We start from the raw sequence: 72,089 nt of genomic DNA on the forward strand, positions 1-72,089 counted from the left end.
AAACGAAACTCCAAGATACACATGTCCAAGCCAATCTCAAAACAAGCATGGCCTTCCCATAGAAAGGGACCTAGGGAGGACCTTACAAACAAACCAGGCTCATGGCAGTGTCACTTTTCCCAAGTAATAAAACAAGTTGAAAGTATTTAGAACTTTTCAGCGCACATTTAAAACTGGCAGTTCCTAAAAAAAAAAGAACTTACCCCTCTTATTTTACTCAAGCACACAACGGGCTGATGTATACATCAAGGCTACTAGTTAATAAGTAAATGAGTTTGGGAAAACCTTTGTTAAGGAAAGGGAGATCCCAATGGATAAGTCATATGGGCACTTAGTCATAATATTCTTAAAAAAAAAGGTTTTTGATTTCCAGAGATGGTCTTCGAACAGATTTAAACTAATCAGAAGTTCTTCTCAAAGAAACAAAGGAGAAGGAAAGAAAACAAGAAATGGATTTGTGAAATGATCATAGTTTTGCAAACAAGGAATTCAATCCGCCCATAAGGAGTAAGCCTCAACCAATGAGCCAAAATGGCAAAGTTTCAGACACCAACCATGGATGAACAAGTTAAGCAAAGCTGGACAAAGACACAGGGCCAACAACACAAGTGAATGGCAAATGACACAGTTGACACTTAGTCTTCTCATAGGTGGACTCATGTTACCACACTGCACCTATCAGCCCCATTTTTTCTTACACACCACTGGTTTGAACAATAAGACTCAAGGCAAGTAGATTCCCCAGATAAAAGAAGCATACTAAGAGGTCACACATAGACATATATTCAGGAGACATAAACTTTCCAACATTAACAACAATTTATTTGATTTTAGGTATATCCTCCCCTGCCTGTTAGACATAGTTAGACTATTCCGAACCACCTATGGCCTTTGTGTGTCCCAAGGTCATGAAAAGGAGTTCTAAAAGAAAATGATGGGGCCTCAGGGTAAGGAAAGGGTAAGCAGGATATGGTGGGGTCATCACCTCCCTATCTCTCCTCTTGAATCTCCCTTTCAGCAAAGGGATCCTGGGTTCCACTGGTCATTGCCTACAGTTCATGCCCAGGCTCACCTTTACTTTCCCAAGACCTCTTTCCTCTCCTTTATGCACTGCCCCTCATACCCCAGTGACACCACTAAGGGCCATGGGAAGACCTAGAACAACTTAACTCTACCATACAGTTTCCACAATGGACCCATGAAACTAATGTCCATATTTTAAAAGTCTTTATTACCAAATTGAACTATGAACACTAGGAATAGACCCCCTTATAAACACATAGCACAAAGTAACAAACTGATTAACTCATAAAGGCTACATCTAGATTATAAAAGTAAACCTTAGTTATCAAGCTAAAATGTGATATATTGGGAATAGGCCCACTCCGAACATATAACAAACTGCAAACAAGCTAGTGTTTCCTTACAACTTCAAACTGAAAATTATGATCATAAAAAGGTCTTTGTTTTTAACTACATTATATTTCAAAGGAGAAAGAGAGTATACTCCCCTTTTCCATCAGGGTCAAACCAGACAAAGGAACAATCCACATACTTCAAACACCATCATTTTAGCCTTATCACCACTCTTTTCTTAAAGGAACTTAGCTCTCAACATCAAAGGGAAACACAACAATATCCAGGAAAAGCCACACAAAGACAAGCTAAGCAAGATTTATAACAAGGATCCCATTATCCTCCCTTCTTTTTATCCTTTATCCTTACCTATTAGTATAAATAGATGATGAGTCCTCAAAAAGAGAACAAGGTTTTCCTTCACACAGACATGACTCATGGGCAACTTCTACACATGAGGGACCAAAAACTCACACACATACACACATTCCTGGCCAAACTACCAGTCTTTAAACCCTTCTTTTTATGCCATTTTTTTTATTAGAATAGAGATATTTCATTTGCTAGGTGAGAACAAACATGACAATCACCTCTTAACCAACCTGTTACGCTAGGTGATTTACCCATGGTTTATCAAACATAAACCATCTCAAAATTGCTTTGAGCCTTGTTTACTATAGCAACATTAGAAACCTTTTAGACTCAAACACATTAGAACCACACACTCTATATGTTCTACTCAGAGGTAATTTGACAAATTCCCGCACTTACCACAAACAGGAGAATCAGACAAAAGGCAGAGCCAAGTGGAATACTTTGGTCAAGTTAAAACCCTTCCCCTCCCCAAGATCACTTTTTAAGACCTTTGTTTCAATACATTGTTGTGACCCCAAAATGACATGTTTTATCAAGTAAGTAAGACTTAGAGGGAGTAGACAGAGATCAGACCAACCAAAGGCATTTGATCCCTTGGAACCAACAACACCCTTAAGGCCAAGCAGGTTACCAAGTAAAACAAGTAGAATTTCGCAAAAAGCACACAATACACTTTCACTTTTTAGAACCAAGACATCACTAGATAGGACAGACATGATCAGGCTAGGTCTAGTACATGACAAACTTCAACTCCCAAACAAACATCATGTTTAAGAAGGGCAAATAATGACCAGACTAGGTCCAGTTCCTATTAGACTTTCAACTTTTCAAACAAATGTATGATCTGGTGAGACAACAATAACTAGACTGGGTTTAAGACTTCAAACTTCTCAACTGACACATAATCACATTCGAAAAATAATAACCAGACTAAAGTCTTTCAAAGCAAGACTTCAATTTCCCAACTGACACATAACCACATAAGACAAGCAGTAATCAGACTAGGTCCAACATAATCAAGGCTTCAACTTCCCAACAGACACATAACCACATAAGACAAGCAACAATCAGACTTGGTCCAACATAATCAAGGTTTCAACTTCCCAACAGACACAGGTTAAAAAGGACAAGTGAGGATCAGACCAAGGTTAATTCATCACACTCTCAACTTCTCAAGACAGACCTATGATCAAACAGGACAAACCATGATCAAACTAGGTTCAAGATTTTAAACTTTCCAACTGACATATGGTTAGGTAGGACACACAATAACCAGATCAGACAACCACTTCAAATAGACCTTTTGACCCATCCCTTAACTTAGACCTCTAGACCAAGACACACCTTCAAATGAACACAACAAGAACATAAGGAAAATCAGTCATTCAAAGAGCTTGTGACTTCAAACTAACCCCCATAAACAAAGCTTATGACATAGGACACCTAGGACTAGACCACTCATGACATTTAATAGACCTTTTTTGAATTCATTTAAAAAAAACACAGGATTTACATCCAACAACACATTAGTTTAAAATACATCCCAGACCTAAACATAGAGCATTTACTGATGTTTGGACAAACATGATAGAATAGAAAACACAGAAGGGAAATCCAAATCAAACAAAATCCTCAACACAAACCATAGTTCTAAACCACACCTAAAGACCCTTAGTCCCAACTAAACAAGCAATGGTACAAACAAGAAAGCTAAATGGAAGTCTAGGTCAAGCAAGCTCATCAGCTTAATGCTATAGTCTAGATTATATGTAAAGAAAAAGGAACAACTAGTCACCAAATATGAACAGAAATCCTAAATAAAAAGACTGAGTCAAACCAACCTATCATCTTGAAACTACACTCTAACCACACATAGAGCACCTTAAATGAGCATAATGTAGACAAAATCTAGATGTAAAGGTAATAAGCTAAAGCACTAACTTGAATCCTATCATAAACCAAACAATCATACTACCTAAGCATAACACAAACAGAATCTAAGTATTAAAAGCAATAAACTACTTAAACTTTATCATAGAAACACACATAATCCTACTAACTGAACATAACATAAATAGAGCCTAAGTTTGAAAAATAATAAACTACAATACTAACTTAAACCACACATAATATTATTAACTAACCATTAACATAAATCTAAATATAAGGCAATAAAGTAAAAGGTATTTACCTTTTGTGAGTGCAACCGGGGTCAAGCGATGGATTTGGAGGCTTTTGTGCTCCAATGCCAAACTCAGGCCACCAAAACACCACACAAACAAATGAAAGACAAATTTTAGAACTAGAAAACTGAAAACCCTTAAGTTTAAAACTAAAGTTTTTGACTTTGGAACTCTTAAGACTTTAAAATAGCAATTTCAGCCTCTTTGTGGTTTCCAACCTCCTTTTTTAAACAAATGGGGGTTTTTATTTATAGAAGCCCCAGAATGCCTCTTAGAATTGCAACCAATGATGTGGAACTTGCAAATTTATGCAAGTCTCACTCACAAATACAACACACGGTCAGATTCAAGGTACAAAAATGAAATCAACAGTCTACAAGCCTCAATACTTATAATAATGGCAGAAAAAATATAAAAAAGGGGGGATTGTACCTTCAAGGGCCTGTTTGGTCGATTTTTTGGTGAGAGAAGGATGAAGCTATTGATGCTTCGTCCTCTCCTTAACGTTACACGCTCCAAACGATGGGACAGTACTGAAAAAGGGGCGGGGTAGGTGGTGGAATAGGGGGCGGTGTTAGGGTTTTACCCCTAGTCGCCTCCCCTCTTCTTGGTTTGCTAACAGACCCCTAGGGTCTTGAAAATGGATGTAGGAGAGAAGTATATACTCCCTCCCTTTTAATTTTTTAGTGGACCGGGTTGTCACGACCCAACTAGGGGCCGAGACGGGTACCCGAGGCTAACCACCGAGCACCGCTCGTGCCATCACTTATTAAGCTTATTTAGCAATCATTTATCCGATTCATGCTTAATTTATAATAAAATCCATTTTTATTTAGAAACGAAATGCTTTTATACATACGAGCCCTTAGGCTAGCAAAATAATACACATATCTATATGTACATAATGACCATGCCATGAAACCACACGATCCACGTCGAGTATCTACGAGCCTCTAAGAGATGACATCGACAACTGTACACAAAAGAATCATCATAGGCACCTCCGGGATAATGGAGGGCTTCCAATCAGCTAGCAACCTCTAAGAATCCGGAGCAAGATCTCCTTCCTGTCTACCTATGGGCATGAACACAGTGTCCATAGAAAAAGGACGTCAGTACGAATATTGTACTGAGTATATAAGGCAGGAATGAAATAAACAAACATAATAGAAAGATCATGAGTCATGGGACAAAGATATAACCTGTACACATGTCATAGGCAATCATATTACTATCATATTTCACATTTTACACAATCATAGCACACATGTTATCACATCCCATACATCATCACGTACGTTATCATATACATCATCACATCATAATCTGTATCGTTACCCGCGTCCGGGTAACCCTCACATGCCGCCCACTAGTGGTGATCATGCCCGGCTCTCTCGGCTCAGTGTAAACATCGCAGCCCATATTAGCGGTGACATGCCCGGCCATATAGGCGCGGTGGAATCATACGCAACCCGCATTAGCAGTGACATGCCCTGCCATATAGGCACGGTGGAATCTTATCATCACAACATCAATCATAACACGTCATTATTATACATCTCAAGCCATAGCATCATGTTACACGTCATTATTATACATCTCAAGGCATAGCATCATGTTATCATTTCTTAGTGTTCCATGTATCCCATAGTGTTACAAGTTAGCATTACTTATCATCTTACTGTCATAACATACAATAACATTAAGAGCATTCATTAGGATTTAAGACAACCATTCTATGTCGGGGTGGCGTAAGGTCGTGAACCCCCGATTGTATTATGGACATTTTTTAGTATCATGCCTCGCCTTGAATGGAATAAAACATAAGGCGAGTGTTAACAATCATAACATCATTAACATTGTAGGAATATCATGCCACAATTTCTTGAGTCTCTAGACTCTAGCTCATTGTCATCACTATCATGCTCATTGGGGATTCAATATATAGAAGGACTCTTAAGCTTCGTCTTATAGAATGATTTGTGGAAAGCTTGAAGGATTCATGCCTTTTGAAAGAAGAGTTAAGCCTCACATACCTTTGTCGTTTAAGCAATTTAGCGTTTGCTTATTCTCCTTCAATGTCACGCCTCTACCTTAAAAAACAGGATTCATACGATCGTTAGTTAACCAACTATAAGAACGCACCACTATTTCTAGAGAAATTTGGGCAGCACTTCCTTTGTTTATACTACTTTTACCGTATTCCATATAAACTCCCAATCACCCACAATAACAATCACAATATAGCAATTCACAATTATTATTCATATACAATGGCCATGATCCACCATTTCTCTTCATTTTTTTCCCACATTTATGGTTTTGGGTTCGCTATCGTATTTTCCCATGTATCACACTTATCTCATGGTCTACATGTCATTTATAACATATTCATACTCACAACACACTAACATTCATGATTCAATTCAACTACCACTCACTCATGACACTATTCACTCTTGAATGACCCATTGTCTATGTTCTTCTACAATTGTGGAATCTTAACCTTCCAATACCTTAAACAACATAAAATGGTCATGAAACTTACCTTGGATGATGGTTGAACAAGTCTTGAGTGGAGTTACTCCTCTAACACCAAAACCCTATCTCACATCTCTTGGTTTCCTTTAAAGAAGATGAGCTTTACTTGGGTTTCACACTCTTGTTTTCATGAACTTGGTGAGGTTGATCTTGATTTTCACTTGAATTCTTGTATTGGAAGAGTTTTGGAAGGTTCTAGAGAGATGTTGGGTCGTGGAGAGAGAAGATGAAATAAAATAAAATGAACTTGGGTCCTTATTTAAAAATTGAAATCTGTCCCGACATCATTATACGGTCCGTATAAATTTATACGGTCCGTATAATCGACCGTAAAACTACTCCAATGACTACCCTTTTTCTGTGTCAACTTGACGGTACATTATACGGGCCGTATAATTTTATATGGTCCGTATAATTGACCGTAAAATCATCCCTTCAGCAACCTCATTCTGCCTCATTTTGTGACTCTTATACGGTCCATTATACGGCCGTATAATGTTATACGGTCTGAATAATTGACCGTATAACCCATCAGTTCACTGAGTCTTATTCTCGTCATTTCGTTTGATCTCCGATTCTTATGGAACCTTCTTAACAATTATTTAGCACCTCAATACAGTCTAAAGGACGTTGTCCCTCCTCAAACACCATATACGTCATACCCTTCATTGGCCTAATCACTGTACGCTAGCGGGGGAATTTCCAAGGTGTAACATTCTTCCCCCATTTGGAACATTCGTCCCCGAATGTTAAACACTTGGGATTCTAGAAAATTTTTGCCAGAGTTCCCCCTGTAATTTGGCACTACCAACCTGTCACAACAACCCATAATATCATTACCTCACGGGGCTACATTACAATATCAACATATCTATGGCCACACATGACCTAAAGAGTAAAATAAAGCATACATACCTTATACCGTTGACGTCTCAGCTTGAATCTCCTCTGGGGGTTGGAACAAATGGGGGTACTCGGATCTCATCTTCCCTTCGGCCTCATAAGTCATTTCTTCCCGATTGTTGTTCCGCCATAAAACTTTGACTGAAGCTACCTCTTTATTTCGAAGCTTTCGCACTTTCCTATCCAAGATGGCAATAGGCACCTCTTCATAAGTTAGCCTTTCTGTTATCTGCACATCGTCTATCGGGACAATCTTTGTGGGATCTCCAACACACTTGCGGAGCATTGAAACATGAAAGACTGGATGGACTGATTCGAGCTCCGAAGGCAATTCCAATTCATATGCTACCTGTCCCACCTTGCGAATGACTTTGTAGGGTCCGATGTACCTAGGACTTAGCTTCCCCTTCTTCCCAAATCTCATTATCCCTTTCATTGGTGAAACTTTCAAAAATACCCAATCGTTAACTTGAAACTCCAAGTCTCGTCGGCGGTTGTCCGCATAGGACTTTTGGTGACTTTGGGCTGTTAACAACCGATCTCGAAACACCTTGACCTTTTCCACTGCTTGCTGGATCAATTCGGGGCCTACTAATTGTGCTTCTCCTATTTCGAACCATCCGATTGGAGATCTACATTTCCTTCCATATAACGCTTTATACGGAGCCATTTGTATAGTAGAATGGTGGCTGTTGTTATATGCAAACTCAATTAATAGCAAATGATCATCCCAACTACCACCAAAATCTAACACACACGCCCGTAGCATATCTTCTAAGGTTTGAATGGTACGCTCGGCCTGCCCGTCAGTTTGTGGATGAAATGCCGTGCTAAACTTCACTTGCGTGCCCAAGCCTTCTTGAAAAGACATCCAGAACTTAGTTGTAAACTGTGCTCCTCTATCCGTGATAATAGACAATGGAATACCATGGAGTCGCACAATTTCCCTGCGATACAGCCTTTCATAGTCTTCTGCAGAGTACGTGGTTCTAACTGGAAGAAAATGGGCTGCTTTTGTCAATCTATCCACGATCACCCATATAGAATCATATTTACCACAAGAACGAGGTAATCTCACGATGAAATCCATGTTAATCACTTCCCATTTCTAAGTGGGTATTTCTATCGCTTGCAATAAGCCTCCTGGCTTTTGATGTTCCGCTTTTACTTGTTGGCAATTTGGACATTGTGCTACAAATTCTGCTATGTCTCTCTTCATGCCATCCCACCAATACATCATCTTGAGATCATGATACATTTTGGTTGAACCCGGGGGAATAGAATATCGAGAGCAATGTGCTTCTTCTAGAATTCGTCGGCGTAATTCCGCCACATTCGATACACACAACCTGCCTCGGTGTCTAAGAATTCCATCACTAGAAACTTCAAACGGAGAATTTTCCCTTCCATGTGACACGTCTCTATAATGACATAACTGAGGATCTTCATACTGCCGTTCCTTCACTTCCAGATCCAAGGACGAAATTGTGAAATCTTTGACGCTAATACCTGCATCACTTGAATCAATTACACACACTCCGAGATTAGCCAAACGATGAAGTTCTTGGACCATCTCTTTCCTTTCCGGAGGGGTTTCACATAAACTGCCCATTGATCGGCGGCTAATTGCATCAGCTACTACATTCTCCTTCCCAGAGTGGTATAAAATGTTAACATCATAATCTTTTAATAATTCTAACCACCGCCTCTGCCGCAGGTTCAACTCCCTTTGCTTGAAAATGTACTGGAGGCTCTTGTGATCTGTATAGATATCAACATGCACACCATACAAATAATGCCTCCATATTTTCAGGCCATGAATAACCGCAGCCAATTCAAGATCATGCGTCGGATAGTTCTTTTCATGTTTTCGCAATTGTCTCGAAGCATATGTAATAACTTTACCATGCTGCATCAACACACATCCTAATCTCACACCGGAAGCATCACAATACACAACGTAGCCTTCTGGCCCTTCTGGAAGTGTTAAAACTGGAGCTGAGGTCAACCTGTTTTTCAACTCTTGGAAACTACGTTCACAAGCGTCATTCCATTGGAATTTAGCCGACTTCTGGGTTAACTTCGTCAACTGGGCTGAAATGGATGAAAATCCCTCTACAAACCTTCTATAATAGCCTGCTAAACCCAGAAAACTACGAACTTCTGTAGGCGTCGTAGGCCTTGGCCAAGTCTTCACTGCTTCAATTTTATGAGTGTCGACTCGAATGCCATCGTATGAAATAATATGGCCCAGAAATGTCACAGAATTTAGCCAGAACTCACACTTTGAAAATTTTGCATATAGCTCCCGGGCTCGAAGAATACCAAGAACGATCCTCAAATGATCTGCATGTTCCGATTCCGTGCGAGAATATACCAGAATATCATCAATAAATACAATCACAAATAGATCCAAGAGAGGCCTGAATATGTTGTTCATCAAATTCATAAATACAGTCGGAGCATTAGTCAGCCCGAATGACATCACTCGGAATTCATAGTGGCCATATCTCGTTCTGAAGGCTGTTTTTGGAATATCCTCTTACCTAACTCTCACTTGATGGTAGCCCGACCTCAAATCTATTTTTGAAAACCACTTAGCACCTTGCAATTGATCGAATAGATCATCAATCCTTGGAAGAGGGTATCTATTCTTTATTGTCACCTTGTTCAATTGCCTGTAGTCGATACACATTCGTAGAGATCCGTCTTTCTTTCTCACAAACAAGACCGGTGCTCCCCACGGCGACGAACTGGGTCTAATGAATCCCTTCTCGAGAAAATCCTTCAGCTACGCCTTTAGATCTTTTAATTCTGCCGGAGCCATTCGATAAGGGGGAATAGAAATAGGCTCTGTGTCAGGCAATAATTCAATAGCAAAATCAATTTCCCTTTCTGGTGGAAGGCCTGGAAATTCATCTGGAAATACGTCTGGAAACTCATTCACCACCGGAACTGACTGGAAAATTGGTGGCTTTGCCTCGGTATCATGAACCCGAACTAAGTGGTAAATATAGCCCTTGGCTATCATCTTCCTTGCCTTGAGGTAGGAAATAAACCTACCTTTCGGAGATGCTGTATTACCCTGCCATTCAAGCACGGGCTCTCCCGAAAATTTGAATCGAACCACTTTTGTGCGACAATCAACATTTGCATAACACGAAGCCAACTAATCCATACCCATGATTACATCGAAATCTACCATTTCTAACTCAATCAAGTCAGCCTTGGTCTGTCGATCGCATATCACAATAACACAATTTTTGTACACTTGTCTTGCTATCACAGGATCACCAACTGGAGTGAGGACTCGAAGTCCTGTCGTCCGGCTAAAGCATACACACGGGGCTGAGTGGCACCCGAAGTAGATGCTGCCCCTCGGCCTGCTGTCATCTGAGAAGTCTGCCCTGCGGGGCGTGCTGATGAGGAACCCGCTGCTGAGCCTGTGGGCTGAACCCCACCTCTACCATATCGCGAGGGACAATCTCGCATCAAATGTTCGGTCTGCCCACAAACATAACAACAATCAGTGTCTTGACGACACGACCCTGAATGTAATTTGCGGCACCGACTACATCGTGGAACTGGCGGTCTCCTCTGACTATAATCACCCCCAAACTGAGAACCCGAAGCTCTCAAGCTCTGACCCTGTCCTGACGGAAAAGAGCGATCAAATCCCCTGTCCGCGAACCGGGGAGGTGCACTAGTCGCTGGCTGGCCTGGATGTCGGGAATAAGCCTGCCTCGATCCCCCTCTATAATCACCACCTGTGCCCTCAGATCTAGTCTTTTTGTTTTTCCTCCTATCACTGTCGCGATCGCCCCTTTGTTGCCGTTGTCGCCCTCTAAATTCTGAGCATGGGCTTGTATCCAAGAAATGTCCATCCCGTTCTGCAAGAAAGCCATCAGACAATCTCTAAATAAATGCGGTCCCAAACCACTCACAAATCTATGTACCCGATCTCCCATGTCGGCCACCATAGTCGGAGCATATCTAGCCGAAGAGTTGAATTGCATGCTATACTCCCGGGCGCTTATGTTTCCCTGTCTCAAATTCAGGAATCTATCCGCTCTAGCTCGGCGGACCTCGGGTGGCAAATAGTGGCGAATGAAAGCATCTACGAACTCTTGCCAAATCGGAGGAGGCGTGTTCTCTCCTCTTGATAATACCCAATTGTTGTACCATAACACCGCCACATACCGGAGTCTATAGGATGCCAACTCCACGGATTCGGTTTCGGAGGCATGGACAATCTTTAATGTCCTCAATATTTCATCAATAAAACTTTGTGGGTGTTCGTCCGGCTTCGACCCGAAGAATTTCGAGGGATTTAGACTCATAATATCACGGGCCTTTTTACTTGCTGCCCGGTCACTTGAACTCACATTTTGTCGTTGTGCTTGTGCGACAACCAATTGGGTCAATAACTGAATAACCTCGGTCATTTGTTGACCCGAAGCAACCGGTGGAGGGATTGGAGTTGGGGCTCCTCTTTGCTCTCCCACATTAGGCGGGGTAGAAGAAGTATTAGACAAATCCTCATTATGAGATTCACCTTCTTCTATATTCACTGAAGACTATCTTTCTACCCGCCTCCCTGCCGTAGTCTTACCCTTCTGGGCAGCTGCAGCTTTTCCCTTTGGCGGCATTCTGAAACCATAACACATTATTAGGGAGGATAAAATCTTACACATAGCTCTATCGCACGATTTCTTAAGAAGAAGGATGGTCATTCTTCCTAAATGCCCTGTAGCCTCCTGTTTATTGATGTGGCGCGGAACACACCATAAACAAGACTCTACTAGACATGGCTCGTAGACACTTCCTAGGACCGAACTGCTCTGATACCACTTTTGTCACGACCCAACTAGGGGCCGTGACGGGTACCCGGGGCTAACCACCGAGCATCGCTCGTGCCATCACTTATTAAGCTTATTTAGCAATCATTTATCCGATTCATGCTTAATTTATAATAAAATCCATTTTTATTTAGAAACGAAATGCTTTTATACATACGAGCCCTTAGGCTAGCAAAATAATACACATATCTATATGTACATAATGACCATGCCATGAAACCACACGACCCACGTCGAGTATCTACGAGCCTCTAAGAGATGAAATCGATAACTATACACAAAAGAATCATCATAGGCACCTCCGGGACAATGGAGGGCTTCCAATCAGCTAGCAGCCTCTAAGAATCCGGAGCAAGATCTCCTCACTATCTACCTGTGGGCATGAACACAGTGCCCATAGAAAAAGGAAGTCAGTACGAATATTGTACTGAGTATGTAAGGCAGTAATGAAATAAACAAACATAATAGAAACATCATGAGTCATGGGACAAAGATATAACCTGTACACATGTCATAGGCAATCGTATTACTATCATATTTCACATTTTACACAATCATAGCACACATGTTATCACATCCCATACATCATCACGTACGTCATCATATACATCATCACATCATAATCTGTATCGTTACCCGCGTCCGGGTAACCCTCACATGCCACCCACAAGTGGTGATCATGCCCGACCTTCTCGGCTCGGTGTAAACATCGCAGCCTGCATTAGCGGTGAAATGCCCGGCCATATAGGCGCGGTGGAATCATACGCATCCCGGATTAGCGGTGACATGCCCGGCCATATAGGCACGGTGGAATCTTATCATCACAACATCAATCATAACACGTCATTATTATATATCTCAAGCCATAGCATCATGTTATCATTTCTTAGTGTTCCATGTATCCCATAGTGTTACAAGTTAGCATTACTTATCATCTTACTGTCATAACATACAATAGCATTAAGAGCATTCATTAGGCTTTAAGACAACCATTCTATGTCGGGGTGACGTAAGGTCGTGAACCCCCGATTGTATTATGGACATTTTTTAGTATCATGCCTCGCCTTGAAGGGAATAAACCATAAGGCGAGTGTTAACAATAATAACATCATTAACATTGTAGGAACATCATGCCACAATTTCTTGAGTCTCTAGACTCTAGCTCATTGTCATCACTATCATGCTCATAGGGGATTTAATATATAGAAGAACTCTTAAGCTTCATCTTATAGAAGGATTTGTGGAAAGCTTGAAGGATTCATGCCTTTTGAAATAAGAGTTAAGCCTCACGTACCTTTGTCGTTTAAGCAATTTAGCGTTTGCTTATTCTCCTTCAATGTCACGCCTCTACCTTCAAAAAGAGGATTCGTACGATCGTTAGTTAACCAACTATAAGAACGCACTACTATTTCTAGAGAAAATTGGGCAGCACTTACATTGTTTATACTACTTTTCCCATATTCCATATCAACTCCCAATCACCCACAATAACAATCACCATATAGCAATTCACAATTATCATTCATATACAATGGCCATGATCCACCATTTCTCTTCATTTTTTCCCCACATTTATGGTTTTGGGTTCGCTATCGTATTTTCCTATGTATCACACTTATCTCATGGTCTACATGTCATTTATAACATATTCATACTCACAACACACTAACATTCATGATTCAATTCAACTACCACTCACTCATGACACTATTCACTCTTGAATGACCCATTTTGCTATGTTCTTCTACAATTGTGGAATCTTAACCTTCCAATACCTTAAACAACATAAAATGGTCATGAAACTTACCTTGGATGATGGTTGAACAAGTCTTGAGCTGAGTTACTCCTCTAACACCAAAACCCTATCTCACCTCTCTTGGTTTCCTTTGAAGAAGATGAGCTTTACTTGGGTTTCACACTCTTGTTTTCATGAACTTGGTGTGGTTGATCTTGATTTTCACTTGGATTCTTGTAATGGAAGAGTTTTGGAAGGTTCTAGAGAGATGTTGGGTCGTGGAGAGAGAAGATGAAATAAAATAAAATGAACTTGGGTCCGTATTTAAAAATTGAAATCTGTCCCGACATCATTATACGGTCCATTATGCGGTCCGTATAAATTTATACGGTCCGTATAATCGACCGTAAAACTGCTCCAATGACTACCCTTTTTCTGTGTCAACTTGACAGTACAATATACGGGCCGTATAATTTTATACGGTCCGTATAATTGACCGTAAAATCATCCCTTTAGCAACCTCATTCTGCCTCATTCTGTGACTCTTTTACGGTCCATTATACGATCGTATAATGTTATACGGTCCGTATAATTGACCGTATAACCTATCAGTTCACTGAGTCTTATTCTCGTCATTTCGTTTGATCTCCGATTCTTATGGAACCTTCTTAACAATTATTTAGCACCTCAATACTAGTCTAAAGGATGTTGTCCCTCGTCAAACACCATATACGTCATACCCTTCATTGGCCTAATCACTGTACGCTAGCGGGGGAATTTCCAAGGTGTAACACGGGTCCTGGTCCATATTGGACTGGGCCTAGTCCCTTAAAACGTTGGGCCTGGTTTGTTATATATATATATAGACACCATGTATATTGTTATATACATGGTGCATATATATATGTATAGAGGGTCGGGAAAAAAATAAAAATAATGAATAAGAAAAGATAAAACTAATCATTATTCTATTAGGACTTAATTAATTTAAAACATGACTCATAAATAAAAAATAAAAATCATTCTGCAGATACTGGTTTTGAATTAATTAACCAGACAAAAGAAAATTAATCAACTACGCAAACGCATACAGAGTCTTGATTTAAAGGGTAAAATGGTCAATTCTTTAAATTACTCAAAGTGCCTTGGACAATAAAATGGAATAAAATTACTCATTAATCTAATTTTCCTTGATCTAATTCATTAAGCAAATAATTATCCAAAAAGGGTTTTTGCCCTTTGATTAATTTCAACAAAAATATTCCTTGAATATCATTAATTTTCACAAAATTTAAAATACCCTGGAGGTTTCTTTATCAATTTAAAAGGGTGAAATATTATCCCAAATAATTTCATAAAAATTACCTAGACCTTTTAGGGTGCACAACAGATTTTATTTATTGTCCAAAGACTCCGAGCACTTAAAATAAATTACGGGAGGTCAAAAATTAAGTTTCAATAGGTACCGCTTTGGCGGTCCCTCACGAACTGCCCAGACCGCTTCAGCGGTCCACCTGCTGCTTACGAAAATATCTGATCACCTACTATGTATGCTGCCCCCCATAAAAATGTTCTATGAATGCGCTCGTGATCTCAGATTTTCCATCGGGGGCTAGTTGACCAAGCTAACCCCTGAAACCTCTAAACTAACTTTCCAACCCAAGTCTCAAAATGCACCCAAGTGCCTCAGGAACAAAACCAACAGTGCACACAAGTTTTAAATGACCATCCGGACCTCTCAGAATTGACGGTTCTCCAATCAAGGTCCGTTTACCCAAAAGTCAACTTTGGGTCAAACCTTTTTTGCTTTTAAGCCAAATCTTACCTAAACTCACTCAATTCAAGTCCAACGACCTCGGGAAGCGTGCTAACAGTCCCCGCGGGTCTAATATGAACTGATTGAGCTCGAGAAAGGGTCAAAAGGGCCAGAAATGCAATAACGACTAAACGGGTCGTTACACATACACATTATATATATTTTTATCAGTACATACCGTAGACATTGTAATCATCCATGCCTATTTTTCCGTATAATTTGTGTATAAAAAATGTATAATCAACACATACTTAGTGTATGATGTATATGCATATATTATGCAGTTATTATACACTAATTACACAATGTATATATGATGAAACATCGAAGAAGCAACAAACTTGGTAAAAAAAAATATTGTTTCCGGCAGTGACCATTATAGAGATCATAGAAAAAAGTGAGGAGAAAGAAGACAGCATGGTGGTAGTCACAGGTGGATGGAGGAAATGAGAAGATGAGAAGCGAAGGAGAAGCATGAGAGAGAGAAAGTGAGGTGGCTGAGAAAGATGGAACAAGAGTGGAATTTTAGGGTTATATGTGATGACCCGCCATGTCATTATGCTACCTAGATGCCGTTTCGAACTATATTTTTGTCATGTGGATGCTTACATGGAAAAGAGGCTAGCATTTGTGGGAACATTCTAGAGCCACAGAGAGCTTCCTTGGAAAGTCTCTAGATTCTTATGAAAATATCTAGTAGGACTTTCTTGGAAGACCTTAGAATCATATGGATTTGCATGGAAGGTCCTTAAAACTTTCTTGCTTAGTAGATAATTCTAGAGGGGGCTTTGTAAATATGTAGGGACTTTTAGAATAATTATTATTTGCATAGTAGTCCCTAGGTGAGTAGTATAAATAGAGGGACATTCATTTGTAAAACCATCAAGTAAAATTAAGAAGTTCTCCCTAATACATAAGCATCCTTTAGGAAATTTCTCTTGTCTTCCTTAATTACCATTCTCTTAGCGATATTAAGTGTGGTAATACAGGCTGACTTGGCATAGCAAGTTGTGCAAGAACGTGAGCGAGTTGTCAAGTGCCGCATATGCACTTAGTTGAAGACTAAGGACGTGACAACGTAGTATCAGAGCGAAGGTTGCGACTAAGGGAATGACAAATGACGGAGAAATCAATGCTACTAAAACCTAAGGCAACATCACCCAGGATGCCGCTGGAAAGAAGGGCCATAACAAAAAGAGGAATACCATCAACAGGAGCCAGGAGGTGCCGCCAGAGGTTGTGCCAAACGAAGGGCTTACATCTTAAGAACCATCTACCACTGAGGCGAGAAAGGATGATGTGGAGGTCCTGTCTGAGGACGTCTCGCTCAGTAAAGAGTGGGTTATGAAGGTTAATGTGGGGATGGGAGCCATCAACATCTTTGGCCATGTTTGGGGAAGGTGGAGGGCACCAGTAGCGTTCTTGAGGAGCACACTCTTGAAGAGTTTGAAATCATCCAAAATGACTTGGAGGGGCGTACGCAGGTCGAGATTGAGGTAAAACAAACCATATCTGCCCTAGAGTGCAAACTCGTGGAGGCGTTGAGTACTATTGATTCCATGAAGGCAAATATAGTGGCACTCCAAGAGTTGGTCAACGTTGGCATGATCGAGGCAGCCAGCAATATTGTCGTAACGAGGGAGGATAAGATCGAGGCTCCCAAGGCACCAGTGTTCAAAGAAAATCGTGATGCACAAGAAGTGGAGAACTTTCTTTGGCACTTAGAGTACTATTTCAGGCATGTCAAAGTGAGAGACGATGAGGCCAAGATCAACACTGTTGTGATGTACCTATCAGAGACTACCATGTTATGGGGCAGAAGAAAGCTTGCTGATACTAATAGAGGTCTATGCATCATCAGTATGTAGGATCAGTTCAAAAATGAGTTCAAGCGATAGTTTTGTATGAGGCAAGTTGCAAACTTAGAGAGTTGAAGCAGATAGGGAGCATTCGTGAGTATGCCAAGGAGTTTAACACCTTTATGCTTTAAATTTCCAACCTCACCAGTGATGACTTGCTATTTCACTTCTGGACGGGTTGCAGAACTGGGCTAAGAAAGAGTTGCAACACCAGAAACTCAGGGATATAGACTAATCCATAGTGGAGGCCGAGTCTTTGACGGACTTCAGGCATGAAAGCACAACAAAGGCAAAGTTAATGAGTCAAGGGGTGGCAATGCCAAAGGTGGGAGAGATCGTGGAAAGAGAAAGGAGTTGGCAGAACAATACTCCAAGACTAAAAAATGCGAACATTCGACAACAAAAATTTAAGTGGTCGCCAATCGAGAAGAAAGGATGCTACATATGTGGAGGTCCACACGGCTTCAGAAATTGTCTCGACTTAAAAGAGCCTCAATACAATAGTCCATGAATGAAATGAGCAGACACAAAGAGAGAGTTCAGGCACCACACATTTAGGTATGATAAGCATATATGGCGCTGTAAAGAAGTAACCTATCCTGCCCGACGAGAATAAAAATCAATACGTGGATCTCACCATCAACAACAAGCTTGCTCGTGCATTGATGAACACTGGAACGATTCATAATTTTGTGACCGAGGCCGCAGCGAGGAGGCTAGAGTTGAAGCTCGATCCAATTAATGTTCACGTCAAGACTATGAATACTAAGCCAAAAAATGCCCGTGGTGTAGCCAATGGTGTTAGTGTCAAATTGGGCGACTGGAAAGGTACCACAAACTTTACCACCACTACTATGGATATCTTTGACATTGTTCTGGGGCAATAGTTCTTTATACATTACCACGCGATGATCGACCCCTACCTCTAACGTCTCTTGATCTTGGAGCGAGAAGGAGCTTGCATGGTGCCTACAGTGACTATGCCTCATGCACAGGGCCAAACACAACTTTCAGTTATGCGGCTAATCAAAGGGCTAAAGAAAGGAGAGCCAACATTCATGGCAACCATTGTAAGTTTGGAGGAATACAAGGGTCTCCAGGAGACACTGCCGCCTTGCATAGAGAAGTTGCTCGAGGAGAATAAAGATGTCATGCCCAATGAGCTACCTAAGCGCTTGCCACCTAGACATGAGGTGGATCATAAGATTGAGTTGGAGCCAGGGGCTAAGCCACCCGCATTCGCCCCTTATCGTATGGAACCACCTGAGTTGGAGGAGCTTAGGAAACAACTAAAGGAATTACTCGATGCCGGCCAAATTTTCAATCGAAGGCACCCGTTGGAGCACTGGTGTTGTTCCAAATGAAGAAGGATAGATCATTGCGCTTATGTATAGACTATCGATCACTTAATAAGATCACAGTGAAGAACAAGTACCCGATCCCGATCATTGTCGACTAATTTGATAGACTTGGACAAGACAACTACTTTACGAAGGTGGATCTTCACAAGGGTTACTACCAGGTTCGGATTGCAAAAAGGGAAGAATTGAAGACAGCATGTGTGACGAGGTATGGAGCCTTCGAGTGTTTGGTGATGCCTATTGGTTTAACCAACGCACCCGCTGCATTTCGTACTCTTATGAACGAGATCTTTCATCCCTACCTGGATTAGTTTGTGGTAGTCTACTTGGATGATATAATCTACAGCAACACCTTGTAGGAGCATGTGGAACACTTAAGAAAGGTTTTCCAAGTCTTGCAGGAGAACGAGCTATACGTCAAGAGGGAGAAGTGCGAGTTTGCACAATCAAAGGTGCACTTCTTGGGACATGACATTAGCATTGGCGAGCTATGCCTGGATGAGGCTAAGCTACGGCCTATGCAAGAGTGGGAGGCGCCTATAAAGGTGACGGAGTTGAGATCCTGCCTTGGCTTTGTTAACTACTATCTCCAGTTTATCAATGACTATTCAGGCAACGCGGCACCATTGACCGAGTTGCTAAAGAAGAACAAATCATGGGTTTGGACGGAGTACTGCTAAAAGGCATTTAAAGACCTTAAGGCAGCCGCAATAGAAGAGCTATTTCTAGCGTTGTCCGACATTACCAAAATTTTTGAGATGCATACAGATGCGTCTGAATTTTCCATTGGGGGTGTCCTAAGAAAGATGGCATCCCATAGCATTCGAGAGACGCAAGTTGAATGAGATGGAGCGGCGTTACACGATGCAAAATAAGGAGATAACTGCTATTGTACATTGCCTTCACACATGGAGACATCATTTGCTGGGGTCAAAATTCGTGGTCAAGACTAAAATATGACCACTAGCTACTTTCAGACACAGAAGAAGCTCTCACCGAAGCAGGCTAGATGGCAAGATTTCTTAGATGAGTTCTACTATAGGCTGGAGTATAAGCCGGGAAAGGGTAACGGTGTGGCCGATGCCTTGAGTCGAAAGTACGAGCTTGCTGCCATCAATTCAGCAACTTGGGACATTGGAGAGGCTATAAAGGATGGCCTGCAACATGATCCAACAGCTAAGAAGCTGTTATATCCCGCATTTTGCGCATTCGGATAATTCAAGACAATTGCGGGAGGTTGAGTGCAAGCCTACATTTTAACCTTGATTAGCACATAAGTTGGTTATAAGAGTTATGGATGCGGAAATATTGAGGAAGGTTAAGGGAAAAATTAGTTTTCATGAATTACGATTAGCTATGGAACCATTGGGCTTGAAAAAAAAAAAGAAGAAGAAGAAGAAGAGGCCCAACATAGGGGCCATTCGGCCATGGTCCCAAAAAAGGGCCCAAGCCCATGTTAAATAAATCCATGTGATAAATTAGCAAAAAGGGGCCATAACTCTTCCATTTCAAGAAAGTTCAAGAAGACAAAAATAAAAGAAGAAAAGAGAAGGGCCATTCAGCCTTGACCAAGCAAACCTAGCCCCTTGAAATCTTGTCCCAAAAATTATTTTCTTGTGGTATTCCTACTAATTCAAGGGCCCTCTACAACGTGGTGAAGTTGTTTCGGAAGATAGGTCGCTTGTTCCGTCAAAATCACAACTTTAGCTAAGTGGAGATGTTGAGAAGAAAAGGTAAGATTTAATCCCTTTTTATATGTTATGAAGGGTTTGTTTATGTTGTAGTAGGTAGAAATGGATAGAATTCATGAAAATATGGAAGTTTGCATGGTGGGTGTGTGTATATGTATGGGCCGTGTGTGTGTGTTGTGTGTAGAGAGGATGGGACAATTTCTATATAGTAATTTGATTGTTGTAGATATGTATTCCATGATGGGAATGAGAATTTGATGATTCAAATTGATGTTGGAATTGTTATGGGTTGATTTGGAAGCCAATATGATATTAGTGTCGTTTCTTTATTCATGAGTATAATGTTGTTAGAATGTGTGTTGTAGGGATAGTTCATGAATTTGGAAGCAAGAAATGCATTAAAAATTATTTCTAGGGAAGTTGAGGAGTTTTCGGGTGAATTATGGATTTTGGTGGAATTTTTGCATATTTTGTAGAATGATGTGAAATGCTTTCGAATTGTATTTGAATGATCTTAAATTAGTAAATGAATATGAAAACGTTGATATTGGTTTGAAAGTGTGAAGTTGGAGTAGAAGTTGTTGTATTATGTAGAAAGGAAGACTATTTATGTTAGAATGTGTTTTGTATTGATTGTTGGTGTTGTTGTTGACATTTTAGCCGAGTTAAGTTCTCAGGGATGTTGAATTTACAGGGGAGATGCTGCCCAAATTTCTGTAGACGAGTGTTACTTAACATTGAATACCTAAATACCTATATGTTAATGTTTGGTAATTGTGACCTTTTGTAGATTTTGAGGAGTTTGGAAATTGGGTTTGGATAAGTGTAAGGAGCGAATAAGGTATGTAAAGCCCTACCTTTTCTTTCTTTGGCATGTCTTAGTCATAATAGGTTATGACACGAGCCTTGAGGAAAACTCTATTCCTAGAAACCGAGCTTAGATTTGGCCCTTAAACATTCAATGTAATTAAATTCTGAACCTATGTTTTGTTGGAAAAATATGTTTGAACACTTTTACTTCTAAAAGAGTCTTGCGTCACAAAACGTCCATAACTTTCACAAATAAATTCGGAATGCCCCGAAACTTTTTGCAAACGAATCCATAAAGCCTAAGGTTCGTAATTTATGTACGCCACCTCGGCTTGACCCGAGGTGGGCCCACTGTTCCCCAGCCCTTTACATATTGTTCTATTATACTTATTTTCGAGCGACATTCAAAGGAAACTTTTGACTATTATTCCGATTATTATCGAAAATTGTTTTAACTACTCTATGGAGACCTATGATATATTTTGACATGTACAAACGAACTCAGAAGTTTTGTTTTGACATAATCCGTCGTATCATCCGAAAGGTACGTATTATGACTACCGTTTGATTTCTTTCCTAAATGACCTATCGTTCGGATTATTCTGTCGAGTCCTTGTAAATATTTTATAATGCATAAGTTTCTCACTACTCTACTCGTGGATGCCTCAATACTTCCTTCACTGAGCCCGAGCCAAGATATGTTATCACGCGTATTCCACTGCATTGTTCGCCGTGCCTCGATGTGAGGGGGCAGGTATACATGTACATGGGTTGTGGAGTATGCTGTGCCATGTACACATATTCTGATATTTGATGATATGATATGATATGGCCATCTGATATGTTATGATATGTTATGATATGTTACGGAGATATTCCCTACTCTGGAGTTATGCTGTGTTGTGGCGCCAGTGACGGGGTGGCGACCACGTTCTGTCCACTGTGTCCCATAATGGGGCCGGATATGGCATATGTTCTGACTTGTATTACCTATGTTTTATGAGTAAGCATTTTGATACTCCTGTTATTGCACTTATTTTCTGTACTCCCTGCTCAGATTATGATTCTGTTTAGTGTATCTCATGCTTTACATACTCAGTACATATTCCGTACTGACCCCCTTTCTTCGGGGGCTGCGTTTCATGCCGCGCAGGTACACCAGATGATGTGGAGTTATTATAGAGGATGTTCCAGCAGAGTTGGCAAGCTCCATTTACTCCTGGAGTGCTGCCGAGTCAGAGTTTGTGTGTATGCTTTCTCTGGATCGATGTTAGAGACTTTGCAGACAGAGTCGTGGGTATAGTATGTCAGTTGTGTAAGTGGCTTCATCAGCCGATATGTCATTCTGTATTATGTATTAAATTCTATATGATCACAGATTCTGTTTGATTTGGAAAACATCGAAAAGAATATTTTGAGAGGCTATTACGTATTTTATCTTTATTTGAATTAAAAGCCTAATAAGATTTTGTGTGTCCCAAAGGTCTGTGGGTTCGCTCGGCTCTGGATGTGGGGCCGGGTGCCCATCACACCCTAGTGGACTTAGGGTGTGACAGAAGCTTATGGAGTTAGCCACCTAGTGGAAGACGAGGCGCTTTTGGGTGATAGATGGTCTATTGCTCACCACAGGTCGGAGGGTCTACATGGCAGAAGTTTGGAGATATTAGGCGGCGTATTATGAAGGAGAGCTATGACACCTTATGGGCCGGTCATCCAGACCAGCGTCGCAATAAAGCCTTGGTTGAGTCGGTCTAATATTGGCCGCGTATGCGAGAAGACATAGAGTGTTATATACAGACTTGTCTTGTGTGTGGGCAAGACAAAGTGGAGCAGAGTTAGAGCCACTACTAGTTGCAGAGCGTCCATCGGAGAGAGTGACTATGGACTTTATGGCACTATCATGGTGGTCGTGGATAGATTTTCAAAGTATGCCACTTTCATGCGCGCCTCACAAGGTTGTACAGCCAAGGAAGCCGCTAAGCTATTATTCAAGAATGTGGTGAAAACTAGGGCTTACCAAGGCATATCATTAGTGATCGAGAACCCTGCTTCACTGGGAACTTAGAGGAGTTGTTCGACGTACTTGGCACGGAGCTGCACTTTTCCACTAGTTTTCACCCGCAGACGGATGGACAAACAGAATGGGTCAATGCCTTATTGGAGTGCTATTTGAGGCTTTATGTGAGTTCACATCAGAAAGATTGGGCAAAGCTCTTAGACATAGCCCAATTATCTTATAACCCATAACAGAGTGAGTCCATAGGGCGGACACCATTTGAGCTAGCCATAGGCCAACAACCACAAACTCTATATATTCGAGGGGAATAGTTTGGGGGCTTACCATATGGCCAAGGGGTTTAAGGAGCAGCTTGACACTGCTAAGTCCAACTTGGACAAGACAGCAAAGAAGATGAAGAAGTTTACCGACCGCAGGCGTCATCCCATAGATTATAAGTTTGGGGACATGGTTTTGTTGATGTTTAATCAAAGGCAGTTTAAGGCACAACGAGATGTGCACCAGAACATGGTACGGAAGTATGAGGGGTCATTTAGGATCGTTGTCAAGGTGGGAAAGATCTCATATAAGTTAGAGTTACCATCACATCTTAAGATTTATCTCGTCTTCCATGCCAATGTGCTCAAGCCATACCATGAAGACAAGGATGATCCAAGCAGAGGTCACTCTAGTTGTGCACCGATTACCATCACTGCTGTTACGGTTCACTTTATGTGAGGCATAAAAGCTACTTCAAATTTTGTGGACTCTTTTGGATTTTATGTTTTTTAGAGTCGCCACCTAATTTATAAGGGAAATTAGGAAAACCAAGTTAAAGGGTTTATTCAAACAAAGATAAATCCTTTTAAACCAGAGTTCAAGGTAAGGACTCTGGTGATTCCTCGGGAAAGGCGTTAAGACATCTTGATATTAAGAATCCGTAGAATACGGTTGACCTTCGAGCTTCAATGTGTGATTTGTAATTATTTTCTTAAAAATAGTTTATGGCATATCATTTGAAATATTTGGGCAAAAATCCCTTTATTTGAGGAAAAACGTTAGTTCCCATTTAAAAATGCATATAAGGTTTGAAATGGTCATTTCATTTCCGGACCAAAACACACCAAAAATTTTTCTTCAGTGGAGTTCCACTTAATTTTTGTCCAAATGTTATGTCCTTTTTGCCCTTATAAGTTTTCATAAAAAGCTCTAAGTGTATGTCTTTTGTAAAAAATGCCATTAGATTCGTAAATCTGTTTCAAAGCTAACAAACCTTTTCATTTTTTATTTTATCAAAGGTCAACTATATCCTTTTTAAACCCTCTCCTCAAGCTAAAGTCCAAATATAAATTCCTCTTGTTTTATTTCAATTTAAAGAGGGCTTGGCCCAAAGAGATTTAGAAAATCCTTTGAATTACTTGAGTTATTTGAAACCCATTTCAAAGACATTTTTTTTTTTTTGAAATCTGTTTTTGAACATTTGTAAATTCTTAAGTTGAAAAAAGGTAAAAGGTTGAATTTTCCTACTGTTTCGATTTCAGAAATTTCAAGTTTAAGGCAAATTAATCCTTTAAAAAAATGATCTCCACTGTTTCTATTTTTTTCCTGCTTTATAAGGAAAGATCAAAAATCGTTTTTGTCACGTTTTTGAAGGAATATTATTATTTATCTTTTACTGGGTCCAAGTTTGAAATCGTAATCGGGTTCCTATCTGTTCTAAACGATATACGCATCATTTTTCCTAATTCAACTAAGTTCCAACCAATCGGGCACTAATATTTTCCACAAGTATTCATTTACAACAACAATAATACATACATAAAAGAAATAAAAGATAGGGAAGGTTGGTGGACCTACCGAGCCCACCAGTTGACCATTTTCATCCATGGTTGGGCCTTCAATGCTGGCTTCGGACTCGATGAAAAAAGGAGGGTTGGGCCTCTCGCCCAACAAGCTAAGAATTATGCAGATGCAACCTAATTGGCCTTCGTCATACGGGTTTCATGCGAAAAGGAGAGGGGAAAAAAATAGTGGTTAGAAAGCATCTATGCTCAATAAACTATTCAGACAAGACTTAATCATAACATAACATCTACACGTAATCACATGCACAAACAAATATATACATCAATTATAGCATAGTATATCTATCGAAGTAAACACATTAGAGGCCAAACAAATCTAATAAGGGAGAGACAGGCCCAAACAGTTTGAAGGGAGAAAATAGTAGGCCGAATATTGTTTTACACGAAATGCAGAAAAAGGGAAAAATGAGCTACAGGCCCCCTAGCAAAATCAGTCGATACACAGGGTAAGCATGGAAGTAGGATTGGCCCATTAATATATGCAGAGTTAGTTTCCCTGCTTGATATTTACCAAGTATACACCATATACCCCTTCATATACCAAAGTATACTCAAAGACATATGCTTGTATACTCAGTGAACATCTTGCATTATCAGTCCAAGAAAGGGTGATAAGAGAGAGATTTTGATAAAATGACTTCAACCATATTCCTATCAACTCAATACACAAAATATACACATGCATATACATTGTTATACACTTAATATTGTCTACATCTCAACCATGATACTTCATTTTTTATAGCAATGAGGATCTATTTTTAAGAGAAATGAGACCTTAATATTTTGCACCAATGGCATTAAAGCAGTAACAAAACAATATCCAATGGCAAGACATAATTATAAAGAGACAAGAGGGACACATAATGGTTCATGTAAGTGTCACGACCCAACCGAAGGGCCATGACGGGCACCGGAGCTAGCCTACCGAGCACCTCTTAAGATGCTTTTCATAATCATTTCTAGGTGGACCACATGACTAACTCATAAACATCATAATCTGTAAGGGCATAAATCCACAACATAATAGCACATCTATATGACCATCATCAACTATGCCCATATATATAAGCCGACACGGCTGCCAAAAATGATACAAAAAATATGAACCTATAGGACATCTAGCTATATATATCTGTCTACAAACCTCTAACAGGAGGGCATAACATCATAAAGATGGGACAGGACCCTGCCGTGCCCAAAATGTACACCAAAGAATAATACCACTAGACTGCAACTCCGAAGAAAATGAATCGCCCCTGTACAATCGCTGATAAAGCTCCTAGGGATCTGATCTGTCTCCTTGCGTACCTGCAGGAATGGACGCAGCGTCCATAAACAAAAATGACGTCAATACAAATAATGTACTGAGTATGTAAAGCATGAATAATAACATAATAAAAGATATGAGAATAAAATGAGATAAGAGGAGTAACTTGTACATCTGCCTGCCTCTTAAGGCGGATGTCATGCATGCTTAGCTTTTTTTTAAAAAAAAATATCTTATACATATATATAGTATACTGGCCAGCCATATGTCACGACCCGACTAGGGGCCATGACGGGTACCCGGGGCTAACCACCGAACACCACTCATTCCATTACTTATCATACTCACTTAGTGTACATTCATTAATTTATACTCAAATCATAGAAAAATCCTTCTTCATTTGGAAAACATGATTACTTTTATTTACATAAGCCCATCGGCTATCAAAATAATAATATAGATACAATAGTAACATCGTGAGGCGATACTACCCACACATGCATATCTACGAGCCTCTACTAGAGTATTAGACCTATGGACGGGACAAGACCCCGTCGTTGTTACACCTTGGAAATTTCATGTCGTTGCATAGTGAATGAACCAACGCGAGCTTAAGGGTCACACGAAGTTTTTAAGACTATAATACGAATATTTGGTGGTCTTAGAATGTGTACGTCAAGATATTGAAGTTATATGAATTGATGGAATAAGGATTGATAAGGATAAGTGAGGTTTAGGAAAGGTTCCGTAAATTATTGTGTTAAGAATTGTTTGGTTAGGTCTTGAGGACGAGTTATAGGGATGTTTAGATCATTAATGAAGTATTAAACAAGTGTTAAGAAGGTTGTATAGGGATTGGAGATCAAACGAAACGACGAGAACAACTTCGGAAAAAGCTGTGAGTTCCACGATCCCTTTCACAGACCGTGAAACCTTCCACGGACTGTATACTGGTCCGTGGAATACCCAGCAGAGATGATGGTCTTCTGGTGGTGATCCACGACCACTTCCATGAACCGTGAAGTGTTCCACGGACCGTGAAAGTGTCCGTGAAAGTCCCGACGAGTTGAATAAGTTCAATTATATAATGATGTTACCACTTCATTTATTTCATTCCCACACTTTTCTATCTCTCTCAAGACTTCTAGAGGATTCCACACTCTTCATCCACAAGAACTCAATAAAGATTGGTGATCGACTTCATCAAACCAACAAGAATCAAGTGGAAGAAACACATTAAAGTTCATCCAAGTCAAGGAATTCCTATGGAACTGAATTAGGGTTTTGGTGCATGAAGAGTATTCCTACTCAAGGATTATTCCTACACTATCTAAGGTATGTTTTATGATCTTTCCATGTGGATTAAGGGAATGAGAAGTTGAAACACTTGGATTGTAGAAGGGGTATAGGAAATGGGTCATAAAGATGAAAGTAATGAAGTTCTTGAGTTGTAGTTGAAATGAATCATGCCTATTGAGATGTTGTAGTTATAAGTATGTTATAAATGACATGTAGAACATGGGTTAATCATTAAATGTGAGAGAACATAATAGTGAACTATGACCATGATTATGGAGACATTTAAGTGAGATTGTGAAATATGGATAAGGTGGATGAATGATGATTGTTGCTTATAATATGGTGAATGTGATTATAGATGTTTGGGAGTTAATATACTATATGAGGAAAGTTGTATAAACAAAGGAAATGCTGCCCAATTTTCTCTAGCATTAGTAAGCACGTTTATATAATCAATTAGCTAATGTTAATACGAATTCTCTTGAAGGTAGAAACGTGAGCGTTGAAGGAGAACGATCAAGCGATAGAATAGCTAAACGAAAAAGGTATGTAAGACCAAACCTTTCTTTCTCAAGCATGAATCTTTCAAATTTTCCATGATCCTCCTATACGATGTAGACTATAAGTCCACGAATATACGAAGCGACATACGCACGTGATTAAGAAAGGAAATACGATACGAGTATGATAATGATGATGATGAACATAAGCATGAGAAATCCTAGTATAATAAAAGATGTCCATGAAGCTAATAATCCTAAGTATGTTTTCATCGATGCTTCTCCTTGCGTACACTCACCTTAGATTGTTAGTTCCTTCAAGGTGAGATATGATGTTGATGATTACTCCATAATATGATCGGGGGTTCACGACCTTATGTCACCCTGATATAGCCATAGTTACCTTCAAATCCTAATGTATGTCTTTAATGATAAATGTATAATGATGCTAAGTCATGATATGTCTATAAGATGATCAATAATATAAGATTATGTTATGCCTATGAGATGTGTAATAATGATGAAGCTCTGATTGATTAAATGACGATATGATTCCACCATGCCTAGATGGCCGGGCATGTCACCGCTAAGGCGGGCTGCATATGATACCACCGTTCCTAGATGGCCGGGCATGTCACCGCTAATGCGGGGTGCCCTGATTACACCGTGCCTAGAGGGCCGGACATGACACCACTAGTGGGCGGCATATGATGGTTACCCGGATGCGGGTTAACGATGATGATGATGATGTGATGATATATGTGTGCTATGATGATACATCTTCCATGATTATGTAAATATACGATATATGTATGAAATGTACTCATCTATAGAACTCATGCAGGTTATATCCTTCTCCTATGGTCTATAATTCTTCTACTATGTTTATTTCATTCTTGTCTTACATACCTAGTACAATGTTCGTACTGACGTCCGTTTTCTTTGGACGCTGTGTTCATGCCCACAGGTAGACAGAGAGGCGATCCAGACTCATAGGAGCTATTAGCTAATTTGAAGAGCACTCCATTTTCCGGATGTGTCATTGATTATTCTTTCGGTATATATGTATATGTATGTTTTGGGCACGATGGGGTCCTGTCCCGTCCATATGTCTAGTACTCTAGTAGAGGCTCGTAGAGGCACAGTGTGGGTTATATGGTCTCACAAGGTCACTACTGTATATATGTGTATGTTATCATTTTGATAGCCGAGAGGCTTATGTATATAAAAGTATTTATGTTCCCAAATGGAATACGATTTCCTTATGATTTGAGTATAAATTTGATAAAAGAGCGGTAAATGATTATAATGATTAATAGAACGAGTGGTGCTCGGTGGTAAGCCCTGGGTACCCGTTGCGGCCCCTAGTCGGGTCGTGACAGTCGTGCCCAAAATACATATACACATATATATACAAAAAAGAATAAACCAAATAGCACCTCCGGAGTAATGGAGTGCTCCTGTAAATCTGCTGAAACTCCTACGAGTCTGGATCACCTCCCTGTCTACCTGTGGGCATGAACACAGCGTCCAAAGAAAACGAACGTCAGTACGAACATTGGGTGAATGAAATGAACATAATAGAAGAATCATAAGACATAGGATGAAGATATAACCTGCGTGAGTATTGTGGGTGAATACATTTCATACATATATCATATACATATATATATATATATATATATATATATATATATATATATATATATATATATATATATATATATATAGTCATAGTACATGTGTCATCATAGCGCATATATCATCGCATCGTAATCATCATCGTTAACCTGCGTCCGGGTAACCATCATACGCCGCCCACTAGTGGTGATCATGCCCGGCCCTCTAGGCTTGGTGTAAACATAGCAGCCCACCTTAGAGGTGACATGCCCGGTCATTTAGGCGCGGTGGAATCGTATGAAGCCCGCCTTCGCGGTGACATGCCCGACCAACTAGGCGCGGTGGAATCGTATCGTCATGTAATCAATCATAAACTTAACATTTTTACACATCTCATAAGCATCTCATAAAGTTACATTATTGTAGCATAGCATGAACTAGCATCATTATACATTTATCATCAAACATACATTAGAACTTTAAGGCAACTATGGCTATGTCAGGGTGACATAAGGTCATGAACCCCCGATTATATTATGGAGTAATCATCAACATCATATATTACCTTGAAGGAACTAACATGTTAAGGTGAGTGTACACAAGGAAAAGCATCAATGGAACCATACCTAGAATCATTATCTTCATGGACATCTTACTTCACTCTCGGACTCTTTATACTTAAATCATCATCATCATCATTATCTTACTTGTCGTACCTCTTTTCTTTACAGTAATGGACTCATAGTTCTTTTATTTAGGAAGATTATGGGAAATTTAGAAGGTTCACGTCATAGGAGTCATGCCTTAGAAAGAAGGGACTATCCTTACATACCTCTTTCATTTAACAGTTTTTTTGCTCGATCGTTCCCCTTCGATGCTCGTGTTTCTACCTTCAAGAGGATTCACATCAACATTAATTAATCGATTATACGAATGTGTTACTACTGCTAGAGAAAATTGTACAGCACTTCCCTTGTTTCTACCACTTTCTCCATATCATATATCAACTCCCAAACATCCATAACAACACTCACAATATAATAGGAAACAATCATCATCCATCTATATTATCCGCATTTCATAATTTCACTTCAATTCTTCCATAATTGTGGTTATAGTTCACTATCGCGTTTTCTCACATATAGTACTTACCCCACATTCTAAATTTCATTTATAGCGTACTTATAATCAAAACGTATCAATATTAATAATTCACCCCAAACTACTACTCAACAATGACACTATTCACACATTCATGACCCATTTCCTATACCCTTCTACAATCCAAGTGTTTTAACTTTTCAACACTTTAAACAACATGAAATGATCATAAAACTCACCTTAGATGATGGAAGAATAAGCCTTGAGTGGAAATTTTCTTCTTTCACAAAACCCTAGTTCACTTCCCTTGGGATTTCTTGGCTTAGATGAACTTTGATGAGTTTCCTACAGTTGATTTTGTGGGTTTGATGTAGTTGATCATAGATTTCTCTTGGTTTCTTGTGGATGAAGAGTGGAGAGAATTCTAGAGGATTCTTGCAGTGTGGAGAGTGGAATATGAAATGAAATAAATGAGAGAGAGGGTCCTTATATTAACTTAAAATCTGTCCCGACCAGATTCTACGGACCAACATACTGTCCGTATAAATTATACTGACCGTATGTCTGGCCATAGATCTGGTCCAGTGAGGTGTGTTATTCTGGGCTAATTATACGGCCAGTATAATTTATACGACCAGTATGTTGGGCCGTATAATGCCTAGTTCATCCGAACTCTTTCTCGTTGACTCGTTTGATCTCCAATCCTTATGGACCATTCTTGACACTTGATTAACACCTTAATACCAATCAAAGGGACATTATCTGTCACGACCCAGCTGGGGGCCGCGATGAGTACCCGGGGCTAACCACCGAGCACCGCTCATGCTATCATTTCGTTAACCCATTTAACAATCATTCATCGATTCCTTGTAACTTTAGAAAGGATCTGGTTTTCATTACAAAATATAATGCTCTAACACAAGAACATATTTCAATATACTCATACACATACATACTATCCACGTCATGGAACCACATAACCCACATTGAGTATCTACGAGCCTCTATTGGATGACATATACCAATATACACAAAAGGATCAACCGAATAGCACCTCCGGAATAGTGGACTACTCCTGTAAATCTGTAGATGGCTCCTACGGATCTGCAGCGTCTCCCTGTCTACCTGTGGTCATGAGCACAACATCCAAAAAGAAAAGGATGTCAGTACGAACATTGTACTGAGTATGTAAAGCATACATCAAGAAATAAAGGAGAGAATAAGAAGATAAAGTAAGTGCAAGAAGATAACCAGTAACTGCTTGCCTCTTAAGGCGGATTCATGCATGCATACTCACAAAACATCGTATCATATATTGCTGTGGAACGTGCAGCCCGATCCATATATCATCATATATCAATATAATGCCGTGGAACGTACGGCCCGATCCATCACCCATAAATCCCGCGTCCGGGATGAGATCATAATATGCCAGCTGACCAGGTGGCTATGCGTCTATAGCGCCTCACCTTTCCCCATATCCCCTGAATACATATACATATCATATACATATATAATATGCATAGTATGCATGGGAGCCCAAGAAAAAGCTATGGCTCTATCGGAGTGACGTAAGGTCGGTAGCCTCCGACTATATTATGGATTAATCATGATCGTCATGTCTCGCCTTGAAGGAACAATTATTATAAGGTGGGACTATCAACGAAGAATACAGATATGAATAATAACATCAAGAGGAAACGTAAAATAGGGTCATAATCTTATAAGAAGTCAATCCATATATTTTTGGAATCTTAAAGAAAAATGTAGTCATCATTCATGAGTAAAATCGAGAAGTCAATAGATGGCTCAACGTTCTCATGTCGTCTTTGAAATCGTGAACTTGGAACCTTTAAACATAAAATCGTTCTCATCATAATGATATTCTCATTTTTGACATCATCAGTGTCATGGAAAACATATCCATCGTTTTTAGCATAAGAGCTCACATAATCACGAACTTTGGTTTGGAGAATACGAATATCTTGGGAAAACACTTATGGATTATCAGGAAGGAAATCATACCTTGGAATCTTAGGCTTTTGAACTTTTGATAACAAGGAAAATATGGAAACATTTATGAAATCATAACCTAGGGATCATGCCTTTGAAAGAAGGGACGAGCCTTAACATACCTTGGACGTTTACCATTCTTATCGCTTGCTCGTTTCCCTTATGATGCACTCGTGTATACCTTCAAGAGAGTTCATGCCGTCATTAGTTAGACAGTTATAAGAACGGGCTTCTATTTATAGGGAAAATTGGGCAGCATCTCCTTTGTTTCTATTACGTTTCTCATATTCTATTTCAGCTCCCAAACATTCACAACAATAATCACAATATAGAAACCAACAATCATCGCTTATATACATTTAGCAAAATCCACCAATTTCCTCCAATTTCTCCACATTTAGTGGTTTTAGCCTATCATCACATCTCCTCATACGTCACACTTGTCCCATGGTCTAAACGTTACTTATAATGTATTCATGGTTACAACATATCAACATTCATGATTTCCATCCAACTACCATTCAATTGTGACACTACTCATCCTTTTAAAAACTCATTTTCCATGTTTTTCTATAATCCAAGAATCTTAGCCTTCCAATACCTCAAACAACATAGTAAAATCATGAAACATACCTTAGATGATGGTGGAACAAGCTTTGAATGGAATTCTTCCTCTTGCACAAAAGTTTCACTTCGCCTCCTTAGGGTTTTCTTGAAGAAGATGAATCCTACTTGAGTTTCATATGCTTTGCTCCATGGATTTTATGTTGTTGATCTTCAATTCCCCTTGAATTTTCTTATGGATGAATGTTAGAGTATTCTCTAGAGGGTTCTTGAAGTGAAGAGTGGAAATGAAATGAAAATAAAATGGAAAGGGTCCCTTATATTTAAAATTGAAATCTGGCCGACCTACTTTATACGGACCAACATACGGTCCGTATAATTTTTACTGACCGTATGTTGGACCGTATGTTTGGTCCAGTGAGATATATTGTGCTGGGCCAAATCCATGGTTGGACATACGGTCCGTGGATTTTATACGGCCAGTATGTCTGGCCGTATGTTTGCCCAGTTTTTCGAGACTTGTTCTCGTCGACTCGTTTGATCTCCGATCCTTATGGAACCTTCTTAGTACTTGCTTAACACCTCAATACCAATCTTAGGGACGTTATAACATGTCTCTAACCATCATTATGCCATCACAGAATCGTTACCCATTATTTTCATCTGATACACAACATATGGTTTGCTTTTCCTTACTAACTTTCGTTCCTCATCTCGGATGTCTTGAGAATCTTAATTAGGGCCATTTATATCATTCCTTGCTCGTCAAAACATCGCATATGTTATGTCCTTCGCTCACCCATTCACTGTACATGTACGGAGGATTTCCAAGGTGTAACATTATCACTCTTCTCCGAAACATCTTTAAGCCATCATTAACCTGTCGCTCATAATTCTTACCCGACACGCAACATATCCCTTTCTTTCCTTGACAACCTTCTTCCCTTACGTCAAATGTCTCTGAATCTCGATTAGGATCATCAAATGCTATTTCTTACTTATCAAAACATCGTATACGTCGTGCCCTTCGCTAACCTATTCACTATACGTTACTGGAAATTTTCCAAGGTGTAACACCATATAGGCACGGTGTGATCATCATGTCATCATCATCCCGCGTTCGAGTATCCCGCGTCCGGGATAATATCATAAGTTTTCCACTGCAGTGGTGTGCACATCTACATGCCTGCCTGACCGATTATACCGCGGCGCGGTGTGAGAAAATACATACATAAGATTATCATTATGGAACTATCATCATGAACATATCTCACCTTGAAAGGACAAAATCATAACATGAGATCAACATCAATGAATAAGATCAACAACAATAAGATGAGATCAATAATCATAAGATAAGATCAATAATATCATAAGAACTTCAAGAACCATAGGCTTTTAGTATTTCTAGGAATAGGGACATTATGGATATCATGTGTAAGTCATAGCAATAAGATCATGCCTTAAGAAAGAAAGAGACAGCCTTAATATACCTTATCGTCTCCTTAATTGACTTAAAGCCCATCCTCCCGAGCTTATAAATCTACATTAAAGATGATTTACACTAAGGGTAAGTCATTGAAACGTTTATAAGGTCAAACTAGATTAATTGGTAAGCTAACGAAATTTGGGCAGCATCTCCCCTGTATCACTTACTCCCACCAAATTTCAAAACGACTCCCAAGTAAAGCAACAATAACAACATCAACAATACCATAGCCAAGATATTTATATTCAAATTGAACTCAAATCAATCCAAACTTCTTTTCATAATCAATCCATAACAACAACTTTAACACAATCCCTTATACACTTGTATACAACACTTCCTCACCATCATTATTATCCCTCATAGCAATATTATACTCATAACATACTAATAATCATAGCTCAAGTTAATTTACTACTCAAAATATCATCAAATTCATATTTGAACCTTTCCTCGAATTTTCTCTCCTCAAATCTTAACATAATTACCAAATAAACTCATTAGCATGGAACTAAGATAAAATCTTACCTCAAAATTCAAGAACACTTCAATTCCAAGGTTACTCCACCTTAAAAAATACTCACCGAAGCATCTTCAAGAAGAGGAGACAAGTGTTGACCTCACTTGGAAACCCTAACCACTTTAATCTTCACTTTGTTATTTGATTTAAGCTTGAAAATATGTTGGAATATGTTTGGAGAGGTTTCTAGGACTTGGGTTTATGTTAAAATGAAATAAAATTAAGAGGGGATCATAATTATATAATTCTAGAAACTCACCGCCTCAATTTTTAGGGTCACAGATTACTGACCGTAATTCAAATTATGGTCAAATTACTGGCCGTAATTCAAATTACGGTTCGTAATTTAAAATCGTAATGTTTTATATAGGCCATAACTTTCTCTGTATTTCACAGGTTTGCGATTTATCAGTTGCATTAGAAAGAAGACTCTCTAAACTTCAATTTACATAGGTTATGGATTCCATAACTCCGCATATTCTAGGAGATATGCCTCTCTAAAGTTGGACCAAAATTTATATCCAAAATTCTGCCAGATTTTCCCAAATTTCAACAAACTTAGTTTCTTCTATTCACTTGATGTCAGAACCTTTAAATACTTGTCTAACAGTTATTAAAAGTCTTCCTTAACCTTATAGGGGTATCATAGCCTCTCTGGAATCACGTTAGTTTTCTTACGACGACGCGAAAATTTACGAGGTGTAACATTCTTTCCCACTTGTGTTAAACTCTTAGGAAATCTATAAAAATTTTGGCAGAGTTTCCCTTGTAACTATAGTACTACCAACCTGTCATAACATCCTAAATATACAAAGCCACACAGGGCTACACCAAGCAATAGCAACAATGGCCTCACACAATCAATAATCATAAAAATTGAAAACCTACTGACCTGAAGGCAATGGTGTCCCTGTCTGGGATCCCTTTTGGGGTAAAACGAGCGAGGATGTCACGACCCAACTAGACAGCCATGACGGGCACCTGGAGCTAACCCACCGAGCACCTCTGAACATACATCTCATAATCATTTCTAGGTGGACTATAAAGATAGCTCATGGGTATCATAATCTGTAAGGGCATATATCACAAGATAATAACACATCACTATATAATCATCAATGACTATGTCCATAAACATAGGCCAACAAGGTTGCTAAAATATAATACAACAATATGAACTGATAACGATATGGGACTTCTAGCTGCACACATCTGTCTACGAGCCTCTATATAGAATACATGAATCCATAAAGATGGGGCAGGACTCCGCCATGCCCAAGTATATATATATATATATATATATATATATATATATATATACAAGAGTAGTACCAATAAGCTGCAGCTCCGGAACAACTAGAGCCTTTCTGAAACTCCGTTGATGAAGACCCTAAGGATCAAATCCATCTACCTGTCTACCTGCGGGCATGAATGCAGTGTCCACAGGAAGGGACATCAGTACAAATAGTGTACTGAGTATGTAAGGCACGAATAACAATGTAACAATAAATACGGAACATAACATGAGATAAAGATAACCTGTACATCTGATTGCCTCATAAGGCGGATAGCATGCATGCTTAGCTTTATAAAGAAAACATTCTTCATACATATATATAACATAATCATTAGCCCACGTTCGGGGTAGCCATCTCACACCTCCCACTAGTGGTGCTGACCGGCCATATAGGCTAGGTGTTACCATCGTTATCTATAGTCGCCCACCGTAGTGGTGCTGCCCGACCATATAGGCACGGTGTTATTATCATTATCCATAGCCGCCCATCGTAGTGGTGCTGCTCGGCCATATAGGCATGGTGTGAGAAAATACTTACATATACATCAAGCATGCATGAGAGCCCAATTAAAATTTACAACTCTATCGGAGTGACGTAAGGTCGGTAACCTCCGATTTATATTATGGAGCAATCATCATCGCTATATCTTACCTTGAAGGAATAATTATCATAAGGTGAGATCAACAACAATGAATAAAATCAAGAAAATCATGAAATAAACTCTATAATGTCATAATAACATCAAAACCATAAGCTTTGGAATCTCTTGAATGGGATCATCATCATCATCATCATTATGATCATGGACCATATTTATCTTTAGCATCATAAGAAACTCTAAGAATCATGAACTTCTAGCTTTTAGGAATAAGGATGTTATAGAAAACACGTACAGGTTCATAAGAAAGGAATCATGCCTTTAGAAAGAAAGGGGACAGCCTTAACATACATGTTCGGTCTCCTTAACTACCTAATGCTTGTCCTCCCAAGCTCGTATATCTACATTCAAGAGAATTCATACTATTGTTAGGCTTATCGTCACGTGCTTGTCTTAAGCCTTAAAATTAAATCCTCTTAGAATCTGTCGGAATTCGGGCAGCATCTCCCCTGGTTATATCCCTAGCCCGAAATCAAAATACCAACAAAAAAACAACAATAGCGACACCAATATCAAAAAAATCATCATCAACATCAATATGCTCAATAAAACATCCCACATGATGTTTCCCCAATTTCTCAACCAATCACTAGACTTTACGAAGCTTTAACAACTAAATTTCCATGATACAATTCATAATATCCATAGTAAGGAATATCCTTACCTCAATCAAGGTTGGTAGATCTTGAAATCTTATTTATCTTCGGCGGCGAACTTTGATTCGTTGAGATTCGTTGTTTAGAACAAGAACTACAAGACCTTATACGCTTCCCGAGCCTAAATCATGGGGTTTCACTTGATTTGGGCTCAAAATTTTATGGAGAAAGTTTGGAGAATGTTCTAGGGGCTTAGGGAAATTTTGGGGAGGTGTTTGAATGAAAATAAGGGTAAATCCCCTTTTTATATTGTTCTAGGGTCGGTTTGCACCGATCTAGAACTTTTCGCGCACTGTAGCTGCACGTTTCTGCTATACCCATCTGACTTGTGGTGTCCATAATTCTCTACTCCGACGTCGTATCGACGAACGATTTATTGCGTTGGAAACTAGACTTCATGAACTTCATTTTAGGATTTTAATTTACTTCAAAACTCTTCATATACCCGGAGATATACTTCTCTGAAGTTGACCCAAAATTTCTATCCAACATTTTGCTAAATTTTCGACAAACTTATTTTCTTCGATTTGCTTGATCCTGGAACCTTTAGACACTTGATTAATACTCGTTAAGAGTATTCCTTAACCTTATAAGGGTTCTATGGCCTCTCCGAGCTTACATTAGTCTCATCACAACGCACATGACGCGAAAATATTTGGATGTGTAACATTCCCCCCTTCCCCTTTGAAACATTCGTCCTCGAATGTTGTTGCTTGCGAGCTTACGATGCTATCATTGATTTCTTGAAATGGTTGTCCTCCTTTACACCCTGATCTTCATATTCTTATAATATGAGCTCATCAGTCTTCTTTCATGTTCCCCTAACTCTCTGTCGAACTCATCCATTAGTTTCATATCCTCATGCCCTTCTATATGTAACTAGTGGTCAGGTGATATTCAGTTATCGTCCCGGTCCTATTAAGGTGATCTTGGCTCGTGATTGCTATGGCTCCCTGCCGATCTGCAAGTACCCGTAATTGTTATACCCTTTTTACTTGCTCTTTATTTCTCTACTAGTAGACAAACTCTCTTGTTCAGATATGGCACCTTTCCTTGCTTGCTTCTGTGGTGATATTTTAGATTATCCCTTTTTGTACTAATCGACCTTAGATACATACCATATCATCTCCTTTTAATTCCTTGGTCGGACTCCTTAATTCCTTACAATATCATCTTAGTTCCACTTATGGTAGTGCCTAGATGATTTGCAATAGCATTTCCTTGCTAATGACTTATTATTCTTAGTGTTTATTTTACTTTAGATTGTCCATCCAATATATCTATAATACCACAACGAAGACATTTATATTCAAACAGGACCCAAATCCATCCAGACTTCTTTTCATAATCAATCCATAACAACGACCTCAACACAATCCCTTATACACTTGTATATAATACTTCTTCATCATCATTATTATTCCTCATAGCAAGATTATACTTATAACATACTAATAATCACAACTCTAGCTAATTTACAACTCAAAATATCATCAAATTCATATTTGAACTTTTCCTCCCATTTCCTCTCCTCAATGTTAACATAATTACAAAATAAACTCATAAACATGGAACTAAGATAAAATCCTACTTAATCATAATTTCCTTTCAATACGAGTATGCTTTCTTCTTAAGTCCTTGATTCTCTTGTACTGGTGATCATTTGATACTTAAATTAGCGTCTATTCTTCTTTGATTCCTTATCGTTGTCCTTACACCATTTTGTTGGCCATTTCATCACAACGAGTTTTTATACGGTTGTACGTCATACACTCTCACCATTGATATAACCGGTGACTTGGAATTTCACAACTTACGAGGTACTTCTTAATCTCAGGTCGTACTATTGTTTTGCCATCCATAGGCACACTATCTTCCTTCTAAAAAAAATTAAATTATGCCCATACGGGCTTTTCATTAATATGCAGAAAATTAAAAAGTCTTAAAGGCCCAACCCAAAAATCGGGTCAGGCCCAAAATAAAAGCAACAAAATAACGCATGACCAAACAAATAAAAATTGTCTACTTTTCTAATTTGAACCCTATTTCTTCGGTGACTTCTTTCTCTCTTTCTCCAAGCTGCTCTTTATACCTTGTCGCCGGTGTTGGTGTGAAGATGATGACGATACCAAATAATGTTGGTTTGATGATTTATTTCTAATTCACACCTCCAGATGTGGAGTTCTTCATCATCTCGCCTCGCCCTCTTCAGGTAAAACTTCAAATCCCTAAATCTGTTTAGTTTCTTAGTTACATATTGCCATTGATGCTAAATTTCCTTATCCTTGCTATGCATGTACCAATTTGAAACCCTCTCTGTGTCGAATTCCTTTCTATACTCCATGTACCTGTATCGAGCTGAGCTTAAAAGCAGCTTTGATTTGTGCTTCTTTAGGTATTCTCTTCTTTTCCAAAATCTTGTTTTATCGTTGCCCGACTGACCCCCTTTCCCATATTCCTTCTCATAGAACAAAATTGTAGATTTGATTTCTATCCATTGGGCTAAGCATCCGTAGATGCTAATACCACCAATCGAACATCCATCTTGTCTACTTGGTTTGTGCTAGTGAAGGAAAAACTATTATCTTGTTCTTGAGTGCAAATTTATGTTGCTGATGTTGCCTTGTACTGTTATACCCTGTTTGTTGTTCTTTGCTATTTTGGTGCCTAGCATAGAAACTCCTCTGTTGCTTGTTGTTGGTACTTTGACACATATATGCTTCCAGGTATTATTTTTATGCACTTGATTCCTCCTACTAATGTATACCTACAAAAATGGACACAGAATTAGTGAAAAATACCACCATGCTCTTCTCCCTAAGGATTTGAGCATGATGATATAACCTATTGCCCCATTAATCTCCTTTTTTTCTCCCAGTTGTTCTGTATTGTGCCTCCTCATTTGTGAACTTTAATCCTTAGGTACAGAATTTGAGACTTATCATTGTTGACAATCCTCCTCTGTTCCACTCCTAACTCCATGAAACTTCCATATTGCACTGGTCCCTTATCTAAGGCCAAATTAGCTAAAGAGTCAGCTAACTTATTACCTTCTCTCAGAATATGTTCAAATTCGACATGTTTCCTAGCTATTAGCTCTTTAATGGTTTCAATCCATCCTGCAATGCTCCATGGTGGTTTCCACTCTTCTTTTAGTACCTTTTGAACCATCTGAGAATCAGACTGAATTATAATGTGGTCTAGATGTTGATGATGACACCATTTAATAGCCTCTAGGATTGCCAATGCTTCAGCTTCAGTATTTGTTGTATATCCAACCTCCTCTGCCTGTGCACAAACCAAATCCCCTCTTTCATTTCTGACCCAAAGCCATATACCTCTCTACCAGGATTGCCTCTTGATGCACCATAAGTGTTGCATAAGAGCCAACCCTCTGGTGGAGGCTGTCACAACACTTTAGTAACTTTCAGCCTTGTCTTTTATCCTTCCATACCTTGAATCAACTCCCTCAAACTATTAGGAATATTAGTCATAGAAGAATCTTTGTATTGCACCAGTCTCTGAATAGTCAGAAACACTTGACAAATGCATCTTTCAACTGATCTCCTTTTGTCATGCTTAATTGCATTCCTCTTTTTCCACAATTCCCACATCACCACTGCTGGTATAACTTGGAAGATTGGCTTTAGTCTGTCTGCTAGACAAAGTCCACCATTTGGTTATTATTTGCTGCAGTTGCAGTCCTTCAAAGTTCAACCCTGCACATTAACCAAAATAAGCCCAAGTCTTGTATGTTGCATATGATTTAGCAAAAAGATGTTGTATTGTTTCCTCCCCAGGATTTAAACAACACCAGCATCTAGATGCTAAATTAATAGTCATCCTTTTTAGTACATCATCTATTGGAATTCTAAATTTCCAACATCTCCAAATAAAAAAGGAGATCTTGAAAGGCAGGCCTTTTATCCAAATATGCTTGTACACCTCCTGTTCTTGACCTCTTAGCCTTAAATATTCCCATGCCGACTTCACAGAGAACTCTCCTCTTGTATCAAGTAACCACCAAGGGTTTTCCATCTTCTTTTCTGCATGAGAAGGGATTATAGTGCTTGTGACATGTTGTACAATCTCTTTAGATAACAGTTCTCTAAGCTTGTCAACATCCCATCTTCCATCAGTCACCATATCTTTCACATTTTCAAACCTTTCATTATAAACATCATTGCCAATAACATAGTAAAAAGCTCCCAACCCTGTCCAATTGTCATACCAAAACTGAGCATCTCCCATCGTCACTTACGACCAAATATGTTGCTCTATGAGGTCCCTTTCTTGCAACATTTTCTTCCAAGTTTGTGTTCCATACTTCTACTACACTATCACGGGTCTTATCTTTTTGCTATATTTGTTACTCATGTAAGAACTCCATAAGGAAGGTAGAGTTCTAAAATTCCACCAGATCTTACAATATAGGGCCATAGATACATCATGCATAGATCTAAATCCAATTCCCTCTTCCTTTTCTGGTATGCACATCATGATCCAAGAAATCCAATGCATGCTCTTTGCCCCAATAGTGTTACTCCAAAAGAATTGAGCAAACATTTTATGCATTTGCTTAATCACAGTATCTGGGGGATTCATTGCAGATAATAGATGAATAGGAATTCCTTACAAAACATGTTTCATTAGAACAGTTCTTCCTCCAAAAGATAACATCTTCCCCTTCGAAGATTGAAGTCTATTCATAATCTTCATCAGTGTAGAGTTATAATATTCTTTCCTCCTCCTACTGTAGAATATTGGACAACCCAAGTATGTGAAAGGAAAATCTTTCCTTCCTATCCCTGTAACAACCTCAACAGTTACCTTGATGTCCCCTGTTACATTGTGATGTAGGTACACAACACTCTTCTCCTTATTAAGCTTTTGCCCAGAAGTTTTTTCACACTTCCCTAATATTTCCATGATTAATTGCAATGACATTACATCAGCTGAAGTGAATATAATCATATCATCTGCATATGCCAAATGATTGATCTTAAGACTCCTTCTTGGCATTCCAAAACCTCTGAATTGAGGAATTTGATGCAATCTATTCAAATTTCTTGTCAACACCTCTGTAGCCAAAATAAACAAAGTAGGGGATAAAGGATCCCCTTGCTTGATCCCTCTTGAAGACTGGAAAAAACCTTGTTGTTGACCATTAATGAGCACTGAGTACCAGTTATTACTAATTATCCTGAATACCATGTCAACCAATCTTTTAGAAAAACCAATTCTTCTCAGCACCTTTGTTAGAAACAGTCATGAAACCCTATCATAAGCCTTAGCCATATCCAATTTCATTACCACATTGGCTGTTCTAGTTCTCAATCTTATGTCAGCAATGATTTCTTGAGTAAGTAGCACATTTTCCACTATACTCCTACCTTTTACAAATCCAGCTTGGTTTAGGGAGATAATATCAGGAAACCCCTCAGCCAATCTTTCATGAATCAATCTAGAAAAGATCTTATTCACAAAGTTACTCAAACTAATAGGTCTCATATCTGAAAATGTTTCAACAACATCCTTGTTAGGTAGCAAGACCATATTAGTTGTGTGTGATAAATTTAGGAAGTTCAGCTCCATAGAAAAAATACCATATCAGTAATATCCTTTCTTATGATATTCCAGCATTTCTGATAAAAAATGCCTGTGAACCCATCAGGTCCACCAGCACTCTCTCCATTTAAAGTAAAAATCACCTTCTTCACCTCCTGTTCTGTTGGCATCTCCAAAATCTTATAATTTTGATCTTCTGAGATCAATATAGGTACTTGATCTAGAATTTAAAAATCACCAGGATCTTCTTCTTTTGTGAATTGTGCTGTAAAGAAATTAATAGCTTTAGTAGCTATTGCATCAGGGTCTTCTAGCCAAGTTCCCTGTTGATCATGAATTCTTCTCAGCTGTAATCTTTTCCTCCTCCCTTGTACATATGCATGGAAAAACCTTTTGTTTCTATCTTCATCATTGAACCATTGCATTCCTACTTTTTGCTTCCAAAATTCCTCTTCTAAATGTAAGTATCTATTCAAGTCAGCCTGTACCTTTTGCAATCTTTCCCTATTATGCGGGGTAGGTTGCAGTTCAAATTGCACTTCATGAACTTTAATCACATCTTCCAGAGTTTCTATTTCCTGAAATATATTCCCAAATGTGGCTTTTCTCCACTGTGTGAAAGCTACCTTTACTTTTTTCAATTGGTGATGGAAAAGAGTAAAGGGGTTAGTCATGAAATCAGCAGTCCACTGTGCTTTAACAACATCCAAGAAGGTTTCATTCTTCACCCAAAAATTAAGAAACTTAAAAGGCTTCTTAATAGGCATATTGTTTCCTGCATATGAAATCAACAAAGGAGCATGGTCTGATCCTGTCCTGATTAAATGATTCACTTCAATTCCTGGATACATTTGTTGAATTCTCAAATTTCCTAAACATTTTTCTAGCCTTTTGAAAATACAATCTTCCCCACTCTGCCCAGCCCACCAGGTATATTTGCTACCCTTGAAGCCCAAATCTTGCATCTCACAATTCGGCATACACAAATTAAAGTCTTGTGTCTCATTTGCCCTAACTGCTACACCACCATATTTTTCTTCCTCAGACATAATGACATTAAAATATCCTCCTATCATCCAGGGCATGTTCATGTTAGTTGCTACATCATCTAGGCTGTCCCATAATTCCAATCTGTCTCTTTGATTACATCTAGCATACACAACAGTTATCGCAATGTCTTCCAACAAACCATTACTCTTAAGCTTAAAAGTAATCTGTTGCATGTGATCAGTCACTGTCTCCACCTCAAATAGGTCATCTACAAATATCCATATCTTTCCTGATACATTAGCCAAAGTAGTTTGCATGCCCAATCTTCTTCTGTACTCCTCAATTTTGTCAGGTTGTTGAAAAGGCTCCAACAAGCCAATAAAACCAAGATCATACTTGTGCTTCACTTTTATCAACCTTGGAAAAGCTTCCATGGTATTCACTGATCTAATGTTCCATATCAAAGCATTCATCATTAAACATTAGATTTATACAGTGCTCTTCTAGTTTGACATCCACTCCCTGGTGGGGCACTTGTGTCCCTTTGAGATTTCTTTATCCCTCTGCCTGCCTCTTTGTCAAATTTAGGAGAGACATCTCCCTCCCTCAAAGCTGCTTGTATATTCATTTCAATAGATTTCCCATCCATATCTCTTCTATTTGTTTCCTGCTCCATCTATGTCTGATTTTGCATGCTTGGGGCCAATAATCATGTTACTATCTGTATATTTTCAGATGACTCCTGATATTCAGTCTCCTCCCCTTTTTTTCCATACTGCCTTGTATCCTCATACAGATTATTATCTTCTATCATTTCCTCTTCTTCCTCCTGACTAAAGTAGGCCTGCTTTGTGTTTGATTACTTTTCTGCACTTGTACTTTTTTCCAGCATTGATTGTTTTGCACTGCCATTCTTCTTTGCTAGAATACCTTCCTCTTTTGTACCCTAAGATTTGTGCTCTTGATTCTGCTGAGATTTTCTATTCCCATTTGTTAGACTGCTATTACCCTGGCTTTGCTTCCTTGTATTTCCATTCTTTTATGCATTCTTCACCCCTAGTGTATGCCTTTTATCACCATCCTGCTCATCTGCAATATTGCTTGGTGTTGTTAGGCTAGGACTATTTAACTTGTTTGGATGAAAACTACCCTCAATCCATTACTTTGTTGTTAATGGTGGTCCTTCACTACTATCTTGCTCCTTTTGTACAGATTTGCTGGATGGACTTGCTGTTTGTGCTGCTGATTCCTCCTCATTTTCCTCATCCAGAATAGCAAAGGTATTACTTGTTTCTACTTTGCCAGTTACCTTATTTGCATCCATCTTGCCAATTTCTCCCAAAATAATCACAGAACTGACTTTCACATATTTGTTTCTTCTCTGCATCCATTCCTGTTTCCCATAATAGTTCCCTCCTCTTTGGTTAATTACCTTCTTTTGTTGTGCATCCTCCTCTTGACCACCGCATTCTTTTTCCAAATCCTCTCTATATTATTTTTTTAGATCAGGATGTAATACCCTGCATTCCCCTTGCCCATGTCCTTGTAGTTTACAATGCTTGCAGTACTTGGGAAGATAATCATATTTTATACTGATCCACTTAGACTTCATCATACCAGTTTGCTCATCAACTTCTGATTTATTAATCCTGTCAGGATGTTCAGCCAATAAATCAACTTGTACCTTTACTTTTGCACAGCTAGGTCTTGTTTTATTAGCTGTTGCTAAGTCTACAGTTAATGGCTTTCCAACTGCAGTTGCCATTGAGAACACAGCCTCTTTTACAAAGAAGTTTGGGGGTAGTTCAGGGAAACTAATCCATGCCACCGCTACAGATGTCTCCTCCTCAGGCTTGAACCAGGGATCCCAGATTAAAGGCCTCATTTGACAGTATTTTGTCATGGATTTTCAAGTAATATGCTGGTGTGGACATCATTTTCACATAGTCTTCGAACAGATTTAACCTTATGAGAATGTATCTTTCTTCAATAAGGACAATCGTTGCTGTGCCTTTTATCCCACATTGTTTTGGGATTTCTGTCCTTAATTCCTTGATATCTATAGCATTATATGAAAATTCCCAAGTATAGCATACTGTAGTTTTCTTTCAAGATTATTTGCTGCACTTCGTTTGTATTCCATGTTACATAAGGTTCCCCATCAACACATATGACCTTTTTGGTAGGGATATTAATCTGGGCGTGGGTTTAAGGTGTTGTATCAGGTTTCAATAACTGGGCATAATTGGTTTGTTTAGGTTGTGGTGCTACTTGTTCGCTAGGCAAAGCATTAGGGTCATTTTGGGTCTGATGAAAAATATGGTCTTTTTGCTTCTGATTTTCTGAATTTGGGTTTTTTGGGTGCTTGTTTGCTGGGTTTTGGTTGGAATTTATTGATGGAAATGGTTGAAAGGTTGAATCTATGGTAGTAAGTTGTGGGAAAGGTGGAGCAACCTCAGGTGGAGGTTGTCCACCGACCATATTGGCCATGGTGGCCGGCGACTCCAGGGTTGGAGGTAGGGTTTTTCTAAAAAGTTTTCTTTTTGTTGAGAGCGTTTATTAAAACTAACTACATATTGGTTTAATCCCACACTATCTTCCTTTCCTTTGAAGATTATTAAACTTCCTATAAATATTCTTCTTTTAATGCTTTCATCTCTTCTAGTGCTACAAATTCTCTTTAGTTGTCCCGATTGTCCCTTATACTTATCCCTGGTCACATGCGGCCTTTCTTACTCTTTCTATTACCCTTTGGGGTACTTTACTGCATATCTAAATGTACCTAAAATTTCTTCGGCGCGAGTGATTCGAGTCATCGTCCGGAATACAACGTATCGCATTGGCGAAACTTATTCTCCTTTCCATATTTGTCTCATGATATACTTGCATTTAATCCATTCTCACTTTTCTTTAGCACAATTTTTGACATATCGGTTCATTTAGAATTTTGGTTCCTTCAATCCAGTATATTTCCCTCTTTTGAGGTTTGAAATATCGTAGTTCATCTTAGAACTGAATTTGTTCTTCCCCCTTTTAAAAGATGATCTCATATACCAGTAACCTTCGCGTATTAACCGTTTTTGATAGTCATCTAGCTAACCTTAGCTATATTTCAACTCCTCTATTCCATATAATTTCAGAGTTCTTTTCATCACATGGTTTAACTTATTCCTTTTTGCTAGTTGAGTTCTTGTATCAAATCAAAATGCTTATACATATCGGATACAATTCAGAAGCCTTCTTTGTTGACTTTTCACTTCTACCTTTAATGACTAGTAGTTCCCTAGGCTACATAATTAATGGGGACATCAGAATTCATTAGGCCCCTTATGGAGTGTCCGACTACACCACACTCCTTTAGCCCTAGTCTTCCTCCACAACTATCTTCTTAATATCCTTAAAATTCTCCTTGCTCTAGGTTCCTAATTTCGATTTATGTCTATACTATACCATTAAAAGTTGATACTCCACACCATCCATTCCCACGACTCGTCCCTTCATTAGCTTAGCTCATTTTGTCCCGTAATTCTGCTTAACTACTTGTTTGAATCACAGCCATGCATCATAGTACTTCCAGTGTTCTGTCGGTTCTTGTTCTTATCATGAAATCCTCACAAAGGACACCCTTTTCTTTCTCCTTTCGTCGAGTCTTCATCTTCCTTTATGATACTACAACTTGTACACACACACACACACACACACACACATACACACACACACATATATATATATATATATATATATATATATATATATATATCTCGAATTTTCTCAATTTTCTTCATAATCGCATCTTTGTATCTTTCACACAATCATTGTCTTATAATTTCAATTTTCTTTTTCTTTGGGCAAGCCTACTGATTCAGTAATCTTCTCCTTGTTGTCAGCGGCCACATAATTCCCTTTAACCATATCGTTACACCTTATTCTCCCTTTAGTCCTCATAGTTTCTTTTGTTTTCTTTTACTCGTAAGACGCCTGTTCCCATTAGTCATTATTTACTCTTAGCTTAGGAGACTTTGGAGTGTTTTGTTACGAGTGCAGATCCCTTTTGACGCTGAAAATCTCCTCTTGGGTCACTTTCTTCTCTTAAATAGGCGTATCAATCATGGGTTCACATCCATTCTCCTGGTTAAATCTCAGGAGTTTAAACTTTCTTTTTCGCTCTCATAAGACCTGTTTATTTCTTCTCAAGGATGCACATTTGTCCATTATTTACAACCATCTTGGTTCTGGTTATGAATATGTATAGGATGGTTCCGGGGTCCTCACGTTCATCCTTTGTCACGTACAACATTATTCTAGTGTCACGCCCCGAACCATGGCCTGGGCGTAACACAACACTCGATGCCTGACTGCATGTGACCGAGCGAACCACATGGCTTGCTGAACCATCATGAGGCATACATGAGCGAAAATATAACGTGAAGTGCATGATGAGCTTTTATAAAATATATTAAGTCATAATATTATACATAAATACTTGATTAAGTCATGAATGCGGACAATATCATAAGTGAGCCAAACCGGCTAACCAACTCTGGAAGTCTAACATGACACTTGTCTTGTCTATGAAACCTCTATCATGAGTCTGAAAAACACGTAACATACTGGCTGGGACAAGGCCCCCAGCATACCTTTAGATGCAAAACTAGATAAAGAAAGATAATGCCTAAACCCCGAATGAGATGGGGCTCACCAATAAGCTGGTACGTGTAGATCCTAATGAGCCGAGGCGTCGTCCTGTAAATCCGTACCTGCATCGTGAAATGCAGGCCCCCGGGAAATAAAATGGGACGTCAGCACATTGAATGTACTGGTATGTAAAGCAACCGAAAGAAATAACATGGGACATGAAATAACAGGATAAGAACTAAAACTGAAAACCTAGACATGAACATGAGTATGAGCATGGATACATACATATATATATATATATATATATATATATATATATATATATATATATATATGATATAAGCAAATCATGATAAGTAGGAAGAGCATTTCATAAACTGACATGTGATGTCACCACGTGGGTACATGGAGTCTGGTACCTCGCCGGACCAGCAGAGCCCTCATACCTTGCCAGGGTATAAGGTGGTAACGTGCCTGATGGATCCATTCAGTGTAAAATTAAGGTATCGTCCTAACTGGGTGGAGCGATCCTTGTCCTACGGTGGCTACGTAGTTTCAGGATATTTGAGCCTTCTCGGTAATTCGTGCAACTCCCAAAAACATGAACATAATATAGTTGGCTAAGAAGCCCATGATTTTCGTGAAATAACTTGTAAACATACTTGTAATCATGATTTCACGAAGTAACTTGTAACATAGCTTGTATCATGGTTTCATGAGATACCTTGTAGCATGGTTTCATGAAATAACTTGTATTTAGCATGTATATTTCTTGTATCATGGCACGAAAGTAATTATATGATTTAATTGCATGAAAACTTGTAGACATATAGGATATTCATGAAATAATCATTCTTAGTCAAAAACATTCATGCAAGAACCCATGGAATACAAAATATGGGTTTTTATGGATTACGGATGGATTCTCAATAATCATAATGAGTATTAAGAACACAGTGATAGAATAATAGTAATTCAAACATAATATGGTTATAGACATGGACCTAGGGTTATCATGAGCATAGTATAGAATAGAAACCTTAGTTTTGTAAAGTTTCACACTTTATGGATTAGGAGGCGTGGGGAAGAACAATGATGTTCCCACATGTAGATAGTAACTCTACATACTTGGTAATGCTCCAAACTTGAATTTAAGACTTTAACTTTGAAGAAGATTTCCAAAATCTTGAATCTTGAACCTTGAGATGGGTTTTCTTGAAAACCCTAGGTTAGGAATGATGATTCTTGTTTAGATTACAAGGATATATATTTGAATTGACTTGGAAGGATTAGAATAGGCTTACCTTGGTGTTCTTAATGATGGGAGAGAATAGAAGGTCGTTCTAGGGCTTGGGGGTGTGAAGAATGAAGTGAAAAAGCCTTAAAATGAAGTTTTAAAATTGCTGTCGGACCCATTTTACGCCCTATTTTACGGCCCGTAAATTTTTTACGGACCGTATATCCCACCGTAAATCAATTACAGTGATTTGGGCTTTCTGGACCAATTTTACGGCCTACATATACGGCCCGTATAATTTTCAAGGCCCGTATATTCCACCGTAAATCGGCAGAACACTGTTTTAGTAAACCGGGCATAACGTTTTTTACAGATGTTTGTTTGACCTCCATAATATACCGTTGGAAAGGTATTGCAAAGATCTACAACTTTCACGAAGGAAATAGTCCCAAATTCCTTACATATTTTTCCGTATACTCATTTTAATTGAGACATAGTGCAAACTCACTTGAAAACACGCTCCGTAGGGTAGCTTCCGACTTTCCTTTGCTCAAGGATTCTTCTCATGTCTTGATTGGGTTTCAAACACCATTTATACACTACTAAAATTGGGTTCATTATACCCCCGTCTTATGAGTCAAAACTTATCCCGAATGCACGAGGTGTTACAATATCTCCCCCTTGGGATCATTCGTCCTCGAATGATGGGTCATGGTTAAGAATGTGGCTGGACATAACTTTAATATATGAACGTGAAGAAACATGACATGGAACATGGAAAATTGACATGACATAGTTTCATGAAAACATGAGACATGAATAGAGAATACATGAACTTGAACATGAAACGTGAGGCATGAATACATAAGGGACATGACATGAATACTAAAGGTATTTACCTTGAAGTCTATCTTCTTGCTCTTCAAACAAGTGAGGATATCTGGATTTCATGTCTTCTTCGGCTTCCCATGTAGCCTCTTCAACTTTTTGGCTCCTCCATAAGACCTTTACTGAGGCTACTTCCTTAGTTCTCAACTTGCGAACTTGACGATCAAGAATGGCCACGGGGATCTCCTCATAGGTGAATCCATCCTTAACTGTTATAGTGTCAGCAAGAATAACCAACGATGGGTCTCCTACACACTTCCTCAACATGGATACATGAAACACTGGGTGAACAGCAGCCAACTCTTGTGGCAACTCAAGTTCATAAGCTACTAGACCGATCTTTCGTGAAATTCGGTAAGGTCCAATATATCTAGGACTAAGCTTCCCTTTCTTTCCAAATCTCATAACACCCTTCATAGGTGAGACTTTAAGGAATACCCAATCATTAACGTGAAACTCTAAGTCCCTTCACCCTCACATCTGTGTAAGACTTCTGGCAACTCTGAGCCATTTTCAAACGCTCTTGAATCAACTTTACTTTCTCCATCGCCTGATATACCAAATCTGGCCCTAACAACTCTACTTCACCAACTTCGAACCAACCAATTGGTTACCAACACCTTCGCCCATACAAAATTTCAAATGGTGCCATCCCAATACTAGCATGATAACTGTTATTATATGAAAACTCAATGAGAGGCAAGTGATCATCCCAATTACCTTTGAAATCCAAGACGCATGCTCTCAACATATCCTCCAGAGTCTGAATAGTACGCTCTGCCTGGCCATCTGTCTGTGGATGAAACGCTGTGCTGAGGTTCACCTTGGTACCCAATCCTTTCTGAAAGGATTTCCAGAAGTTCGCCGTGAACTGAGCACCACAATCTGAAATAATGGACACTGGGGTCCCATGCAATCTGACAATTTCATTAACATACAGCTTGGCATAATCTTCTACTCAATCTGTGGTCTTGATTGGTAAAAAGTGCGCCGACTTAGTAAGCCTGTCAACGATCACCCAAATAGAGTCATGTCTCCTAGCTGAACGAGGTAGACCTGATACAAAGTCCATATTGATCATTTCCCATTTCCAGACAGGAATATCAATATTCTGAGCCAAGCCACCAAGCCTCTGGTGTTCAGCTTTCACTTGCTGACAATTCGGACACTTAGCTACAAAATCTGCTACATTCTTCTTCATATCATTCCACCAATAAATCTCCTTAATATCATGGTACATCTTAGTGGAACCTGGGTGAATGGAATACCTGGAGTTGTGAGCTTCTAACATGATTCGCTCTCTGAGCCCATCTACATCTGGAACACATAATCTGCCTCGGTACCTCAAGGTAACATCATCTCCCCCTTATTCAAAAGCCTTCGTCTTATGCTTGTGAATCCCCTCTCTTAGCTGCAACAAGTAGGGATCACTAAACTTTTTCTCTTTGACTTCAACCACTAAGGAGGAAAGGACTCTATTCTGAACAACTATGTCGCCATCCTCGAAGTCTAAAAGTCGAACTCCAAGACTAGCCAAATGGTGAACTTCCTTGGTCAAAACTCTCTTATTTGCATCAACGTGGGCTAAACTCCCCATGGAGCGCCGACTAAGAGCATCGGCTACAACATTCGCTTTCCCCGGATGATAGAGAATAGCCACATCATAATCCTTAAGCAATTCGAGCCATCTCCTCTGCCTAACATTCAGCTCCCTTTGCTTGAAGATATACTGCAGGCTTTTATGATCTGTAAAAATATCAACATGCACTCTATACAAATAAGGACGCCATATCTTAAGTGCAAAAACTACAGCTGCTAACTCTAGGTCATGAGTCGGATAATTCTTTTCGTGAACCTTGAGCTGATGAGATGCATAAGCTACAAACTTACCATGCTGCATTAAGACACATCCGAGACCAACTCCCGAAGCATCACAATAAACCACGAACCCTTCGGTTCCTTCTGGTAGTGTCAAAACTGGAGCAGAAGTCAATCTCTTCTTCAACTCCTCAAAGCTTCGTTCACAAGCATCTGGCCATTGGAACTTAACCTTCTTCTGAGTCAACTTAGTCAACGGAGCAGAGATAGAAGAAAATCCTTCTACGAAGCGTCGATAATAGCCTGCTAGACCCAAGAAACTTCTTATATCAGAAACTGAGGTGGGTCTGGGCCAACTTCTTACGGCATCAATCTTCTGAGAATCAACTTGAACACCTTCACCTGGGATCACATGGCCTTAGAATTCCACTGACTTAAGCCAAAACTCACACTTTGAGAATTTTGCAAAAAGTTTGCAATCCTTGAGAGTCTGCAATACTATTCTAAGATGTTATGCATGATCAGCCTCATTACGGGAATACACCAAGATATCATCAATGAAGACAATGACGAATAAGTCAAGATAAGGCTTGAAGACCCTGTTCATAAGATCCATGAAAGCAGTTGGCGCATTTGTTAACCCAAATGACATAACAACAAATTCAAAATGGCCATAACGGGTTCTGAAAGCAGTCTTCGGAATATCAACTTCCTTAACCTTTAACTGATGATAGCCTGATCTGAGGTCAATCTTGGAATAACATTGGGCGCCCTGCAGTTGGTCAAATAAGTCATCTATTCTTGGAAGAGGGTACCTGTTCTTAATCGTGACCTTGTTCAACTGACGGTAGTCTATACATATACGTAAGACACCATCCTTCTTTCGGACAAATAAGACTGGCGCACCCCAAGGCGAAACACTGGGCCTAATAAACCCCTTGTCAAGAAGATCTTTCAATTGGGATTATAACTCTTTTAACTCTGCTGGAGTCATTCTGTATGGCGGAATAGATATCGGCTAAGTATCGGGAAGTAGATCAATTCCAAATTCAATCTCCCTGTCATGAGAGACTCTTGGAAGATCTTTGGGAAAGACCTCTGGAAATTCATTTACAACTTGGACGGACTGGAGAGTTGGAGCCTGGGCATTTGAATCCTTGACTCGAACTAGGTGGTAGATATAACCTTTGGAAATCATTTTTATTGCTTTTAGGTAAGAAATAAATCTACCCCTAGGTACTACTGAATTACCCTCCCATTCTATGACTGGCTCATTAGGAAACTCGAATCTCACAACTATAGTTCTACAACATACTGTGGCATAACATGAAGCTAACCAGTCCATACCTATGATCACATCAAAGTCTACCATTTCTAATTCCGCTAAATCAGCTATGGTTCTACGGTGATAGACTAAAACTGGGCAACCCCTATAAATACGTCTAGCTATGACTGATTCCCCAATTGGGGTGGACACCTCAAAGGGTTCATACAATTTTTCAGGTTCAATACCAAATTTCTTAGCAACAAAAGGGGTTACATAAGATAAGGTGGATCCTGGGTCAATAACGGCATATACTTCATAAGTGAAAACTTTGAGTGTACCTGTGACAACATCTGCTCTTGCCTCTGTATCCTGACGGCCTGTCAATGCATACAAACGGTTCTGACCACCACCTGTATTGCTGGACCTTGCCGTTCCACGCCCATGCTGGGCCTGATTGTGATGAGGATCTGCTGAATTTATAGACTGCGTCACATTACCTCTAGTACCCTGTCTGGCTGATGGACAGTCTTTCTAAAAATGGCCCTTCTGACCACATCTAAAGCAGGTATCAGTACCCACACGACACTCACCTGTGTGTCTCCTGTTACATTTGCTGCATATCGGATGAGTATAAGTCGACTTACCCACACTAGCCTGAGAGTAAGAACTTGATGGCATGAAATTCTGCTTCTTATCATTACGGAACTTGGGGAGTGGGGCACTTTCTGTGGACGGAGCAGGTCCTGCTGACCTATTCTTACAGAATTTCCTGTTACCGTTCCCGCTGAACTGTCCAGTAGACTTGACCCTCCTGTTGAACTCCTTGTCTTTCACTTTCTGCAAGGCTTCCTCCTCCTTTAGCCTTGCCTCATTGCCTTGTATGAAAGCAACCATCTTAGAGCTGGTCATTCCCCTATTCTGTTCAACAATGTTGGCCCTATCATACAAATGGGAATCAAGTCCTCCAACAAACCTCCTCACTCTTGCCCTCATATTCGGTACCATATGTGGAGCTTGCTTAGCCAGACTGACAAATTTCAAATAGTAGTCCTGAACTGACCTACCATTCTGCTTAAGCTTTAGAAATTGCTCAGCCTTAGCCTCTCTGATTTCTATTAACATGAAGTGGTCCAGGAATGCACTTGTGAATTCATCCCATGTAGCATCAGGTGCATCCTCACCTCGGGCTAATTCCCAAGATTCATACCAGGTGTTAGCAATGCTCTGCAGCTGATGAGCTCCAAAAGTAGCTACTTCAGTTTCCGTAACTGTCATAATCCCGAAGATTTTCTGAAGAGCATCGATATAGTCCGGAGGGTCCTCATCTTTATTTGTCCCCGTAAAGACTGGGGGATTCATCCTGAGAAAGTCCTTAGTCTTAGAAGACTCTCCATTACCTCCTGAACTTGACCCAGATTCCTGACGTTGGGCTTCAGCTGCTACCAGTTGTGTGAGCATATTGATAGCATTCCTAACATCCCCATCCGAATCAGTAGGAGGTGTAACTGCAGGAGTGGTTGGGGATGCTGTCTGAGTCGTAAAGGTCTCTTCGTGAGTTGTTTCCGCAGTAGCCCTTGGCTGGTGGCTGTAGGCTTTCTGGTGTATTTCCTTTTCGCAGGCATTTTCTGAAAATACGTACACGCACGAGTTAGAAAGGCATCCTAAAAGTACTGCTCTAACTGCACGATCTAGAATATGAAAGAAGTGAGACAATCCTAAATGTCTTGGTGGTCAACTGTTTATATGTATGGGGCCCTCACACATATAAAAGTGACCGCACTGGACACGGTTTCATAGACTCCCTAAAGACACTTGAACTTAGGCTCTGATACCAAGCTTTATCACGCCCCGAACCATGGCCTGAGCGTAACACAACACTCGGTGCCTGACTGCATGTGACCGAGTGAACCACATGGCTTGCTAAACCATCATGAGGCATACATGAGCGGAAATATAATGTGAAGTGCATGATGAGATTTTATAAAATATAATAAGTCATAATATTAAACAGAAATACTTGATTAAGTCATGAACGCGGACAATATCATAAGTGAGCCAAACCGGCTAACCAACTCTGGAAGTCTAACATGACACTTGTCTTGTCTATGAAACCTCTAACATGAGTCTGAAAAACACGTAACATACTTGCTGGGACAAGGCCCCCAGCTGTCACGACCCGTCTAGAGGGCCGCGATGAGCACCCGGTGCTAGCCCACTCGGCCGCCCCTTAAATTACACTTATGCTTACATCCAGGTGAGCCATACAATTAAACATATGAATCTATTCGTTCATCATACTAGTCCCATTGGACGACAATTCCTTTATATAATGATTGGCATCTAGGCCACATCAACGTACATGAGCCGACAAGGCTATCAAAATGATATACAAAATATAGGCCGACAAGGCCAGACATATCTAACCATATACACGTGACTACGAGCCTCTAAGAAGAGTATAACATATCACATGAGCGGGACAGGACCCCGCTATGCCCATAATTATGTACATAAAAGAATAAGTACCGAAAAGCTATGGCTCCGAATGAAATGGAGCTCTGCTATGTAATCTCTGAGAAAGCAGCTACGGATCAAGCCTGTCTCTCTGTGCACCTGCGGGCATGACGCAGCGTCCACAAACAAAAGGACGTTAGTACGAAGAATGTACTGAGTATGTAAAGCATGATCAATATCAATATAGAAGCTTAAGTAGCAACATAAGAAATAGCTTAGAATGGGAGATGGCAATAACATCGTCATATGCACTTACTTGTCTTTCATAGGAACTTTCCATTGCTAATACGTATTTGTGTACATACATCATTATCCGTATTCCATAATAGTACCCATACCATATTTGTGCTCGTATTCGTATACATGCCCTTATTCACATTCATATACATGGTCGTATTATATTCATATTCACGTCATATACATAATCATATCATATACATAGCATTTACATAGCATACCCGACCACGTAGGATCGGTGTTTCATACATACTTGGCCAACCAAGGCTAAAGGTTACTCATACCTGGCCCTACCAAGGCTTCAGGGTTACATCTACCTGGCCCTACCAAGGCGTCAGGGTTGTCCGTACCATCTGCAGAGGTGTGCGCACGTTTTGTAATCGTATACATACTTATTTACATATCATACCCGGACTCATAAGCTCGGGGTTCCATAATAGTCATACATAGGTACATACATATACTAGCTCATAAGCATCATTTCTATTAACATCATTATCATCATCGTTATCATTATCGTCATTCGTCACATTTGCCTTAATGGTCCTACTCGTCATACGAGGAGATTTAGTACAATCGTAGCATATCGATGATCATAAGCTTAGTAGCTTTGAAGGTAGAAGCATTTGGAGAACATCATAAGCTCATAAAAGATTTAGATGATTGGCCAAAGAACCATGCCTTATGAAAGAAAGTTTATCCTTACATACCTTTCCGTTCAACTATTTACCACTTGCGCTTTCTCCTCCAATGGTAGCGTTTACCTTCATTAAAGTTATACTATCGTTAGAATCGACAACTAGCACACATGGCTAAAGCTAGAGCAAATTGGACAGCATCTCCTCCATAACGTATCTCAACTCCCAAACGTCAATAATAAATTCACGATGCCATAACAATAACCATTACTCATTCACATTATCCATATTTCTAGACTTACATTCAATTCATCCATAACCATGGCTATAACACACAACTATGTCCATTCACGTACATTGCTCATCTCATGTTCTCAACATCATTTATAACACATTTACATCACAATACATCAAGACACATAACTCAATTCAAACTATTTCTCCAAATGTCACTATTCATCATTCATGACCCATTTTCCTATACTCATCTAATGTCCAAGCATTTGAATCTCAAATACCTTAAACAACATATAAATACCATAAATCTTACCTTAGATATTGTAGGAACGAGCCTTGGTTGATAATACTCCACTTTGAGCAAAACCCTAGTTTATCTCCATTTGGATTTCTTGACCTTGGATGATCTTGATGGTTTTCTTACACTTGATTCCCTTGATTTATGTTGTTGATCACCAAATATCCTTGAACTCTTGTGGAATATATGTAGAGAGATGTTCTAGAGAGAAGGGGTGTGATGTAGAAATGAAATGAAATAAGCCTTGGTCCCCTTATTTAATGACTTAAAAATCTGATTTGAAGTGCACAGTGGTCGTAAACTTGGTTTACGGTCCGTATTCCAGTTTACGGACCGTCCTTCGTGGTTGTATTAAATCATATCAGAACCAGAAACTCATACTGAGATGTGGTGATTTACGGACATAGTTTACGGGCCGTAAACCACTTTACGGGCCATATTTTGGGTCGTATTTAACCATTTACTCATTTGGCAGAAAGTTGAAGTTTTGGAAGCCAAAATACGACATGACAGTTTACGGACCGTATACCACTTTACGGTCCGTATTTTACTTTACGACCAACTGGCCAGAATGCAAACCTGCAACTTTTCACATTTCCAAAACCTATAATTATTCATTATGGAGCATAACCTATCTCTTATTGCAATTGCCTTCGGATTCTTACTTAGGGTCGTCAAATGTTATTTCTTACTCATGAAAACATCGGATACTCGTACTCCTCGCGGGTCCATTCACTTGGACAACAATGGAGGATTTTTTCGAGTTGTAACACCAGCATACCTTTAGATGCAAAACTAGATAAAGAAAGATAATGCCTAAACCCCGAATGAGATGGGGCGCACCAATAAGCTGATACGTGCAGATCCTAATGAGCAGAGGCGTCGTCCTGTAAATCCGTACTTGCATCATGAAGTGCAGGCCCCCGGGCAATAAAAGGGGACGTCAGCACATTGAATGTACTGGTATGTAAAGCAACCGAAAGAAATAACATGGGACATGAAATAACATGATAAAAACTAAAACTGAAAACCTGGACATGAACATGAGCATGAGCATGGATATATATATATATATATATATATATGATATAAGAAAAACATGATAAGTAGGGAGAGCATTTCATAATCCGACATGTGATGTCACCACGTGGGTACGTGGAGTCTGGTACCTCGCTGGACCAGCAGAGCCCTCATACCTTGCCAGGGTATAAGGTGGTAACGTGCCTGATGGATCCATTCAGTGTAAAATTAAGCTATCGTCCAAACTGGGTGGAGCGATCCTTGTCCTACGGTGGCTACGTAGTTTCAGGCTATCTGAGCCTTCTCGGTAATTCGTGCAACTCCCAAAAACATGAACATAATATAGTTGGATAAGAAGCTCATGATTATCGTGAAATAACTTGTAAACATACTTGTAATCATGATTTCACGAAGTAACTTGTAACATAGCTTGTATCATGGTTTCATGAGATAACTTGTAGCATGGTTTCATGAAATAACTTGTATTTAGCATGTATATTTCTTGTATCATGGCACGAAAGTAATTATATGATTTAATTGCATGAAAACTTGTAGACATATAGGATATTCATGAAATTATCATTCTTAGTCAAAAACATGCATGCAAGAACTCATGGAATACAAAATATGGGTTTTCATGGATTACGGACAGATTCTCAATAATCATAATGAGTATCAAGAACACAGTGATAGAATAATAGTAATTCAAACATAATATAGTCATTGACATGGACCTAGGGTTATCATGAGCATAGTATAGTATAGAAACCCTAGTTTTGTAAAGTTTCACACTTTATGGATTAGGAGGCGTGGGGAAGAACAATGATGTTCCCACATGTAGATAGTAACTCTACATACCTGGTAATTCTCCAAACTTGAATTTAAGACTTTAACTTTGAAGAAGATTTCCAAAATCTTGAATCTTGAACCTTGAGATGGGTTTTCTTGAAAACCCTAGGTTAGGAATGATGATTCTTGTTTAGATTACAAGGATATATATTTGAATTGACTTGGAAGGATTAGAATAGGCTTACCTTGGTGTTCTTAATTATGGGAGAGAATAGAAGGTCGTTCTAGGGCTTGGGGGTGTGAAGAATGAAGTGAAAAAGCCTTAAAACGAAGTTTTAAAATTACTGTCGGACCCATTTTACGCCCTATTTTACGGCCCGTAAAAGGTTTACGGACCGTATATCCCACCGTAAATCAATTACAGTGATTTGGGCTTTCTGGACCGATTTTACGGCCTAAATATACGGCCCGTATAATTTTCACGGCCTGTATATTCCACCGTAAATCGGCAGAACACTGGTTTAGTAAAACGGGCATAACTTTTTGTACATGTCTGTTTGACCTCCATAATATACCGTTGGAAAGGTATTGCAAATATCTACAACTTTCATGAAGGAAATATTCCCAAATTCCTTAAAGAGTTTTCCGTATACTAATTTTAATTGAGACATAGTGCAAACTCACTTGAAATCACGCTCCGTAGGGTAGCTTCCAACTTTCCTTTGCTCAAGGACTCTTCTCATGTCTTGATTGGGTTTCAAACACCATTTATACACTACTCAAATTGGGTTCATTATACCCCCGTCTTATGAGTCAAATCTTAGCCCGAATGCACGAGGTGTGACATCTAGCTCCCGTTGATTTATTTAAATTTGATCCTATCGTCTGCTTTTCTGCTTGCATCCTAACCTTTTCCTCAAATATATTACCTAATAGTCAATGGGTATACGTTTTCCTTGTCCAAGTTTCTCTCCCCTTCATAATATCCTTACCTTTTTTTCCCTAATGGTCGTGCTTACATATTTGGTCGCGTTACCGCTATCTAACTTTAATTCCCGAGAAAACCCAATCCTAATTCTTTTTGTAGGGCTTGCTACCTCAATTTTGACATACAACCCAATTAATACTTCTAACATGTCATAAAATCAATCATAAGGGTATATAATACTCGATGTAACCACTCGTGACGTATCTTTTTATCGCTTTTCAACACCTTTTCTTGCGAGATATCCCGTTGCCATTTGATTTTGTCCTGAACTGCAGCTTATTACGCCTCCCCTCTTCTGACCAACTAATCAAACTTATATCTGGTAACCATCTTGAAATCCTAATCATAAGGCTCATATGCTTTTGATTTCTTTGTGTTATTCCGGGTTCTCATATTCACCATATGTCTAAATCTGTGGGACTTCTTAGTATATATTTCTAAGTCTTAATTGTAACCCTGGCAATATAACTTTACTTAAATATCTGTACTCATATACATAATCTTTTCCTTCCCTGTGCATAACCGAACACCGGATGTGTTTTGAAAATTCTCTGTCAAGGTGCCTTTCATGATCTTGACTTCCTCAAATTAGTCCAGCCTCCATGTTTATCGTACCTTCTCATCTATAAATATACTCTTCTAAGTGCTGCCAATAGCTTTTATCAGCACAATTTTATACAATAACCTTTACTCATACTTGTACTCTATTTCTCAGTCTGAAAATAATCAATCTCACATCTATTCTTTTCATTGCTACATAGTCTTTTATCACATATCTTTGAAAACCCATTTGATGTTCTAAAGGGAAAGTCCAAATAAATTCATGCAATGTATTTTCCCAGGTTGGAAATCTCCCTTACTTCCTTGGTGGGATGAATATTATCGTAACTTTTGAAACTTTCAATATCTAGAAAATTTCCCGTAACCGCGAGTCAACACACGTGATTACTTTCCATTCCTAGTCCCCGGGATTCATAGTGGCAGAAATGTCTTAGTCGCAATTACCCATGAATACTTCAATTATTGATTTCTTTAAAATCCCCGATTGTCGACCATTATATGATATCCCATAGTAATTGCACAGAACAGAAAGAGTTTCAGTAAGATGATCCGCATACCTATGACCGGCCTGTCCTGATCTTGGTCTTGGGGACTGTAAAGTGAAATATCCCTTTCATAATCCTCCCATCATCTAATCGTCTGACCATCCTCGTCTCCCCCATCATAGTCCGAAGGATACGAATACTATGGCAGCTCCTGATTGACTGAAGGCTAGGATAGAGGGCTAGAATACTTAATAACACTTACACTCGTAATGCTCCATCATAGGAGAAACTAGAGGGGCTAAATCATGTACAGCCTCAAGGGCCTCTTGCTCCACTTGTCTCATACGAACCCTCAGATGGGTCTGTCTCATAGCTATCCTCTAATGGATCCTCCCCCATAGAAGTCACAGGATCTGGGGGAGTCATCTCAATAGGATCTGACTCAAGGGAGTAACTAAGACTCCTTCTAATCTGTCCTGGTACCCATGGTCCGGAATCGGTGGGTAGTGCTGGTCCGGAGTCCAACCTGGGGGCCTTCCTTGTACCCCCACTATCAGAAATCGACCTCTTCATCTGTATCAATCTGCACACAAGAGGGTCAGAAATGATCTGTCCTAAACTTTGGCTGTATCGCACGATCTAAGATGAGAAGGAAAGGTCAATGATTCCTAAATGCCCCGCAACCTCTTGTTTACAAGTATGGCGCGTTTCACACCCATAAACAAGACTCTACTGGACACGGCTCGTACACACACCCTAGGACGAACTGCTCTGATACAACTTTTTTCACGATCCAACTAGAGAGTCATGACGGGCACCCGGAGCTAGCCCACCGAGCACCTCTGAACATACATCTCATAATCATTTTTACGTAGACCTCAAAGACAGTTCATGGGTATCATAATCTTTAAGGGCATCTATCATAAGATAATAACACATCGCTATATAATCATCAATAACTATGTTCGTAAACATAGGCCAACAAGGCTGCCAAAATATAATACAATAATATGAATTGATAACGATATGGGACTTCTAGCGGCATATATTTGTCTACGAGCCTCTATATGTAATACATGAATCCATAAATACGGGGCAGGACTCCGCCATGCCCAAGTATATATATATATATACACAAGAGTAGTACCAATAAGCTGCAGCTCTGGAACACTAGAGCCTTTCTGAAACTCCGTTGATGAAGCCCCTAAAGATCAGATTCGTCTATCTGTCTACCTGCGGGCATGAATGCAGCGTCCACAAGAAGGTACGTCAGTACGAATAGTGTACTGGGTATGTAAGGCATGAATAACAACATAACAAGAAATATCGATCATAACATGAGATAAAGATAACCTGTACATCTGATTGCCTCATAAGGCGGATACCATGCATGCTTAGCTTTATAAAGAAAACATTTTTCGTACATATATATAACATAATCATTAGCCCGTGTCAGGGCCTCCCGCGTCCGGGGTAACCATGTCACGCCGCACACTGGTGGTGCTGCCCGACCATATAGGCACGGTGTTACCGTCGTTATCCATGGCCGCCCACCGTAGTGGTGCTGCCCGGCCATATAGGCACGGTGTTATTATCATTATCCATAGCCGCCCACCGTAGTGGTGCTACTCGTCCATATAGGCATGGTGTGAGAAAATACTTACATATACATCAAGCATTCATGAGAGCCCAATTAAAATTTACAACTCTATCGGAGTGACGTAAGGTCGGTAACGTCCGATTTATATTATGGAGCAATCATCATCGCTATATCTAACCTTGAAGGAACAATTATCATAAGGTGAGATCAACAACAATGAATAAAATCAATAAAATCATGAAATAAACTCTATAATGTCATAATAACATCAAAACCATAAGCTTTGGAATCTCTTGAATGGGATCATCATCATCATCATTATCATCATGGACCATATTTATCTTTAGAATCATAAGAAACTCTAAGAATCATGAACTTCTAGCTTTTAGGAATAAGGATGATAACACGTACAGGTTTATAAGAAAAGAATCATGCCTTTAGAAAGAAAGGGGACAACCTTAACATACATGTTCGGTTTCCTTAACTACCTAATGCTTGTCCTCCCAAGCTCGTATATCTACATTCAAGAGAATTCATACTAATGTTAGGCTTATCTTCATGTGCTTTTCTTAAGCCTTCAAATTAAATCCACTTAGAATCTGTTGGAATTCGGGCAGCATCTCCCCTGTTTATATCCCTAGCCCGAAATCACAATACTAACAAAGCAACAACAATAGCAACACCAATATCAACAACAACATCATCAAAATCAATATGCTCAATAAAACATCCCACACGATGTTTCCCCAATTTCCTAACCAATCACTAGACTTTACGAAGCTTTAACAACTAAATTTCCATGATACAATTCATAATATCCATAGTAAAAAATATCCTTACCTCAATCAGGATTGGTAGAGCTTTAAATCTTTTTTATCTTCAGCGGTCTCCTTTTATTCATCGAGATTCATTGTTTAGAACATGAACTACAAGACCTTATACGCTTCCCGAGCCTAAATCCCGGGGTTTCACTTGATTTGGGCTAAAACTTTTATGGAGGAAGTTAGGAGAATGTTCTCGGGGGTTAGGGAAGGTTTGAGGAGATGGTTGAATGAAAATAAGGGGTAAATCTCCTTTTTATATTGTTCTATGGTCGGTTTCACCGACCTAGAACTTTTTGAGCATTGTAGCGTGCGTGTCGAGCACTGTAGCTGTGCGTTTCTGCTCTGCCTGTCTGACTTGTAACATCCATAATTCTCTACTCCAATGTTGTGTCGATGAGTGGTTTATTGCGTTGGAAACTAGACTTCATGAACTTCATTTTAGGCTTTTAATTTACTTCAAAACTCTTCATATACCCGGAGATATACCTCTCTGAAGTTGACCCAAAATTGCTATCCAAATTTTTGACAAACTTATTTTCTTTGATTTGCTTGATCCCGGAACCGTTAGACACTTTCTTAACACTTGTTAAGAGTATTCCTTAACCTTATGAGGGTGTCGTGACCTCTCTGAGCTTACGTTAGTTTACTCACAATGCACACGACGCGAAAATTTTCTAGGCTTAACAGCGGATATCTGAATCTCCTGTCTTCCTCAACTTCTCAAGTCATCTCTTTAACGTTCACATTCTTTAATAGTACTTTTACCAAGGGTACCTCTTTGGTTCTTAATCCCTGAATTTAGAACTTGGTGATCTGATAGGGTAGTAGAAACTTTCTTGAGCGATAATTGTTCTATAATCTAAAAATCATGAGCTGGCATAGCTCTGGAAGACTTCCAACACATTTACGAAGCACAGACATATGAAAGACTGGATATATAGATTCCCAATCTGAATTTGGCCCATCCTGCGTATAATTTCATGCGGTCTAAAGTATCCAAAGTAAACTTGTCTTCCTTGTCAAATCTCATAAATCCCTTCAGAATGAAATTTTAAGTCTCAAACCGTTTGATACTCTTCTGTTCTTATAGGTCTTCATATAGGCCATCTGAACATTGGAATGGTGACTAGAACCATATATAAATTCAATCCACACTAACTGGTCGTCCTGATTTCTTCAAAGGTCTAATATACATGCTCATAACGTATCTTAGGGGCATCTGAAAGGTGTGCTCTACCTACCCACTTATCTCAAGGTAGGAATCAATACTGGGGTAATCTATATTCTTCAGGTTTCTCTGAATGCATTGATCCTCAGGTACTAGTAGAGAACTGGACATCTTCACCGGGTAACCAAAATATTAGGTAACCGAATAATTCCATATATAGCTTGCCTAATTTCTTACAGTGATAAAATGCATACTTCTCACTCATTCCTTCATTTCTCAATGACATATACATGTGTTTCCTCTGTCTTTCAGGCTTCTATTTATTTATTAATGAACCACGAACTCTGAAATATTTTTTTCTTTATCGATCCACCAAGGTCATGATACCTCTTTGTTGCCTCTGAATAAATCATCTACCCTTGCTATATTTAACTTAAAGTCGATTTGACATCTTAGGAATCTACCTTGGCGAGATACTCCTTTCCTGAATCCTTTTTCGAGCTTTGATTTAAGAGATTTTCCATATCCAGGATACGATGTCTTTGCTCAAGTTTCCTAACATATACCCGACTAAGGGCCATGACGGGTACCCGGGGCTAACCACCGAGCACCGCTCATACCTTTACCCATCGTACACATCAAGCGTTCATTTATTAATCTTATACTCAAATCATAGGAAAACCATTTTTCACTTTGAAACATAATTAACTTTATATATATAAGCCTTCCGACTATCAAAATAATATGCATACAATAAGGACATCGCGAGACCATATTACCCACACATGCGTATCTACGAGCCTCTACTAGAGTACTAGACATATGGACGGGACATGACCCCGTCGTGCCAAAAACATATATATACACAAAAGAATAAGTCAATGGCACCTCTGGAACAATGGAGTGCTCTCAAAGTCTGCTAATAGCTCCTACGAATCTGGATCACCTCCCTGTCTACCTGTGGGCATGAACACAGCGTCTAAAGAAAACGGACGTCAGTACGAACATTGTACTGAGTATGTAAGGCATGAATGAAATGAATATAATAGAGAAATCATAAGACATAGGATGAAGATATAACCTGCTTAACCTTTAAGAATGGATGCATTTCATTCATCTATCATATATAATTGTAGTACACATATCGTCATAGCACATACATCACCATATCATATATATACCATCATCGTTAACCCGCGTCCGGGTAACCATCATACGCCGCCCACTAGTGGTGTCATGCCTGGCCCTCTAGGCTCGGTGTAAACATAGCAGCCCGTCTTAGTGGTGACATGCCCGACCATCTAGGCATGGTGTAATCGTATGCAGCCTGTCTTCGCGGTGACATGCCCGGCCATTTAGGCGCGGTGGAATTGCATCGTCATATACTCATCATAAACTTAACATTATTAAACATTTCATAGGCATATCATAAGCTGGGCATCATCATACATTTATGTTTAAAACATACATTAGAACTTGGAGGCAACTATGGCTATGTCAGGGTGACATGAGGTCGTGAACCCCCGACTACGTTATGGAGTGATCATAATCGTCATATCTCACCTTGGAGGGACTAACATTTTAAGGTGAGTGCACACAAGGAAAAACATCAATGGAACCATACTTAGGATCATTAACCTCATGGACATCGGATATTATTCTAGGATTCTTTATACTTAAACTCATCATCATCATTATCATGCTCGTATCGTATCTCTTTTCTTTATCATGTGCGTATGTAGCTCTTTATAGTCATGGACTCATAATTTCTGTTATTTAGGAAGATCATGGAAAATAGGAAGATTCATGCCATAGGAGTCATGCCTTATAAGGAAAGGATTAGCCTTACATACCTCTTTCGTTTAACAATTCTCTCGCTTAATTGTTCTCCTTCAATGCTCGCGTTTCTACCTTCAAGAGAATTCACATCAACATTAGCTAATCGATTATATGAACGTGCTTACTAATGCTAGAGAAAATTGGGCAGCATTTCCTTTGTTCATACAACTTTCCTCATATTACATATCAACTCCCAAACATCCATAACAAGATTCACGATATTATAAGCAACAATCATCATTCATCTACATTATCCACATTTCACAATTTCACTTCAATTCCTCCATAATCATGGTCATAGTTCACTATTGCATTTTCTCACATATAATACTTATCCTATGTTCTAAATGTCACTTATAGCATACTTACAATCACAACATATCAATATTCATGACTCATTCCAAACTACTACTCAAAATCTCATTATTCCCATCTTTGTGACCCATTTTCTATCTCCTTCCATAATATAAGTCTTTCAACCTCTCATTTGCTTAAACAACATGAAAAGATCATAAAACTTACCTTAGATAGTGTATGAATAAGCCTTGAATGGAAATACTTCTCTTGCACCAAAACCCTAGTCTACTTCCATTGGAATTCCTTGGCTTGGATGAACTTCAATGAGTTTCATACACTTGATTTTGTTGGTTTGATGAAGTTGATCACAAATCTCTCTTGGGTTTTTGTGGATGAAGAGTGGAGAGCTCTCTAGATTGTTGTTGAAGTGTAAAGTGAGGAAATGAAATAAATTGGATGGGGTTGGGTCCTTATATCATTTTTAAAAATCTGACCCGACAAGATTCTACGGACCAACATACTGGCCGTATAAATTATACTGGCCGTATGTATGGCCGTAGATCTAGTCCAGTGAAGGACCCATTCTGGTCACAACATACGACCAGTATGTTGGGCCGTATACTGCCCAGCTTTCCGAAGTTCGTTCTCGTCGACTCGTTTGATCTCCAATCCTTATGGAACATTCTTAACACTTGTTTAACACCTCATTACCAATCTAAGGGACATTATATCTCTTCTCTAACAGATCATTAAGTCATCATTAATTCGATACTCGCAAATCCTACCCGACACACAACATATACCTTGCTTTCCTTAACAACTTTCTTCCCTTACCTCAAATGTCTTTGAAATCTCGATTAGGATCATCAAATGCTATTTCTCACTTATCAAAACATCGTATATATCGCGCCCTGCATTAGTCTATTCACTGTGCGTTAATGGGAAATTTTCGAGGTGTAACACATACCTTGCTGTTGCTATCCTCGACTACGCTACACTTCACTAGTTGAAGCTCTGTAGTGATCTTAGAAATCCTCTAATATACTTTTGTCATCTCTGAGCTATGTAATCGTATTCCCTTCTGTTACCTTCCAGAATAAACATATCCATTGCGGTACCAAGTCTATCCTTATTCATCTTAATGACATGAAGCTGTCTTACACGAACTTACTTCCCATTATCCTTTTCACTATCGCCACTAGCCTTTAATTCCTCATTTAAACCCATCTTATTTCATTTACTTATAATGCGACTATAATCCCTTTATGTCCTGAATATTCTATCTCTGGAATTCTCGTATCACCATAAGCTTTCACTTCCAAATAGTCATACATATTTATTCTTTTTCATCGTAGGCTATTACCATCAAATAATCGCGTTCCTTCGAATAGTTCATTTTCATTTCAGTCCTTCTCAATTGACAACTCCGCATCTATCCTTCAACAAAACGTCACTAGATTCTGACTTGAATACATTTGCCTTTAAGACTTCCCTGTACAATGCTTCCCAACCATTTTGTGATGATGAAACTTCGTATCCACTCGACTAGCTCGCGGTGGCTATTTTAATTAACTTTTTTATCTTAATCCATTATTTACTTCGAGTACGCTCGTAATCAATCCTTCTCTGTCTCTCTATTACCGAACTTCCCGTCACACCCTTATCTTGAAACTTCAAGTAATCCCTTCCTGAGAGTACTATCTCCCAATCTTTATTTAGCCGTACATATGACTGACTAGTTATGTTTATCATCAAATCGCCCTTACACTTCATCGGTATGCTAGCGTAATATCCTGTTGAGATAGTTCCCAATTCCTTTATTACTATTTTTCCATCTTCTTACTAAGCTTACTCCTGATCCAATACTTGTCGTCTCGTCTACCCCCCCCCCCCCCCCTCTCCCAGGGAGTTAATCCAGTACTCTATATTTGTCATCCTATTTAACTTTATTTATTTATTTTTCTTCGCAAGTACTTACTCCCAGTAATTTCCATGACTACTCTTAGGCGTAACTGTTTGTCATCGCAATTCACCTGGTCAGTTGCACATACCTTTAGCGGGTCACATATTCTCATAGACGTACTAGCCTTGAATGGGCCTAGTCTCCCATCAAGGAGATCTTCAAAATTTCCTTATCATCCTTCCAGAAATCATCTCCTCCTATTACTCGCTCTCCCATTTCATCACTATAATGGTATCTAGCACAAAATTTCTCTCAAAAATTCGCCTTGGTTGTTAACGTTCATCATATTCTTCATTACATACATTCCCATTCCTTAGGCAGGTCTTTTTTAGAGTACAAGTTCGTCCCATCAATGAAATGTGTATTTTGTATCAGTTTGCGACTTCAAACTCATCCAATGCTCGTCATGCAAATGATTCTTTTAAAACATTACTCACTTTCCCCCATTAGCTATTCAGCCTTGTGTTACTAAATCCATAATCTTATGATAATAAAACATATAGAGGGAATTTTTCGTAGCTTAGTCTTGCCTTCTTCTTATACATTCCTGCGAATTAACTCATGTTTCACATATTCTTATACTTGTATCTCTGTATCACATCCTTGCTAATATACTCTATATGATAAGAAGGCCTTCCTCAATATCTAGCTCATTGAGTAACATACATCGTTCTTCTTCCTCTTATAACCAATCATATCCCTTTTTAACATTCAAAACAATAACTATCCTTGGCGAATCATGCATTCCGTATCCTATCTCTTTTAGACATTAAGCTTCATCATCCTTATAACTGATACTCTTTTCCGTTTTCATAATTCCCGCTTTATCTCTTTTTGCTCGTAAATCGGTAGCATATTTACACGCAAAGGTCAAAGTTAAATACATAGGTATCCTTTCCACGTCGTATCTCAAGGGAAAGTTACGACTCCCATCTAATCATATCGATGTCTTATTAATAAAACACTTCTAAGGTTGCTAACCACTCACAATATAAACACAGTCGTTTGCTATTTTCCAATTGAAAATTTCCATCAGAACTTCTCTAGTTTTTAAGTCTCTTCAGTAATACTCAAAAAATTATCTTAACATATTGCATATAATATATCGATACCTCCCTCAAGGGTGCTTAAAAATTAATGCAACACTAATTGTGCCTAACGTCATCACTCATCCCCTCATACTGTACTATCTCTGCTTACTTACAAGTCATTCATATCTTATAGATTCTCCTTGACGCCCTTTATTCGTAATATAGTAGGTATAATTTCTTCATCAACTATGTCTTATACATACCTTTCCTGTTTAATTATACCATTGCTATGTTACCAGTCGCACTCTTAACCTGTCATATGACCACAAATTCCACTCAAGGTTCCTCTTTAATATTACTATTTTTCCTTTCTTTAATATAATCGCTAGGGCATTATGACTTACCATTGTTGCGTAACATAAAACATTTCAAAAATTATACTTGCTTAATTTTAACACTTTATCGAAGCAACAAATGTACCTTTCATCCTTAGTTGTGCTAGTCCTGAAATTCCGACGGATGTGGGACTTCCTATGGCCCTACTCTTGAACCTTGATCTGACACGAATCGCTCTAACATGGGCTGGAAAAATTCTTCTTCCCGTTGTCTCTCTATCGGTCGCTCACCACCACCTGGAACTTCTACAAATGTACCAACTATACTGATCTGTCCGGCCTGACCACCACTTTCATTTGAGCCTTGCTCTGAAGATACCGTCAAGTCTTGGTTAATAAGGTCCTTATGCTGCAAACTCCTCGATTTCTCAGAAGGCCCTGCATTCTCTGCTGGTCTGCCAGAATTCGAAGCTTGAGATTCAACTCCCAGCATTGGCCTTTCCCTTCCTTGCTGAACTATG

At 39.2% G+C, this 72,089-nt stretch overlaps 1 protein-coding gene across 1 annotated transcript; it reads left to right on the top strand.

Annotated features, from left to right (window-relative positions):
- Positions 1-18,589: 18,589 nt before the first annotated feature.
- On the top strand, positions 18,590-19,668 carry LOC132611015 (uncharacterized mitochondrial protein AtMg00860-like). The gene is made up of 2 exons (XM_060325429.1): positions 18,590-18,820; positions 19,348-19,668. Exons 1-2 carry the CDS (start codon positions 18,590-18,592, stop codon positions 19,666-19,668), a joined length of 552 nt encoding a protein of 183 aa, XP_060181412.1.
- The last annotated feature ends 52,421 nt before the right edge of the window (positions 19,669-72,089 follow it).

Source organism: Lycium barbarum, chromosome 1 (genome assembly GCF_019175385.1).
Source record: "Lycium barbarum isolate Lr01 chromosome 1, ASM1917538v2, whole genome shotgun sequence".
Taxonomy (NCBI): Eukaryota; Viridiplantae; Streptophyta; class Magnoliopsida; order Solanales; family Solanaceae; genus Lycium; species Lycium barbarum.

Excerpts from the sequence above, each read along its gene's own strand:
- LOC132611015 (XM_060325429.1), top strand. The coding sequence starts at position 18,590 with ATGGTGCCTACAGTGACTATGCCTCATGCACAGGGCCAAACACAACTT. Across the intron at positions 18,821-19,347 it reads GCTTGCCACCTAGACATGAG|GAGCATGTGGAACACTTAAG; the intron begins GTGGATCATAAG and ends AACACCTTGTAG.